This window comes from Urocampus carinirostris, chromosome 11, assembly GCF_059441175.1.
Source record: "Urocampus carinirostris isolate Australia breed hairy pipefish chromosome 11, RoL_Ucar_1.0, whole genome shotgun sequence".
Classification (NCBI taxonomy): domain Eukaryota; kingdom Metazoa; phylum Chordata; class Actinopteri; order Syngnathiformes; family Syngnathidae; genus Urocampus; species Urocampus carinirostris.
Window position 1 is genome coordinate 32,486,762 of NC_142359.1, and position 72,089 is coordinate 32,558,850.

Consider the following 72,089-nt stretch of genomic DNA (forward strand, 5'->3'; position numbering starts at 1 on the left):
TATTTTGCGTAATGACGTTGTGCCCACTTCACAAACGCCATGCAAACTGGGTTATTATTTTGTCTCTAGGCATGTGTACGATTGATTCGCATTGCTCCATAAATCCAATATCCTAAAACTCCCAGCATGTAAACATAGACAATGAAGAGTGACTTCTGGGTTTGAACAAGCTTGGATCAATTTATGGTGCAGAATGTTGTGGAATCGTGATGAATATCATAAAGCTAAGCCCAGTTTTTCCCATTAAATAGATGACCAAGGGAACAAAATGGTGGTGAAACAAAAAAGGACACAAACATATTTTTAAAATGTCATAGTTAATCGAACCTTTTCCCATTAGTCATTTTGTATCTCCTCATTGCATTGAATTGCGTTTATTGTCATTGATGTCAATGTTGATAAACATTATATGCAATAAGATTATACATGGCACCCTGGGGTACACGTGTAATAAAGACTTTAAAAGAGAAAAGAGTTAAAAGACTATCAAAATAAAAGGAATGCAAATACTTACAACATAGTGCTTAGAGACTTGTTTAAGTTCTAATAATAATGCAATGTTTGTAAATGAAAATTAACAGTGCATCATAATAGTGCAATGAAAATCATGCAATAACATGAGGCGGCAATAAAAAAGAGAAAACAAAAGTCGCAAGATATGTTTTTATAGTTTTGTGCGCTCGATTAGGGTGGTGATGGCCCTGGGGAAGAAGCTGTCTTTGAGCCAGTTTGTCCTTGTTTTGAGGGACATGCATCGCCTATATGGAGGGCAGCAGGTTAAAGAGGTTGACCCAAGTCTTTTATAATGTTGATGATTCTGCTACCGTATCGCAATCTGGCAATGTCCTCTAGACTGGGCAGAGAGCAGACGATGAACTTCTGGACTGTGTTGTATACTCTGTATGCGTTTGCTGTCCGCTGCCATGCTCCCTGGATAACACACGGTGAAGCTGTATGCCAGAATGCTCTCCACTGTGGCTTTGTAGAGAGTTATATTAAAGTATTGACAAGTTACTAAACTAAGAGTAAGGGATTGAATCCTGCCATCTTAAATCAAATGTGGATTCTACAGAGTTGTACTGTCCTTTAAACGTTATAAACACCAGATAGCAAAACCAGGATGGGAGTGAATTTTTCGGAGATCCACCTTTAATCTCGTAAACAATGTTTAATACGTTGTTATCAATGACAATAAAGACATTTCTAATTCTATTTAAAATATATCTTGTAATAGCACAAAACATATATAACTTCATTGAAAGCCTGTGTTGGTCATTTTTCATAGAAACAGTTGTTGGAAAAATCTCTACAAATGGTAAGCGTTCCAAGTAAAATCATTTAAGAATGCAAATGATCGACTCAAAATAGAACATCCGCAATTTTGAGAAAAAGGCTCAATTTTTGTAGAATTGAACATGAAAAGATTTCCCCATCTCCTCTTCATTCCAATAATGAGTATCCTGAAAACACAAAAGCCAAACAGTATAGGTGTGCTTTTATGCGAGAACACGGAGAGAAAAGCAAGGACTTACTGTACGCGAGAAAGTCACCGGGAAAGTTTGCCTATTTGCGTTCGCTTGCCTCACTTACCAGATGGCTGTGCTTTGTGATCTGGGACTGCTGTGGCGCAGTCCATAAGGCAGCTGTCTCTCCGTAGCCGTGTAAGAATCCTCTTGTGTGGAGTTCTTGTTTGCCGGGGGGTTTCTTCACTCCTTGTAAGGAACAACTTTTGAGGGCCCCCCTCACCTGAATAATAGAAAAAATACACAATGAGTGGTTGAGTTGGGGTAATTGATTCAGTCAGATTTCCCTAAGCTAATGTAGAGCATCCAGGTGGAAGGGAAGAACATAGTTTTAGGGTATGACGGCTGAAATGAACTGGGAATTATTGCTCATGATGCGTCTATTATGGAGGATTCCAATTCAATATTTCAATGTAAAAAATATGAGTATTCAATTATGTTACTTGTGCATTTAATATTAACTGTGTTTTAACATTAAATTATGTCACTGCCTGCATTTAGTCATGATTGTATAATTTCTTTATTTATAACTTTTTCATTCTTACAGTCGCGCAAAAACTATCAGGGGAAGGTGTCTCTAATGGCACTTTTCCACTACTCGGTTCCATTATGAAAAAGTACCTGGTTCTCGGTACTTGGTACCACTGTTTTTCTTTTAAAAAGACATTAGGGTATGTGATTGCTTCATATACATTTGCGAGTGTAAGGTGACGGGGTTTTCCAACCAATTTTGAGCCAAGGAACACTTCTTTTAAGTTCAAGATTCTTGAGGCAAGCCGTCTGTTGAAAATATTCAAACATTCATTCCCTGCACCATTTTTCTTTTAAACTTCACTTAAAATTAGAGAATTCTTCTTCGTTTCCTTTTGGTTCAGAATATTATTTTAATTTGGAATTTTACTAACTCACAACATTTTTATATTTTCCCCAAAAAAGAAGAATTTAGAAGAATGAAGACCAAAAACTTGAAATGAGGAAAAAAAGTGCCTTTTTTTTTTTAGTATATTCTAACTCTTTTCAGAATTGTATGGTTATTTAAAAATAACTACATCAGCAAAATTACTTGCAAGATCTTTGATTTAATCATTTTTGCAGAGGAACCTTACTTTCTTACAGTTGACATTTAAATCTCGTCTTTCTAGAAAAATATTTGTCCTTTTTTTAACCAAACATAGGTTATTTTTACCAAACATATTTTAGTGTGGCCAATGTGTGTTTTGAATGAAAATGAGTACTTTAATAATCTTACAATTCGATTTAAATGTAAAATACAAGACATTTCACAGCCTCTGTAATTTACAGTCAGCCCCTACTGTTGCATATTGAAATGTGCATGCTATTTGTGTATTTTTAATCTTTCATTCTTTTCTTGTATTCGCCAGAAACCATCAGTTTGGCAACCGAGTTACCGAGTGATAATGACATTCTGTCATCGTTCCAGGCTTCAACACCACACACCGTCCGAACAAACATTCATCTTTGCTACCTTACCTCTGAGATCCACTTTCTGTGCATCTATTTTTACTTTTCTACTTTTGTGTAAACACAACATGAATAAATCATTTTACATACAAGTTTTCGCTTGGTATTTGTCAAGTTTTTTAAAGGTCCTGGTAATTGAAGTGTGAAAGCCCCCGAGATACAAAACCATTGCACAAAAACGTGTCTTTCAAGTAACGAAACAAATGTTTATTTAAATGGCAATCATTTATTGATGGCTTTGAGGGCCTGTGTTTGATTCCGCTGCTGTTCCTATTTACATTTTCTATCGTTTTTCAAGTAGGATCACCAGGTGCCAACTATGAGTTAATACAACATCCTAAAAAATGTTTTATGCATTTATAACCACATATTCCTATTGTAATTTTATTTTACATCCCCAGGGACATGTCACTAATTACATTTTACAATCTTTATAAGCTGGGAATGTTGAAAGTCTCCAGCGGCAAATTTTCAACGAATGAAAGATTTTAAATATGTACATATTTGTGTTTTATTTTACATTTCAACGCGATTGTAATATTATTAAAGTACTAATTTTCATTCTCAAAACACATTGGCTTTTATGCCCTACTCAACCCATCCGAATGAGTTGGGTCAAAATAACCCAAGTTTGGTTAAAAAATATACAAAACCAATACTTGGGTAATCTTTTTACGATGCCTTGTGTTGTTATGCATTAACAACCTCTGCAAAAAATGTCCCCCCTCCCCTCTATTTCATACATTTTTGATCATTTCAAATTATGTACACCGTATAAGTGACCCCTAAACATATTTATGGTCACAACTTTTGAATGCATTTTTTGTGTTGTTTTTTTGTGTTAAAAAAGGCCAATTTGATGGAGTGTAGTTTGTGAATTTGACCACAAGGAAGTATGTTGCTCGTCCATGTTACCATGGGTACGACCTTGTAATGGAAAAGAAGACTCGTAAAAGTACTTAGTACCAGTGCGAGGAGAAGCAAGGCAAGCTAGATTTATATAGCCACAAAGCGCCAATGAGGTGTGTAAACATCCTATTTCTTGAATGCCAGCACAGAAATGGGAGATTACATGAAGAAAAGTCCAGATCTCTCCCTAGTTAACAAAATACAAGTGATTTCTTCAGACAAAAGTTAAGCGGCTTGAGCAAGATTTCCCAAAGGATGACTGTGCTATCGTCAGTAGGATGTTAATGTAAATGTAAATGGTCTGCATCTATATAGCGCTTTTCAAGTCAATGAAGACATCCCAAATCGCTTTACAATGTGCTTCACACTTACCCATTCACACACACATTCACACACCAATAGCGGCCATGCAGCCATGCAAGGCGCCGACCTGCGTATTGGGTGCATTAGGGATTCAGTGTCTTGTCCTTGTACGGTGCTTTGTTCAACTGTGGGACGCCTTTAATGTTTAAAGTTTAACTTTGTCATCGATTTACAACCAACTTGTGAACTTCCATGTTTCTTTTACGTGAATGATGGTAAACCAACTCAGTCTTTGCACATCTGAGTTCCTTTAGCCATTGTTTTATCGAAAAGAGCTTTCTTCTTCACTTAGTACGTATGCAAAAGTACCAATTTGACACAAAATAGATTTTGGTCTTTTCCTTTGTCCAACCCAAAAATTAAAAAAGAAATTGTATTCAATCTCCATCTTCCTAAACTTAAAATAGTGAAAACAATTGAAAAATTTAGTTAAATTGTATTAAAGTCACAGATTAATAAATTGTCATCAATCGGATTATCGTTATATTATCTGTAAGGTAGAATTCCCCAGAAAAATGTGTATCTCTAAACCAGATGGTACCATGTTTCCTTTTCAAATATTGGTACTGCCCAAAGGGGCGTTTCTTTCTTTCTCTGTCTTTGTTCTAGCTAAATAAATGCAGTTGGGGCGGGACGGGCCCCTCAGAGTAGGAGCGCGGCCAAAGGAGACGGCCCGGCCCTTCCTCTCCAACTAGTTAGTTAAAAAATAAGACAAAATGCTTGGTGTTTTTTTAATGATCAGCCAACTTTAAAATAGCTCCCCCTACATGAGATCGACATAGATCCAACATTATCTCAGTTTATGTTTTTCTATAGTGCTTGTGTGTAAACATGTGTGATTAAAAAACATATCACTCCTTAAATTGAAGCTATTTTTCTGTTAGCATTTGAATGGGCTACCATTGACTTTTTAAGAATACAATAAGAATAAGAGGGGTAAAATCGAATAAAATAAAACTGCAATGTCTTTACGCTGGAACCTGCTTTATATCAGAGGAGACCAGTCAGCTGAGTGTGGTTGACCAGAAAAAAGCCTCTAAAAATTAGACAAAATCATGCGTACAAAAATGTCTTCGTAACGTATGTTAAAGGTCAGTTATGCAATGAGAGAATTGCTTCAGTTGTAAAGTTCATACAAAGTTGAGCCCAACTTTTCAAAAATAAGTCTCATCATACATCTAAAAGGTCTCAGCAAATGCTATGCTAACCAAAAGTATTTCCTGATGTCCAAGATGATAACATATAGTTTATTTTCTGTACAAACTGTACTAGTATATCTCTTTTTTGATAAGGATAGCAGATGACGCCATCCACCCATCTCATTGTTCATTCAAACTGCTGCCATAAGGGAAAAGACTGGAAAGTCCTAGAGCCATAACAAGCCGGCTCAAGGACAGCTTCTTCCATCAGTTTGTCTGGATTCAGAAATATTTTCCTGTTTTCAACCCCTCGCTCCTCACTGCTTTCCGCTAATCAAAGCTAATCTACTCTACTTAGATTATGGCTATACTTGCACATTTTTCATTCAAAACCATTTTTACAGCTTTTCATATGTATACTTTTTTATTTTTTTTTTAAATGTTCTGCTATTTGTTGTTTGTATTGTGCCTTGAAGTTGAAGGATTGTAAACAGGCTGTCTTTTGTTGTTTAGCATGCAATTATTTCAAAATGGAGTAATTCACCAATGCAGTGAAATGCAACCGTGAGCTCCAATACCCTTGATTAAATCCGCCCCTTTTTGGACGACCATTTCATTTTGCACGGCCTCCCTGATTTCACACCTCATTTTTACTTCAAGTTCCCAGCTAAGCGACCAAACCCCGGGGTGACATACGTTGGCCGTTCTGAAAGGTAGTCTAATCACCCAGCTCTTTTTCTCCACCCTATAATTGATCATATCGCACGTGGCCATGATTAAACACCCACTCGCGCTTCGGAATTAATCATGCATTGCTCGAACTTAGCATTAATCACCAGATAACCCCCCTCTCTGTCTCAATTCCTCAGTCCGACTGTAATGGGATATTCATCCGTCGGACAATTAATAATAAAGACACGCTAGCGCCGTTCCCTTTGTTCCCTCCAGTGTTATTTTAAGTTGGGTGATGATTGAGGGGATGCAACAAGGGCTTCAATTGAGTTTATTAACATCGGTGCCAGAGGTGAAAGGAAGGGAAGAGTTAAGGAGTTTCACAGAGGAAGGACAGTGATTAGAAATGGAGAGAGGGCAATAAGAGAAAGGTGATGTAGGCATCGACTACACTACTACCACTAGGGAGGCATCCATCTTCTTTATCACATGAAGATTTTTTTTATAGCTTTCTGTTTATCTCGTTGTAATAACCTTCTGCTAGCAAGAAAGTAATTCATGAAACTGCTCGTCTGCCATTGCCATGCATTACAGCACATGGGAAAATGAAGCGGCAAAACTGATTGAATGGCTTTGGGGACGAAAGAAATATAAAGGAGCAGACAAGCCCACCGCGGCGCAGCTGTCGAAAACTAAACAGCGGCTGTCCTAATCAGTTTCGGAGGTCAGATTCAACGTATGAAGAGATGATACCTTTTGAGGTTTGCATTTTTTCACGGGACAAATGGGTTTATTTACTCAACTTGGTCTGAAGGACAGAAACAACTTGAGCGAGGTGCCAAAGTGTCACTTTGCGAGCAGAGGAAGACAATGGAAATTCACAGGCTGGCTTGGAAAGCAGCACAGCCGAGACAGAGGGATGAATAATTTGCACAAAATGAGGTATGACAAGAGAGACGGTTTCAGTTTGATTGTTAGGACGTGCAATATTTCAAACGCAAACGCAAATGAGTGCCAGCTGAGTCGTTGGAAAAGAAAGTGTTTGAGATGGAGTGGCACAATCTATTGCGACTTTTCTTTGTGTCGCCTGTTGAGGTCATCTGAGGTGGATGTCTTATTCTAAAAATTCAATTCCGCAAACTGTGATCAGTGCCGAAACTTGACATTAGTCTTAATGGTGGCATATGAAACAGGGTTCATACAGGTGCTGAAAATCCAGGAAAATACTTGAATTTTTAATGTCAGGTTTTGAATGTCAGGAAAGTGCTTGAACACCCTTAAACTTATTGCCATCTTTCACATAATACGGCAGGGGGGCGGGAACCTTTACGACCCAAGGAGCCATAATAGCAAATTATTTTGTTTGGGGTTTTTCTTTAAAAGAGCGCCGTACCATTTTAGGACAAAATTCAGCAAAACCGCCAGAAGAATCTAACTTTTTTAGCACATTTTATCTCTTTGTTTGAATTTAGATAATTTGATAACATTCATGAAATTATAATGCCAGAGTTTGTGTCCCATATGAACATATATACCACTTGTCTCCCTAAAGATCATTGAGGCTCATTTTGAACTTCATTTTTTGTAAGTAATGCTCTAAAACATTATTTTGTAAACATGTCAAAAACCTGCAGAAGAAAAGTTTATGGATGTATTTCCCTTTAGCGCAGTGGACATGTATAAGAGAAAGGAGTGTACTGCGTTGCACAGCTCCTCCCAACCCTATCGCTCACCCAATCAAATTGTTCTTGGAGCTTGGCTAGCGTTAGCGGGTTATTAGTTTGTTATCTGTTTTTTTGTCATAATGTGTCTCAACAGTGAACATACATTATTTAATGAGAATCTATATATGGAATTATTTATCAATGTACAGCCGAAACGGGGTCCATTGGTGTGACACCTTGACTGTAAACTGTAGGTATAACTGTGCCTAGGCCAAACAGTTTACATTATTAAAGTAGCTTCGTATATGCACGCACCCAAATCTAACAATGATTTGGAACGCAACAGAGGAATTGCACAAGTAGCAAATCATCACTGAGCCATATATATTCATGAGAAGAGCCATAGGTTCTCGACCCCCAGCATTAAACAAAGAAAAAATTGTAAATAAAAAAGTCGGCTACAGGGAAGCCGCAATTGCAGTGCTTTATATGTAGATGTCGTTTAAAGTGTCATTGCCTCCTACAGGTTGATTAGGACAGGTGCATCAGAGCAGGTAAATTACATCAATATGCCAGGAGGTTGTAGTTTTAATGAACAAAGGCTCGGAAAAGAGAACTACAACCCACGGTTAAAACGTGAAATAAATCAATGCACAGCATGCTGCAAAATGGGCTCAAAAGACATGCAACTCTTCACAATGGGAGAGTCAGCGCATGAAAGGTGACATACCAAGATAACTAGCTTCACTACGATTTTTTTTTTGTATGTGTCTGATGTGTGTTTTCCAGTTCAACTTACTGTCTATTGTAACTCCTAAAAAAATTATTTCTGATACATTGTCTGTGACAACACCATAGATTTTCCTTGTGATTACGGAAGAATATCACTCAAGTTTTGTTTAAATTTAAAGATAATGTTTTTATATCCATCCATTTTTTTTAGTTTAATCAGTTCACTATTAATGTCTGTTACTAGATTAATATAATTATCCTTGGAATATAAAATGAATGTAGCTGTCATCTGCACATATGAATAGTTTGATACATTAAACATTTTATTGATATATAAATTGAAAAGCTTTGGACCCAGGACCGACCCCTGTGGTACTCAAAAACACATGTCCAGATGTCAATGCTCCCATTTTCACACATTGCTGCCTTCCAGTAAAACAACTTTGACTCCATTCCGAAGCCTCTCCTCTGAAACCATATTGTTACAGTTTTTTGAATGGTTTATGATTATTGGTGTCAAAAGCTATTTTTAAGTCAATTCATATCTCAGCTGTGTATCTCTTCTTTTCTATGCTATTGGTAATTTCTTCTACGGCATCAATAACGGCCGTTGGTGTTGATCTGTTTTCGCTAAATCTATATTGACTTTCATTTATCAATTTCTGCTTATCTATAAATGACTCTGGTCTATTATTATAACGTTTCTCTCATATTTTGGAGAACTTAGGGAGAAGAGATACCGGTCTGTAATTTGTGAAGATGTGTTTGTTTCCATTTTTGTATATTGGTATAACTTTTGCTAGTTTCATTTTATTTGTAAATTTCCCTGTTTGTAATGACAGATCACATATATAGGTTAATGGATTCACAATGCTTTGTATGATCTGCTTAACTAATACCAGATCTATGTCAGTCAGGAGAAGTGTTATTTTTACAGTTGTTTACCACGTCTAATAACTTTGATTCGGTTACGCCACACAAAAACATTGTCTTTGGGTTTATATCTTGTCACGGTCGCCATGACGACCAGTATGCCACGCCCCCGAACTCAAGCTGAAGCAGATCAGCTGATTGCTGTTCTGCTATTTAAGGCTGGATTTTGGGTTTGGCGGGTGCTGGTTCATTACTCATTATTCACAATCCCGGTCTGTTATGCCTTGTCCTGTTTTAGTCTGTTATGCCTTGTCCTGTTGAGTTCGTGCCGGAGGAACTCTGTATTGTTCTGTTTTGCCTCGGAGTATTGGGCGACTTTTATTTTATTAAATAAAACCTATGGATCGTCAACGCATTTGAGTTCTCCCTTCATGCCTCCTGCCTCCGTTCTGGTCCGGTCACCTTCCACGCCACCACGCCCTCGTGACAGAATGAACCAGCCAACAAATAGAACTCAGCGAACGATCCCAGCGCGACTTGGGAGAGCTGGAGAGCGCAGTTCGGCAGGCGCCTACTGAGTTGGCCTTCCCTGCCCGTTCGAACCACGGCCCCGCCCTTGCTGTGCCTCGAATGGGGTCCCGGGAAGAATTGACGCCTGCCTGTTCGACTCCCAAGCCTGCCTGTTCGACTCCCAAGCCTGCCTGTTCGACTCCCAAGCCTGCCTGTTCGACTCCCAAGCCTGCCTGTTCGACTCCCAAGCCTGCCTGTTCGACTCCCAAGCCTGCCTGTTCGACTCCCATGCCTGCCTGTTCGACTCCCATGCCTGCCTGTTCGACTCCCATGCCTGCCTGTTCGACTCCCATGCCTGCCTGTTCGACTCCCATGCCTGCCTGTTCGACTTCCATGCACTGATTTTGTTCAGTCTTTCCTGTCCTGTCTTGTCTGTTCTGAATCTGTTCCCCCCTGAGTCTGACTCTTCTGAACCTGATCCCCCCTGAGTCTGACTCTTCTGAATCTGATCCCCCCCTGAGTCTGACTCTTCTGAATCTGATCCCCCCCTGAGTCTGACTCTTCTGAATCTGACCCCCCTGAGTCTGACTCTTCTGAATCTGACCCCCCTGAGTCTGACTCTTCTGAATCTGACCCCCCTGAGTCTGACTCTTCTGAATCTGACCCCCCTGAGTGCGACTCTTCTGCATCGGCCTGACCTGAGTGCGACTCTTCTGCATCGGCCTGTCCTGAGTGCGACTCTTCTGCATCGGCCTGACCTGAGTGCGACTCTTCTGCATCGGCCTGACCTGAGTGCGACTCTTCTGCATCGGCCTGACCTGAGTGCGACTCTTCTGCATCGGCCTGTCCTGAGTGCGACTCTTCTGCATCGGCCTGTCCTGAGTGCGACTCTTCTGCATCGGCCTGTCCTGAGTGCGACTCTTCTGCATCGGCCTGTCCTGAGTGCGACTCTTCTGCATCGGCCTGTCCTGAGTGCGACTCTTCTGCATCGACCTGTCCTGAGTGCGACTCTTCTGCATCGACCTGTCCTGTTTACCTGTTCTGATTTTGCCTGTCCTGTTTATCTGTCCTGTTCTCGTCGGTTCTGCCTGTCTGTCATCCCCTGTCCAGTTGGCCACCAGACCCCCCCTGCCGAGCGCCGATTCCGATCCGCCCGACGCAGATGGCGCCTGCCTCTCCCCGTTCCTGCGTGTTCGGAGGAGGGAGCAGGGTTGCCCCAATCGCGATCGTCAACATTCCGGGGCGCGAGGTAGTAATTTTTTCTTTTTTGGGACCTCGGGAGCTGTCCCTTAAGAGGGGGGCTCTGTCACGGTCGCCATGACGACCAGTATGCCACGCCCCCGAACTCAAGCTGAAGCAGATCAGCTGATTGCTGTTCTGCTATTTAAGGCTGGATTTTGGGTTTGGCGGGTGCTGGTTCATTACTCATTATTCACAATCCCGGTCTGTTATGCCTTGTCCTGTTTTAGTCTGTTATGCCTTGTCCTGTTGAGTTCGTGCCGGAGGAACTCTGTATTGTTCTGTTTTGCCTCGGAGTATTGGGCGACTTTTATTTTATTAAATAAAACCTATGGATCGTCAACGCATTTGAGTTCTCCCTTCATGCCTCCTGCCTCCGTTCTGGTCCGGTCACCTTCCACGCCACCACGCCCTCGTGACAGAATGAACCAGCCAACAAATAGAACTCAGCGAACGATCCCAGCGCGACTTGGGAGAGCTGGAGAGCGCAGTTCGGCAGGCGCCTACTGAGTTGGCCTTCCCTGCCCGTTCGAACCACGGCCCCGCCCTTGCTGTGCCTCGAATGGGGTCCCGGGAAGAATTGACGCCTGCCTGTTCGACTCCCAAGCCTGCCTGTTCGACTCCCAAGCCTGCCTGTTCGACTCCCAAGCCTGCCTGTTCGACTCCCAAGCCTGCCTGTTCGACTCCCAAGCCTGCCTGTTCGACTCCCAAGCCTGCCTGTTCGACTCCCATGCCTGCCTGTTCGACTCCCATGCCTGCCTGTTCGACTCCCATGCCTGCCTGTTCGACTCCCATGCCTGCCTGTTCGACTCCCATGCCTGCCTGTTCGACTTCCATGCACTGATTTTGTTCAGTCTTTCCTGTCCTGTCTTGTCTGTTCTGAATCTGTTCCCCCCTGAGTCTGACTCTTCTGAACCTGATCCCCCCTGAGTCTGACTCTTCTGAATCTGATCCCCCCCTGAGTCTGACTCTTCTGAATCTGATCCCCCCCTGAGTCTGACTCTTCTGAATCTGACCCCCCTGAGTCTGACTCTTCTGAATCTGACCCCCCTGAGTCTGACTCTTCTGAATCTGACCCCCCTGAGTCTGACTCTTCTGAATCTGACCCCCCTGAGTGCGACTCTTCTGCATCGGCCTGACCTGAGTGCGACTCTTCTGCATCGGCCTGTCCTGAGTGCGACTCTTCTGCATCGGCCTGACCTGAGTGCGACTCTTCTGCATCGGCCTGACCTGAGTGCGACTCTTCTGCATCGGCCTGACCTGAGTGCGACTCTTCTGCATCGGCCTGTCCTGAGTGCGACTCTTCTGCATCGGCCTGTCCTGAGTGCGACTCTTCTGCATCGGCCTGTCCTGAGTGCGACTCTTCTGCATCGGCCTGTCCTGAGTGCGACTCTTCTGCATCGACCTGTCCTGAGTGCGACTCTTCTGCATCGACCTGTCCTGTTTACCTGTTCTGATTTTGCCTGTCCTGTTTATCTGTCCTGTTCTCGTCGGTTCTGCCTGTCTGTCATCCCCTGTCCAGTTGGCCACCAGACCCCCCCTGCCGAGCGCCGATTCCGATCCGCCCGACGCAGATGGCGCCTGCCTCTCCCCGTTCCTGCGTGTTCGGAGGAGGGAGCAGGGTTGCCCCAATCGCGATCGTCAACATTCCGGGGCGCGAGGTAGTAATTTTTTCTTTTTTGGGACCTCGGGAGCTGTCCCTTAAGAGGGGGGCTCTGTCACGGTCGCCATGACGACCAGTATACCACGCCCCCGAACTCAAGCTGAAGCAGATCAGCTGATTGCTGTTCTGCTATTTAAGGCTGGATTTTGGGTTTGGCGGGTGCTGGTTCATTACTCATTATTCACAATCCCGGTCTGTTATGCCTTGTCCTGTTTTAGTCTGTTATGCCTTGTCCTGTTGAGTTCGTGCCGGAGGAACTCTGTATTGTTCTGTTTTGCCTCGGAGTATTGGGCGACTTTTATTTTATTAAATAAAACCTATGGATCGTCAACGCATTTGAGTTCTCCCTTCATGCCTCCTGCCTCCGTTCTGGTCCGGTCACCTTCCACGCCACCACGCCCTCGTGACATATCTATCCGTAACTCGAATTGTTTGCTACTGCACGTGGGTATATTTGCGGCTAGTTCCGGTCCAACATTTACCAAAAAAAAAAAACTATTAAAAGCCTCCACAATTTGATTCAAATTATATAATTCGTATAAAATGATTTTCAGTTTTTGCGGGTGGTTTTGTTCCCCATTGTTATTAAACCTACACTTAAACAAACCAACCTTGATCCAGAAATCTTATATAATTACAGACCTGTGTCAAATTAGTAACCTATGCAAACAAAATAATAATTATGGAGGACTTAAACATGCATTCTTCACTCAGTTTGCTTACTGTTTCTTACTGTCACTACGGATCCCAAGAGCCAAAAAGAGATCCGCAGGTTCGAGAGCGTTCTCCATTCGGGCTCCGGAGTTGTGGAATGCTCTGCCCCCTGAGATTTCATTTGCAACCTCAGTGGAACTGTTTAAATATAGGCTTAAAACACACTTCTATTCTATAGCAGATGAATGACCTATATTTCTTGTTGATGATATCTGTGTATTAATTGTTATTACAACATCCATTGCAGCCTGGTAATTCTATCCCTTCTCAAGGTTTCTTCATTTTCCTTATGTTGAGGTTTTTGAGTTTTATCATTGCCCTCGTGTAGTTATTAAATCAGGGGGTAATAATAGTCCGTGGTTTGCAATAGTCTGTTGTCTGTGTAGTCCTTTGAGACTCTTTGTGATTAAGGGGTAAACAAATAAACTTGACTTGACTAACTGTACATTCATTGACTCACTTACATATTATTCAGTTCTTCTTTGTCCCGAATTACCAAAATTTTAGCTAGTTCAGGGGGTCCATTAAGTTTTATATATATTTTACAGTTCCTAACCCACTTGTCCTGTATTTTATCTTGTTTCCTTAAGAATCTTGCTTTTTTAGCTATGTCAGCATCTATTTTGATTATGTGATCATAAAGATAAACATTATTACCTATGATTTTTCTTCCCTGCTTCATTAATTCAAATTTGTTCTTCCTGTTAGAAAATATTAAGATCACAGCAAGGATACTATTCTTTTTCATTGGGAGAGGGTGGCGAGCTTCAATCTTGTCCTTGTTCAGTTTTAGGTGTTTTGTTGCGAGGATTGCCACGACCTGTTCTTCTGCAGCCTCCTCACTGGGCTCCACTCCGTTGTCCGTACCGGTCGAAGCTGCCCTTGCATACGAGTTGGGTTTGATCCTCAGTCCAGTCACAATAATGTCTTTCATCCTTGAATATTGCTCCAAGTCATCAACTTTCCTTTCCAATATAGAAACTTTTTTGTGTTCCTCCACAACTTGCATCCTTAGATCTTTCACCTCTGCCAACAGTTCAAGTAGCATACAGTATCTTGTTTGTTTGTAATATCTTCTACCTTGGTTGCAAGAGTCAAGTCAAGTGAAGTCACATTTATTTGTAAAGCCCTTAATCACAAGATGTCTCAAAGGACTGCAAGGCTAAAAACCTCTCCTCGCAGCAAAAAACCACCTTGCAAAACACATTGAAACAAAAAATTGTCAAAGAGAAAGGAAAAAAGAAAGTCCTCAAAGTGGTTCTCAATTGCTCAAAAAAGGTTTTCACGAACAGAAACTCGAACACCAAACCGTCATTCTTACCCAAAACCTATATTCGGAGAGATATTGCGAAGATCCACAAATATATTTGCTATTTACTCTAGATCTAAAAACCATATGTCCTCATAATTGCACCCTCAGAATGAAAAACTGCCTGTACAAATCATATATATCGTTGTAGCTCTGCAATACACATGATTTATAACATTTTTTCTATTATAATCATACTGAAAAATAAGGTAAAAATTTGCCTCAAAAGTGCCTGAAAGTGCTTGAATTCGGCCATAAAAAAAGGTTTCCAAATCCTATCAAATGTATGGGGGCACAACCATTGATACGCCCATACATTTTTGCACAACGCTGATGCAAGTTAAACATTATCAACATCCAGCAACAGCTCACAGCATGATTTGAAACAAAATAGAGTTCCTGATGCTTTATTCTTATTGTGATTGGTCAATATATATATTTTCCATTGATTCTGCTTTACTGAGAATTTTAAATGTTTACATTGTTTTGTATTTGATGTATTTTTTTAGATTCTTAAATATTTTACTGTTTGGTTCCTGTGTTTTTCGGGGAAGTGTTTTACGTTTAATTTTTTAAAGAAGAGTTTGTTCTTGTATTTCGTATTTCATTTATCGTTGCACTGAAAAGTCAATGTTTTAATTGTCAATTTGTTGTGTCACACACGGATTCCAGTTGCCTGACTTTAAAAGTATTAAGGTTCAATTTTTAAATGAGATAATAGTCCACTGGAGGATAAAAAATAAACACTATTGTGTTACAATTCATTTTGTGCAGAGTATTACATTATTTTTAATAATATACTGATCAAAGGGACCCCCCCAAAACCTGTATTTTTCCTTTTTTACCTTGATTTATAAGTTTTCTCCTTTCTCCCTGCTTTTTCATTTTTTGTTTATTTTTCTCTTTCTTCTTTCCTTTTTCTTCTTTTGTTTTGTTTTATTTTTCCTAGGTTTACAGTTATTTTTCTTATTTTCTTCTTATTTTGTTCTTCAATTTTCCTTTTTTTTTATTCCTAGCATTTTACTCCTTTTTTGCTTTTTCCTCTTTCTCGTCTTCCTCCTTTTCGTCTTTTATTCTTTCCCTACCTTTTTACTTCTTTTTTGCTTCATCATTTGGTTTCTTTCCTTTTATTTCTTATTTTCTATTATTTTTCTCTGTTTTTATCGTTGTCTGTTTTCTTCTTTTGCTGTATTGTTAGGACGCGGAACAGCCCAGGCTAGTGTCCACTCACATACAACGATATGATATAAATGGGATACCATATTTGGTGCACAGAATGCCCTCACTACTACATCCACTTTTCTTTGGCAGAGCATGTCAATGGGTGAGCACTGCCCATGCTCCTACCCCCCACCTTCCTCCCCCACTGGTAATGCCCATGTCGCAGATATTATTACATCTGTCATTTTAGTTTTAGTTGAAATGAGCTTTTTATCACCAGACTCTTCAAGCGTACCTAATTTTCTGGCAAGTACTCGATTCACCTCTCGAAAATTGACGTGGCTCCATCAGCTGCTAATGAAATAATAAATAATCGGTAGGTACAAACGAACTAGGGCAATTTGTCGGCCCTTGAGTGTGTCGAAAAGGTACCCAGAAGAACATCCAGGAGATAATGTGTAGGAGGCTGATCATTTCCCGGTCCAAATTTTTGGACGCGATTATCAACGCTGGCAAACGGGCAGATTTTGCTGTCGGGAACAATCCAAGCTGTGAATGGAAACTGGCGCGTCTCTTGGGCGTGGATGTTTCTTGGCTCTGCCGATCGAACATGATAGGGTGCCAGGTTCTTTGAAGCTTTTTGGCAATCACCAACATTTTCAGGTGAGCTACACAGCGCCCCTGATGAACAAACGCTAGCCAAGATTTCATTTCTCAACTTTGGACACAAGTTGTGCTAGCATTGACGGAATTGAGTTAGAATGAGAGATTTCACCTCCAGTATGAAGTGTTTATCAGATAAAACACAGATGACAGTGCTGTTTTAATCCAAGAACATCAATGTAGTTGTAGAACTGTTCCTACAACGAGCGCTGTTGTTGAGCCAGCTCTCTGTACGGTGTGATAATGTCGGCGGGAGATAACAGCAATTCCCAGGCAGTCGTGTGCCTTCCCAGTCCATTAGCCTCCTAGGTGCCTGACACGATTGAATTAAACCTGAGAGAAAAAAGTTATCATTCTCTGGATTCTCTTTGTTTTAGGATGTTTCTTACAAATTATCATTGTAGCTCTACATAAAATGTATATTGTTAAAGTGTGGTAAGCTGGGTGCATGGCAACAGAATGGAGAATCTTACGGAGTCATTAAGCCAGCCCAGCCTATGCTCTTTGCCCAGTTTGGGAGATATTGCCAACAACATTATTAAGGACTCCCATCACCTCAGCCACCACCTCTTTGACCTGGGAGATGCTACAAGTCCGTTAAAGAAAAAGAGCAAAAAGCTCAGAGACAGTTTCTTCCCCAGAGCCATCACCATCCTAAACAAACACCCAAAACTGTGAAAAATATCTTGCCTATATTAAAATGTTATTTATTTGTTATTTTTTCCACAATTCTTTTTTTCCATTGTACTATTTTATCATGCACTTACAACTTCGGGCTAGTGTACAAGCACTTCCTTGCGAATATTGCCCATTTATCCAAATAATATTTTGTATATTATTTTTTATTATGCCAATCCTGGATTGCCAAGTCTATTGTTGTTGCGAACAACGCTACGGTGGAATAAATGACAATAATGACAATTTTATCCTGTTCTATTCTAAAGTTGAACAGCAGAATCTTGTTGAAAAAATGATCATCTCACTTCCGTTTTGCCTGATGGACACGTCCCACACCCTTCTTTGCTTGCTCAACAAAGCCTCCTACCTTGTTCGCTTGAAAGTGCCAATCTGTGGAAGGATACTTTTAATTACATTTGATAGGAGGGGTCATAAAAATCCAATTTCCCACAGTGGCCTCTAATGGTACCTCAAGCTGTCTTTGCATATGGAGAAGGAGCGACTGCTTTAAAAACCTCATTTTAACAAAGTACTGCAGGTTAGCTCAGTAACACACATAACTTGAGGAAACACCTACGCATTTTTTCAGACTGCGAGGTAGTCATAAATACATAAATATAAAGAAAAGACTTACATAAATTGAGTTCTCCCCCCTTTCTCACCTCCAAAAACGTCTCCTCCATGACCATACTGTACCAATTATGAGGCCAACTTTAATAACGTTTAAAAGAAAATGTCTCCATATAAAAAACAAAATCTTATTGGTAGTCACTTTTTTTTTTTGCTTTGTTCTAAAAAATATTACCACCACAAGGACTAAATCTGGAAATCTTAGCCAACTTAATACATTACACTACTCTGACTTGCCTTCTTGTGGCAGTAAGTGAAATTTGGTAGCCTGATGCAACCAATTGATTTATGTCACGGCATCATGAAAATGCTGTTACGCTATTGGCTGAATTACCTAACTACGCATTTCTCTCTCTTTATTTAGTTGATAATCTTGCATACTTTGTAAATAATTTAAGATACAGTAGTCAAGTGTTTGTACTATATTTATTAGCTACAGGTCCCAAAGCTTGCATTATTGCTAAAGGGAGAATAATACACATGATAACCATGGAAATAAAGTTTGCAATTGTCAAGAAATTCGAAAACACAAAAACGGCTACCCTATGTTAGTTACATGGCGCAAACCAATCCAATATAGGAACTATTTCTAAGAACAACGAGGCCATTGTATATATTTTTTTTTTTTTTAATAAATTCTATTAAAGAATAAATATTTATGTTTTCTATTGATTTGTCTTTATATTCTATATTTCTTGCAAACTGGAGTGCAACCGTAATTTTGTTTCAGCAAACAATGATAATAATTGTGATTCTGATTCTGCATTAAACATGTAGGCCTTCATTAGGCTGAATCAATCCAACCCTTAGGAACTATTTCATGGCTATAAAACATGTACTGCAGCTAAAGCTGTAACACATATAAAAAAAACATCAATAATTCCCTCAAAAAATTACACCATTATTTAGGAATATAGCGACATTTCACTCACCCAAAAATCGTATTTCTGCACAGAATCCATCCTCCTTTCTTTCCTTGCGATTATTTCAATTACTCTGTTGTACAAATTTTCTGTGTGTTTCAGTTCCATCAAGAAATTATTTTATATCTGTCTGCCTGTCTTTTCATATTTCTGGCATAAGTTTTTATTTGATTTATGGCTGAAAATGTATATTCAACGGAAGTAGTTTTCTTTGTGAAACTTGCACAACCGCCCCCAGCCAATCATTGTTTGTGAAAATGGTGACGTTTCCTAAAGCTCGCTAGCTGGCGCTCAGACACCAACTCAGAATTGAATTGGCTGAAGCAACAGCTTTTTGAACGCTAAGGGGCCGGTCACACAGACATTTGCGGCTGAATCACGGCTAAAATTTTGGGTTTTTTTTTTTGCCCGTGGTTGCCCGGGATGGAAAATGCGCAAAATTGGCCAACCCGCTGTTGATCTGTGGTATGGCCGGAAAAAAGACGCCGGCGACTGTTCCGCTTCCTCTCATCGCGTCATTTGCGCATCATTTCCGTGTTTAGACCACGTGTATAAAAACTGCCGAGCCGGTGTTGTGCCCAAATCCGAGTCCTACGCAACACCCATAACCGCCCCACCCCCCCGCGTGACTTTTTCATCCACGTTTTAACAAACGCATTTTGTAGAATACGATCGCACTTTATTGTTTAAATAAACGCGTTATTTAGACTAGGATCTCCCAATTGTTATAATTAGCTCGGTTTATAGTTTTAATAAGCGTTTTATATAGAATACGATCGCTTTCGTTGGAAGCGCAGCAGAATGCGCGTTCACGCGAGGGGGGGAGGATTTTATATACGGTGTGCATTACCGTTCGATTACGTTCACAACAAAAACAAAGACGGAATGGTTTAAGTTGTATTACATTTCCAACAAATGCAAGACGAAGTGGTTTTGGTTATATATTCGCCATCACATTCCCTAAAAGTGAGATTAAACGAGGTAAATGTGGTTGTAATAGCGAGGGGAAGCTAATCTCGGAAACGGACTGTAGAAACACAGTCCCGTGAAGATCAAGATTTCAAGCTATGGCATCAGTTTTATTTTATTATCTTGATAAGGATTGTCAATAAATAAAAATGGATTGAGACGAGGTCACTACGCTGACTGGGGGCGGGTGTGAGGTTTAAGGGTTGATGGTCTATCTTCTTTATTCATTATTCATTATCGATCAGATCATACTACGCTACAAAGCTTAGGAGCCGAAATTCTTACTCTCAGCCAAAAGGGGTTTTGGGGTTTTTAAGGGTTATTGATCTATCTTCGTTATTCATTATCCATTATCCGTTATCGGTCAGTTCATAATACGCTACAAAGCCTAGGAGCCGGGACACTTACTCTCAGCCAAAAGGCCAAGCTAAGGTCCTAGCCCTAATGCCTTGCTGCGATCATTGCGAATGCACCGTTCCCGGAGGTATTGCAATACCGGGCCGATGCGTGGAGTGGACAGAGCAAGCTCATATTCCATCTCCCGAAATGCGAAAGGCCAAATTAAGGTCCTAGCAATAAAGCGTTGCTCCGATCATTGCGAATGCACCGAAAGATTTATTCGAAATGAAGAGAAACTATGCTGACGGGGATCCATGTTCACCCCTTTGACGTCACGAGCACAACTGACGTGTGTTTGGCATTCGCGCTGTTTATACGCGGAGAAAGGCGTTTGAGTGTCACACGCTTAACACGCTAATTTCACGTAATAACACCGCGATACAGGCGCAGAACATGCTATTACCATGCTCCACCCACGATTACCCGCTGAAATTTCCCGTCCTACCCATGTGTAACCACGCCCTGGCCGCGGCCAGAGCACGTCGTTCCGCGTCATTTCCGCGTCATTTCCTCGTGTTGACCACGTGTGCGGCACGCGGTTTAAGCACGTGCTCAAACTTTTGAGCTGATCAAAAGTTTTGAACGCGGCCAACCACGTGAAAATTTGCGACCGCGAGTAAAGCACAGCTCTATCTCGTCTATATGGCGGTCTCTAAACGTCCAACAGCGCCCAACGACATCTGCTTCACGGCCAGAAATTTCTGGCCGTGGATCAGCCTCAATACGCTCGTGAAAGGCTGCGTACCCGCGCTCTGAATAATTGAGCAGGGCAAAACTTTTTTGCGCTGCCACCCGCGCGCGAATTTCCGAACTCGTGTCAAGCACTGTATCTCGTCTGAATGGCGAACTCAATGCGTCCAATAGCGTCCGCCTCAAAGGCAGAAATTTATGGCCGTGATTCAGCCGCAAATGTCTGTGTGACCGGCCCCTAATGTTATGTCTTACGGCCTTCAGTATTCTTTGTGAAGGCTTCTGGACAGATTACTTACACTGGCAACAAGAAATAACGGAAATGTTATTGGTTAAATACTCAAATGTGAAAGCACAAGTCTGGAGGCAGTGCAACCAGAGAGAAAGCAATGAGAGGCAATTTGGAATCATTTAATAAGTATTCGTGGACAAAATATAACATCATATGATTTTGATATTTGTTTAGGCCAGTTGAGAAGGGCTTGCGGGCCCTGACAGTTCACCCCTGCGTAAACTGGACCTTCGCAGGACCAAACTATTCATCTCTCGTCGCTCCTTTCCAAAGGTATTCAATATTCGGTACAAGGGGCCTCTATTTATATCGCAGCACATTCCGGGCAAAAGGCCTCATCTCCCGTCTCGCCGTTCATCTCCCATCATCCTTCACTCCCGCTCTATTTCGTTCCTGGCCCCAAAGCAAATAGGGTTCATTACATTTTTAATGTTGTTTGTAATTGCTTGGCGCTCTCAACACGTCGACCAAAAAAAAAAAAAAAAAAAGGCCTTTTGCGGAGTGTTTGTTTATGCCTAGTGCGTGGGGATCTCCATCAGACTGGTACACGTGTAACAAAGACAAACATTTCTGGCTGTGAGCATCACTCGAGGCAAGCAGGTCGTAAAAAAAACGTGATTTTGTGCCTCCAATTTTAGAAATTCAAGCACTCGTTTCCAACTGACACGAAGGGTGTTTTGTCTGCGCGACAATCCAACAATCAAACACAAAAATGTCTTCCTGCTGCTCATAATGCGTCTTCCTATTTGAGCAATATTTATAGAACGGAAGAGAAAATTGAAAGACTCCAATGCGGGGCTGACGGCAAGACAAAAAGTGCGTATTGTGTCTTTCCCAGGCTGCCAACTTGGTACTCGTCAAAACACAGAGCCTCTCTGTGAGCCTACAGGATTTCTTACGGACGAACGACGGAGATGAGCGAAAGGTAATCCGAAGTATGAGTTTGGAGGTCACAAAGCATGACTTGATAGGAATCAAATCCTGCGAGTACAAGTTCACCTTCACGCGAATGTGAGTCTTCATGACCGATCTCCGCACACAAAAAACACAAAAAAACACCAGTGTGGAGTCACATGGTAAATTTACCAGAATGTGAATGTAAATTGGATTTTTTACTTTTAAAAGAGAAAGAGGTACAGCACACCCCCACAAATTTCCTACCCCGCCTTGTGACGTTTTCACTTGACTGTGTGGAAAAAGTTGATTATTTTGTTTGCCTCTCTTTAAGACATTTTCCCTACTATACAACAACACCAAATGATTTATTGTGTCCATTATAACTTGATGGTGGTGGTGCACGCACTTGTGTTCCCCAATTATTGAATTGTATTGCATTTTATTCATTGATATCATCGAAGGGAATCATTGTATGCAACGAGATTAGACATGGTAGTCCAAACCTTTAATAAAACTTTAACGGATAAATTAGATCAAAGACTGTCAGGATTAATAGGCGAAAATATAGCCCTGGAGAAAAAAACTGTCCCTGAAAATGGCTTATAAAACATTTAAAAAAATAATATCTTCATCTAGATGAGTAAATATTTGCAAAAAAATTGTCCGCAGAGTAAATTTCTATGCTTTGTTTAGTACTGCAATGACTAATTTTCTTAGACAACCCATTGCAATACAGAACTCTCGAGTGCCCTCTCATGGTTGTAAGAGAAGTTTAGGAAAACATTTTCAAAAATGCCACCAATGTACCTACCAGTAGCAGAGAATAAGAAAAAATATATGATTAGGAAGCTCTGGAAAATATGTCATCAGCAAACAAAAAAGATCAACATATAGCGCTCGAGAAGCGGTGACCTGGCCTTTGGACGTTTTCACTCGATGGTGTGGAGTAAGGAGATTTTTTAGCTCCTCTTTACAGTGTTTCACCAAATACACGACATCAACAACAAATGACTTTGCGTACCCAAAACTCGTAATTCAAACTTCACGTTACGCATTTCACGGCAGCTATTGGTTTGCATAACAGCATTGTAAAAAAGATGAAATACTGTTGGCTAAACTAGCAAAATGCCTTTGTCTCTTGGGAATCTCGTGGGCTTCGTATTTACTATGCGAGTCTGCATTTTTTTCCATCTTCACAACACTGGTAAAATTCGCCCTATGCTGTCTCAATCGGATGCAGGGATTATAACTCATGCGTTTGTTACCTCCCGTCTCGATTACTGTAATGCATTACTCTCCGGTCTCCCGAAGTTCAAAATCAAGAGCCTTCAGCTGGTACAAAATGCTGCATCGAGGCTTTTAACTAAGACAAGAAAGTTTGATCACATTACCCCGATTTTAGCTAACCTGCATTGGCTCCCTGTTAGCTTAATATGGGATTTTAAGGTTCTGTTGGTAGTATACAAAATCATGCAAGGTCTTCCTCATATTTCAGATTTAATTTCCCCCTATGTTCCGGTCCAGAGCCTTCGCTCTGAAAATGCTGGTCTACTAGTAATCCCAAGAGCCAAGAAGAGATCCGCAGGTTTGAGAGCATTCTCCATTTGGGCCCCTGAAATTCAATCTGCAACCTCAGTGGAAATGTTTAAATCTAAGCTTAAAACACACTTCTATTGTATAGCATTTGAATAATCTATATTTTATGTTGACAATATCTGTGTATTATTTCCCCTTATGTAATTTTTAGTTCAGGGAATTGTGTCATAATAGTCTGTGTTTTGCAATAATCTGTGGTCTGTGCAGCCCTTTGAGACTCTTTGTGATTAAGGGCTATACACATAAACATGACTTGACTTGGCATTACGATGCCGTATTTTTTTGTTCTGTATTTATTTGGTTTGGGTCCCGAAGCTTGCAGTGACGCTAAAGGGGGAAGAAAAAACAAGATAAACATGAAAACAAAGCTTGCGATTATCAAGAAATACAAAGACGGTACACGCATGGCTACCCTCACTTAGTTACATGGCAGAAACCAATCCAGGATAGGGGTTATTATTAAAAACAATACACTTGTTCCTCCACTTTACCAGCCTAAGGCAAGTTACACTAAAGGTATATGAATTTGCTTTTTTCTTTACACGTACATTTATTTATGTCATCAAATTATGTATGTTATTTTGTATTTTAATGTATTTGTCTGGGTTACCGGAAGTTTGCATCTCCATGGATGTTTATCCGAGCTATATGGCAATTTCGCTTTGCGATCTCCACCTCAGAATGGATTATTGCTTGGGGGTCCAGTGTATTTGCGATTTAAATCCGAGAATCGCATATAGCATGATATGCTGTTTTTTATTTGATGTTCTGACCGAGAACAAACCCACCTGCTAGAAGCCTTGCCGTATCTCCAGGTTGAGTGGTCATAAAGCTTGATTTGATTCGAATTAAACCTGCAAGTGCAAGTTCAAATCCACGTGAACGTGATTCTTCAAAACCAATCTTCCTTCCCCTAAAAAATTAGAAACTCAGCCTGGGGTCAGACAATAAATTTACCTGGATGGATAAGTAAATTTTGCAAGAGATGATTGGTGAGTCAAACTTAGAGAAGCTGATATTGCAGATGAAATGTTCATTTCTGCGAATTTCCTGACCCAGAACACGACTCTGCCCGCTCTTCGTATCTCCGGTGTATAAGGCCATGCCGTGTCCTTTCCACTGCATTACACATGCACACGGCCCCGGTTTCACACTGGAATAGATAACCCAAAGGGAGTGTGGACGTCAGTGCAAGTACTCAGAGGGAAGGGTTTTTTAATGTACAAAAAGTACAAGCATCTCTGCGGCTTCGCATGTATAACTCATTCTGTGCACCGTTCCGATCCTTTACTTTCCCCAAAACAGAAACTTTTTGACAATACAATAAAATCAAGAGTTTCCTGTATTTATTGTGTGATTTTGCTCAAATATGGCAGTCAATATTTTAAGATAGTAACTCAAACGCTTCCAAGAAACCTTGCATGTCTTTTCTCATCCGACTTTCAGTGACTCCAGCCTGGACCGACGACGGTATTTCACGCAGACAAAATAGAATTTCAGACTTCTGAGGCAGCCACTTGATGATCACTGACATTGCCAGAGCACTGCACGGTAACCTCCTCGGACTTTAAATCTTCAAACTCGGAGCGAGGGAGAGAGAAAAAAAACGATGAGGCGGTTGATGATGTCGCACTCGAGTGAACACGAGGAGAAAAATAAGTATCAATTTCTGGGGAAGGGGGGGTGTGCTTTAAATCAGGAACGGTTTCGCCGAGACGACTTTATCGTTCAATCTGCCCACCCGCTCTGTAGGCGTTAGACAAGCGAGAGACGAGCCCCCCGCCTCGCTAGAACAATAATCATCTCGTCCAAGTGCCACCTCATGACCTGTAAATTGATTAAGGCGGTGGCAGAATAAAAAAAGATTGCCGCTATTTCTTCGAGGCTTGGCGGATCTTCTTTCTGACGTCGAGTGGAGATTGTGAAAAGGTGCGAGAGGGGATAATGGGAAAACGCAAAACTAATTGAGGGCATTTGAGAGCTCCCATAAAAAGATTTTGTCTCAAGACTGCGGGCTTCATTTGGGAAAATCTCTCTGCTAAATCACAGAAGATAACTAAGAAGGAACTGGAGACATGGCTTTGAAGTATATTTAGATAGCTGGGACTTTAGAATCTTGGCATCTTCACAGGATAAGAAGGAAGGTTACTTGAAACCTAAAACAGAGGGGCTGAAAAATAGTAATTAGAAATTATTGAACCACAAGCATTGTTTTTCTGAGAGATCATTGCCCGTTGATATTGGCGTCATAAATAACTACAGATTGTAAGGCTTGGCCTGAGCCTCAGCCTGGTTCTTTTTGCTAAAATGACTGCTAAGCTAAAGATAAGAATCAGGAGATGGAACATTCTCATTTAAATATTTACATGATGCCAGAAAAATTGAATACACCGTTGTGGAGCCTTTTTCGGCATAACACGGAAGAAATCTGTCTTATCTAAAAAACAGTTCCTAGTCTTATACTGTTTTAGCCGCTCACACACACAAAAGGGAGAGAGACTCACCCTCACCAACTTGTGACCGAATGGTCTTAACTGATTCAAACTGGATAATATAGGCAAAAGTGCTTATGAAATGAAATGAAATGATTTGCATTTATATAGCGCTTTTCAAGTCAATGACTTCCCGAAGCGCTTTACAATGTGCTCCACATATCCCAATAGCGGCCTTGCAGCCATGTAAGGCGCTAACCTGCTTATTGGGGGTATTAGGAGTTCAGTGTCTTACCCAAGGACACCTCGACTTATCTGGAAAGGCACCAAGCAAGGGCAAGCCACAGCCACCTAGCGGAGCAGCTCAGGTCTTAATCTAATTTAATCAGATCCAACTCTTAAAGGTATTTATGTCCTTAGAAATTATTGACTAGCGAGGATTGTTTTTTTAGAGACTACTAAAAATAAAATATTCAAGCTGAGTCATCAAAGTCATTTTGCATCACCAACCACATACGAACCAACACTACCACTTTAGGTTGTTAGACTACCGCTTTTCTCCCTTTAAAAACGCCTATTGATTTTTTTTTTAATTTACCCTTTTTTTAAATGTATACAAGAACTAAACAACAACACTCAAGACTGGTATTTTAGTCTTAAAGCTGCTTTATTTTGAAGTGTGTTTATAAACTTCTCCAACGATTATATTAGATATCTGTTTTGGTAAAAGTTTACCACTTCTACTTTTAAACAAGCAAATATTGTTATTCTGGAGACAGATTTTGTTTCACGCGTGTAAATAGAGTGTACGATAGCATCTAATGCTTTTTAATTTCAAAATGTTTGCCTATATGCAACCAGCATGTTAGCCAACAAGAGGTCTTCACAATACACCAAAGCTTAAAAACTGAGGCCATGTTTTTGAACCTATTACACACAGTCATACACCTTTAACCTTTTTTCTGACTTACCATTGTTCCAAATAATATTTCCCTTTAATTCTACTATGAAAGTGGAATTGAAGAAGAAATTAAACAAGAGGACTTTACAATTTTCCGTATCCAGGAGCGTCTGCACCTCCAGGCCGCGGATGAATGAAGCCCTTGTTTAATCTCCAACCTACATACAGTCAATGTTTACCTTGAATTTGTTTATTTTCTCCACTCCCGAAGGAGGGAAACAAAAAGGGGCAGCGAGCTCAGTGTTTGCAGGATTCAAGCTTAAAATTGTCCCCGGGGAAGGTTGTGAGACGCAGTTTCAGTCGATTCCGAGTGACAGCAGGAAAGCAAGTGAACAAAGAATGTAACCATCTATCAGTTACTAACGCACGGCATTTACAGTCACTGGTAAAGCGGTGGAATATGCTAGACCGAAACTACAATAGGAAGATGTCCAGCAGGGATGCTGATTTTTTATTTATTATCATGCCGGATAAAAAAATTTGCATCTGACATTTCGTGCCATGAAGAAAAAGAAAAGGTCCTCGACTAAATTATAATTTACAAAACTACAGGGAATAACGTCTACGTCATTTTATAAACTTATTCACCTCGGGGTTTTTTTTATCTGAGCAGATATAGAAAATACCATATATTTGTGGACAAGTTACAGAATGAATTCAGGTTGTGAAGGAATAAGATGGTTAAGTACGTGTAACTCCAGTGATACTTTGTTACAAGTGCAGTTGAACGAAAATGTTTATTCCCACCAAACCCACACAGGCTGTCACATTCAATCCAGCTATCCAGCAGATTGTAAAACACAAGCTACAGTCAAAGCAGAAGTTATGCATGGACTGGACATAGTAGGGGCAGCACGGCGACGCAGTGGTTTGCGCTTGTGCGGCACAGTTCATGTCATGGGAACCTGTCGTGGGTTCAAATCCAGCTCCAGACTTCCTGTGCGGAGTTTGTATGTTCTCCCCGTGCTTGCGTGGGTTTCCTCCGGGCACTCCCGTTTCCTCCCACGTTCCAAAAACATGCATTTAAGGTGAATTGGCCGGTCCAAATTGTCCCTAGGTGTGAATGAGCGAATGAGTTGTCTGTCCCTGTGTGCCCTGCGATTGGCTGGCAACCAGTTCAGGGTATCCCCTGCCACCTGCCCGGAGATGGCTGGGATGGGCTCCAGCCCCCCGCGACCCTAATGAGGATAAGCGGTGCGGCTGATGAGATGAGATGGACATAGTAGGCATTGACTGCAAGCAATATCTCTGCAAAGAAGATACAGAAAGTGTGCATTTTTGCCACTCATGCATCGTAACGTATACTTGAATACACATGCAAGGTCTTGCACAGAATCTGTACAATAATGTTATTATGTATTTGTTTTGGAACAAGTAATCTAATAAATCTTGGTCCTTCGTGGCTGTTGTTTGTTTGGTCTTGTAAAGTTATATTTGTGCTTTGACTTGTTGTGCTTTTCATTTTACAGTTCTATTAAAGTTTTATAAGAAGGATTTTAGCTTCGTTCTTAAAATGAATATCTATAGGTTGAAACTGACCCTTACATTATAGATGTTATTATCGTTGGCCAGTCTTTTGTCATTGTTTACTGTGAAAAGATTCTGTAAGCATGAGTAGTAGACAGAGAGAACCTGCGTTTATGATAGCAATCGTTAGCACAACAGTGAAACTGGAAAATCAAATCACTCCTTTTTTTTTTCGTTGACTCCCATGTGATTTGTGAGTCACGATGCATGAAAAACCCGAACTAGGCGAGTTTTGACCAGGTTTCTTTCTCTCGATTACTTGGATGATTGGAGATCTCGGTAATCCGAGTGGCAGGCTACCCCAGACCAATTACGGCAGGATCTGATTCATCATAGAGCTTCACATCAAGGTCCGGATAGGAATTAGATTATTATTATGGACTGGGAACTGATGAACTTTGAGAAACCATCTATACCTATGCATTTGGGATCCCTTAAATTGGAAAACTTTAGAATTGTGTTTTCCTTACTTGTTGGAGGTAAATGTTGAAACTAACTGAAATTGGCGTAGATGACCCATCATCAATCTGACATAGAAATAAAACAGGGTTACGATTCAAAAAAAGCTAAATTTTTGAGTTTTTCCTCATGTAGGTTTTAGATCAGGGGATTGTGTAATAATAATCCGTGGTTTCCAATAATCTATGGTCTTTTCAGCCCTTTGAGACTCCTTGTGATTAAGGGCTATACAAATAAACATGACTTGACGTGACTCGACTTTAAACTGCCTGGTGTTGTTCAAATTATTTTGGACTCTGTTGTCTCATCTCATCTCATCTCATTAGCTACACCGCTTATCCTCAGTAGGATCGCGGGGGTGCTAGAGCCCATCCCAGCAATCATCGGGCAGTGGGCAGGGGACACCCTGAACTGGTTGCCAGCCAATTGCAGGGCACACAGGGACAGACAACTCACTCGCTCATTCACACCTAGGGACAATTTGGACCGGCCAATTCACCTGAAATGCATGTCTTTGGAATGTGGGAGGAAACCGGAGTGCCTGGAGGAAACCCACGCAAGCACGGGGAGAACAGACTGTTATCTCTATTAATTTTACCACTCACCAAATCTAGAAACCGTCCAGTAACTTTGCTTCCCTCTGCCTAACAGCAAAGGTGCTACATTTGTTCAAATGACAAATCAAATTACCCTGGTTCATTATCGTGCATTTTTTGTTGTTGTTTTTTATAAGTCACAAATGAAAGAACAGAATGTTTTGCTTCTGTCTAAATTGCCCTTCAATTCTGAACCGACCCATAAATTGTTTGACTCGCATCCCCTCATGGTGTCATTTTCTGCCTGAGCGGGTGCCTTGATTTTGTGCCTTTGATTTTCATTTCCGACAAAATAAAACATAGGGGAAAAAACAAGAGTATGATGTTTTCAGGCAAAAATCAGACTCCGTGACCGGCTTTAAAGCGCCGACCTGGTATTTATTTTAATTCCATTTGTCAAGTGGACAGCATTTTGGCCAGGAATGAAAAGGCATACCTCGTGACGCGATAAGCACGCATGGGCCATATCCACTGCAGGTATGACATTATTTATGTTCCCACTGCTGACGCTGCCTCTTCAACCACGTGGTGAGCCCGTTATCGCAATATTAGAGCCTGCGTTACGATATTAGAGAACGCCGCCGCGGTTGAGAGCAGCTACTGTGCTTAAGAAGAGTATTAACCTTTCCAACGATGTTACCATATAATCGGAAGCGCGGCGTGGCGCATGCTGGCATTTGTCTTGGAGAAGGCGCCGGGCGCTAAATGCCAGCAGTAATGAAAGCAGCACTGTGCCCGGGTTTCTGCTTTTCCAATCACCACACTGATGTCCTCCCCAGTTCGGACGTCATTTGGATCTTTAAATGTAGGCTCAATCTCATCTTGTCATGTATTTGTCAGACAAACCCAATGCGTTACACAAGGAGTCGAACCCCTGTTGGGGTTTGAGCACAAACCCGTTTATTCAACAACACAATGAGACTCAGAGAGAGCGACCAGGACTGCTGAGGAGGGGCATCTTGGGGGTGAAACTTTTGAAAATAATATTTGAGGGATATCTTAAAGAGAATACCTGGTGAAGAAACTTTTGAGAGAAGCTTGTGATCTTTGTAGGGGAATATCCTGAGAAAAGTACAAAGACAATAAGCAACATGGAGTAGGGGCCGGAGTCTTTTGAGGAGAGGATGGCTAATGGCTAAAAAAGATTTAGTCAATTTTAGACTCCATTAAACCAAATATGGACGTCTAAAATTGGTGGTGTTGAACATACCTGGTTCACAATTAGTCCAGACCAGAGGTATAATCTTCAGCCCATACTCGAGTTTGACCAGTTTTTTTGGCTTAAATGTCAATCATTACGTTTAGGTCAGGCAGGATTCCCTCTCACTGACCATTGTATTTTTTCATTATCGAGGCGTCATGTTCTTCTCTGTCTCTTTGATTTGCTCTTTCTTGAAGCAATAAGCAGTTTTTAAGTATATACTGCTGCTGTGATCTTAAGACCAATTTTCAAATTTCAACACGTAAAAAAGACACACAGCCTTTTTAATGGAAACATGCAGGCCACATCAGTCGGGTAAATGACCCCGTTAAGACAATGTATGTACTGTACATTGAGAATAAATCATAATTTTCTCATTTCACAACCGATTATTATGCGGGTGACTAAATTGGGAAGGTAAACACGTGCTGTAATGACACTTGGGCAGCTGCTGAGGAGGTGTTCCAAGGAGCCTCTTCCAGAGCAAAGGGGGCAGGAGGGTAATTCGCTCTTTCCCCACACATGAAGGTTCGCTGGGCTTTGTAGGACATCGTAAACTGCCTGCACAAGGAACCGGACACGGTGGAAGTCTGCTTGCATGACGTTCGACCAGGTCACTTTGCGCTGTAATGTGTTCTCCCACCTTGTCCATGCTCCTTGCTTCCGGAGTCACCAGCTCTTCCTCCACACCTGCTCGGACCTCTTCCTGGAGAAGATGGTGTCTCTCCTTCCCTTGGGCTTGACTCACTTTGGTCTTTGGAAAGAAGCCCAGACCTGCTCTCCCCAATGCCAGGACCCCAACCATAGTCTTCTGCCTCAATTGTAACTCTGCCACCTCCACCTCCTTCTGAGCTCTCCACTTCCTTCCGGTTCTCACTTCAACCCCAGCTAATGACACCTTGCTGTCCTTGGAATCCCTGTACTGAAGAGACTCTCTAGTAGATGCCGCCTTGAACTCCTCAGTAAGCCCGCTGAAGGGTAGCTGGACGGTATTGCTTGACCCTAACCTTAACCGTAACGCGTTTTTTTTTATTTTTTATTTTTTATTTTATTTTATTTATTTTTATTCATTCTATTTTTTTAATTTACCTCACCCTAACACTAACCTGAACCCTAACCCTAACGTCAACCCAAAGCCTATATTTTTATTTAGGTTTTTTTTTTTTAATTTATTTTATTTATTTATTTTTATTTTTTAATGTTTAATATTTACCCAACCCAAACCCTAACACTAAACCCTAACCCTAACCCTAACCCTAACCGTAACCCTAGCCCTTTTTTATGTTTAATATTTAAGCAACCCTAACCATAACCCTACCCCTATTTTTAATGTATTTTTTATTATTTTTTATTTTAAATTGTAAAAAAAATATATGTTTAATATTTACGCAACCCTAACCCTAACCCTAACCCTAACCCTATTTTAATTTTTTTTTTCTTTTTTTTAAATTTTAAATTTATTTTATATTTAATTTTTACTCAACCCTAACTCTAACCCTTGCCCTAACCCTATTTTTATTTTTTATTTTTATTTTTTTTTTTGAATTTTTTTTTTATGTTTAATATTTACGCAACCCTAACCTTAACCCTAACCCTAACCCTAACCCTAACCCTAACCCTAACCCTAACCCTAACCCTAACCCTAACCCACGGTAAATATTCGTAAGAAACAAAAGGAAATTCTGAGAGGAGAAATCCAAGAATTCCACCGAAAGCTTAAATTAGCAGCCTTCTTCGACAGGTCAGAAGATTCAGAACAAAAACATTTCATACCAAAATCTGATTGGGAACCAAGAAACAACCAAATCCCTAACATAATAACACAAGTGATTGAGGATAACCAAAGCCTAAACACATTAAACCCGCAGTCTCACAGAGACAAAGATAACCTTAGCAGAGGAGAATGTGAAGCTCTCTTTCAATTAGCTAACAACAAACAGATAGTTATTAAACCAGCGGACAAGGGTAGTGCAATAGTTATCCTAGACAGAACACAATATATATATGAAGCACACAGACAATTAAACAATACGTCACATTATAAGAAATTAACAAAACCAATATACCCAGAAACAGCCCAGAAAATAGAAGATATCCTACAAACACTTCTAGAAAATGAATATATAACTAAAAAACAAAAACGCTACCTAATAGGGGAAGAGGAAGCCAGACCCCGTAGATTTTACCTGCTACCTAAAATACACAAATCACCACTATCATGGACTATTCCGTATGAAGTGCCGACAGGAAGACCAATTGTCTCAGATTGCGGCAGTGAATCCTACAGGATCGCGGAATACATAGACCACTTCCTCACTCCACTATCCACAAAACATAATAGCTACATTAAAGATACATATGATTTCGTAAACAAAATAAAACAGATTAAAATAACGCAGGAAACAATCTTATTTACCATTGACATAGATAGCCTCTACACAAAAATAAACACAGTCGCAGGGTTAACAGCAGTAAAGCGCTGGACGGAAAAATACCCGGACGACAAACGCCCAGACACAGAACTAATACAACTCCTAGAAATTAACCTCACTAGGAACGACTTTGATTCAACAAGGAATTCTACTTACAGATCAGTGGTACAGCCATGGGCAAAAAATTTGCACCTGCCTATGCTAACATCTACATGGCACATTGGGAGGAAACAGCTTTTGAAAAATGCGACAAATTACCCACCAATTACTTTAGATACTTGGATGACATTTGGGGAACATGGACACATAATATAGAGGAATTCCACCAATTCCTACAAATCCTCAACACACACCATAATACAATTAAAGTCAAACATTCCACAAATGACCATTAGATAGATTTTTTAGACACAACCACTTACAAAGGACCCTCATTCACCCAAACACAAACTTTAGACACTAAGGCCTTCTTCAAAGACACAGACACACATGCACTCTTACACAAAAACAGCCTACATCCAAAACACACCTATAGGGGCTTAATAAAATCACAGTTGCTCAGATTCCACAGAATCTGCTCACAAAATACGGACTTTGTAAAGGCTACTCAAACCCTGTTCAAGGCACTGTGACCGAGAGGATACTCTAGATCTTTCCTCAGGCAAGTCCGTAAAACATTCTTAACCACAGGGCAACGGGACACACAGAAAATTATCCCCCTAATAAGTACCTACTCAGAATTTAGCCAAAATGCTAATAGAAAAATTAGACAAAATATAAACCACACTACAGAACACAGACATAATCCAAGATTACAAAATCATCTCAGCCTTTAAAAGAAACAAAAACCTAAAAGACTACTTAGTAAAAAGTAAATTACCAGAAATCAACATAACACAAACGCAGGGCCCCACATTCTACAAACAAGCCACCACAGTTAGGAACACCGTCACCAACACAAACTACCTAATTAAACAAACAATCACACCTACTACGGAAAACTGTATATATGTCATAAAGTGTAAACACTGTGACATTAAATATATAGGAGAGACAGGAAATTCTATCAGATGTAGATTAGCACAACACATTTACAACATTAGGAATATTAGACAAAATAATACACATCTTGTCGCCCACTTCATTCAACATGGACTACAGGCTTTAGAAATATGGGGCCTGCAAACAAATAGCAATTGGACACAAAGGGAAAGACGCAGGGCAGAAAGACACTGGATAGAAAGGCTTAACACTCTTTTCCCAGATGGACTAAACGAACGGAGGTGAGAAACGCTCCAGTTTCCTGGATGGCCAGTGCAGAAACTTGTTTTCCCAAGGACCTCCCAAAAATTTTTTGGGGGGACCTTGAGAAAGTAAGATTGCTTCCTAACCTAACCCTAACCCTAACCCTAAACAATCACACCTACTACGGAAAACTGTATATATGTCATAAAGTGTAAACACTGTGACATTAAATATATAGGAGAGACAGGAAATTCTATCAGATGTAGATTAGCATAACACATTTACAACATTAGAAACATTAGACAAAATAACACACATCTTGTCGCCCACTTCATTCAACATGGACTACAGGCTTTAGAAATATGGGGCCTGCAAACAAACAGCAATTGGACACAAAGGGAAAGACGTAAGGCGGAAAGACACTGGATAGAAAGACTTAACACTCTTTTTCCAGATGGACTAAACGAACGCAGGTAAGACAAGTGCAGAAACTTGGTTTCCCAAGGACCTCCAATTTTTGGGGGGGACCTTGAGAAAGTAAGATTGCTTCCTAACCTAACCCTAACCCTAACCCTAAACTCAACCAAAACACTGACCCCAACCCTTTTTTGTCCGTTATTTTTCATTTTTATTTTTGTTTTTATTTTCGTTTTTAATTTCCTTTTTAATTGTATTTTTTATTTTTAATTGGTCCTGTGATACCTTAACCGTAACCTTAACCCTAACCTTAATTCTATTTGGCTAGAGTCAAGCACACATAATAACTAAACATGAATTCCCCTTAGCGCTTCCCAACCCGACACCAGACATTAAGCCCTCAGCACAACAAGGGGTAAGTTTCTGTTCCATGCAATCACCAATCAGCACAGAGGCCCGACACCACACACTGGTTTACCCCCTCTGCATCATATGCGTCAGTCAAGAAATCTTTAGCGGCCATCCTAAATTAGTGGCTGTGCTGAAAACGAGGGACAACAGTAGCTGTTTTTTACATGTTTGTTAGCGCAGATGCTTATCGGTTCTGCTGACAGTTCAAGAAATCCATGACGCTGTCTTTGATGGTAATATTCTTTCAGTGGTTTTGGAAATTAGACCAATGCGTCGTCTTAAAAGCGCTCAAATCAAAAGACACTCGCAAGGCATTCGCAATTGTTCTGAAACCCGAGTGAAAAATTGCACTTTGGATAGGCTAACCACGAAAAAGTTGCAGGCAAACGTTTTCCTAGGATATGGCGTCATTAGTGCGATGGCAAATGAATTTATTGTAGCGCTCTGTCACTTTTGTCTTTGACATTCCACTTTACCATGCCAACAGACTTGAGCGCGAGGGGATTAATTAGCTTTGCACGTCACTGGGAAACGACGCAAACCACGAAATGAGCTGTGAAATGTCAGAAAAAAATACATTTTTCTCTCCTTACCAACATTTGCGGAATTTCTGATGCGTTAAAAAAAGGGAAATCAACTTGAACAAGGTTATAGTTCATTCTATTGTTAATATGAAATTGAATTGAATTGACTTTATTGTCATTGATATCAACATCGTGAAACATGTTATGCAACGAGGCTAGGCATAGCACTTGAGGGTAAACATTTAATAAAGACTTCAAATATAAAAATAAGTCAAAAGCCTTATAATAGGGCAAACATATTTACAAAGTAGTGCTTAGAGAGTGGACAAAGTTGTTGGAATAGTGCGCCATAACCTGAGTGCAATAAACATTTAGCAGCAACATCTCAGCATACAGCCAGAATTCTCTCCAAATTTGATACAATACTATTACAGTAATCCCTCACTCTACCGCAGTATACCTTTCGCAGTTTGAATACTTTGTGGATTTTGAATTAAATTGAATTGTCTTTATTGTCATCTATGTCAACGCATTGAGCATTGTGTTCTGCAGCAGACAGTAGACAGAAAATGCTGTAGCAGGAGCAGATTTTGTGTGCGTGTGTGTATATGTCTTGGAAGGTATGACTTTGATAGGCTAGTTTACGCAGTCAAACAGTCCTAGTGGGTAGGCGCACAAGTCAATTTGTCCACCCAAAACAAACTGCGACGCACAGCTACAGCAAGTATTCCAGCAGCTAGTTACATTGAAATGAAACACATCGATTAAATGGGTTTTTGAGGAAAGTCAGGAGAGCGCAAAAAAACGGTGATCACCAGCGGGTGCTCTGTGGATTTTTATCAGTTCTGGGAAGGGATTGAGGCAGCGGTGGGAGACACAGCAGAAGTGCTGTCGCAGGTCCCGCTAAGTAACAAGCCACACCTGCTGAGCCTTGGGGGATGGTTGTATTTTAGCATCGCAAAGACCTGGCACAATTAGAGGATACCTGATGCTATTCAGTTTCTTTTTAAAAAATTGTACTTAAAATAATAAAATTTGTCCTATATAGCATTGGGTTGATCATTTTTCTCAAATTAAATATTTTCTTCTTAATCATTGTAGAAAATGATGAAAATGAGCCTTGTTTTTTCCTTCATCATTTGAAAAATCAGGTTAAATATTTTAAAATAGGAAAATATATACCCAAAATAGGCAAAATGCTGTGCCAATGGGGCGAGATTTTTTTTCCCATTATATTGTAAATGTAAATGACATCAAAACTGTTAGTTGGTCACTATGTAAACCTGAACAATGTTTCCATCTTTACTTGACTGCAAGTGTCAAAATGGCTGGGCAGAAATGTATCTTTCCTCTTTTTTGAAAAATCAGAATGAGCTATCTAAAATAAGAAAATATATACCTTATTTTCAGATGATACGTATTGCTGATTAAAGTAGCAAAACATTGTTTGCAATGGGAATCGAGCCTTGGTCTCATGGGTGAGAGTGCTGACACTTCACGGTACCAGCAACACTGATTTGCATAGTGCAGTCAGATTGGTTAAACAGTCTTCCCACTCCTTCACCTGTGCATCATTAACCTCTATGTTCAATATTTATACATAAACACATATATACATATCTATACGTAAAAAGATTGTATAGTATTTTGTTTTAATACTTTTTTGTTTTCTGTTTGTGTCTTTCCTAACATTATTCAAGCACTAGTGGAGAGGTGGAGAGACTGTTTGACCTATCAGAATGCACTATGCAAATCTGTGTTTCTGGCAGTTAAAATAAAGTGATAATGAGATAAGATCTAATGCATTTTTGCACGTTATCTGTAGCACTGGTGGCTATCGCCCTTACCACCATGACCAGGGTTCAAATCTCATTCTATACAATATATCGCAATTTGGGTCAGTAATGGTTATTTATTTATCAACCATTGTTCAAAAACAGGCTCAAGTACAGAAGTACACTGTTAAACCTCAAGTTGTAACGCAAACCTATAAATACTGTCTACATAAGTAATTTTATATAGTGCACTTTCAAATTTCTGGCCAATTTGGGGATTTTATTTGCGCCTTACAGTAAATATGGTACTTAAAATTAGTAACATTTTCTGCCAATAAAGTACGATTTTATGTGAGCAGCGCAATCTCAAGAGGTGGGTTTTTTGATACGTGAAATTTTGGAATTGAGATACACATTAAAGAATCAGATTCAAAAGATTGTAAGCAATTATGAAAGTCAAACGGCTTTGTTCGAGTACTTTAATGTTGCTTTAACTCGAGCTTCGTGGGGGAAAAAAATCTTGTCTGACTGAACATATAACATCAATAATTCATCTTCCTAAATGCGTCATCATGAAAAAGAAACCTTGAAAGTTCTAATTGATGCATGATCATAGCGGAAGAGACGTGAAACAGTTTTTTCCCATTAAGCTCAAGGAGTTGGCTTGGAAATCCCAGTATTTACCGAGTTGACTATAACAGGATGAAAGCCGCTTCGGGGACGTTCAGCAGTTCGGAATGTCAGGGCAAAAATCTTTGCTTTATTGAGCTGAACCGTCCTCCGGCGGTCCTGACGGCAAAGCTGAAGCCGCGCAATCGATCCGCCGGCACAGAGGAGAGAACCTTTCGGCCCGGCAGCCGACCATACGTACACGGTCTGAACGCATGAAAAGACTCGCGGGAATCACATAAAACATCTTACGCTGTAATAGCGATGACCGGTCCGTTCACAAACCCTAACATGCAGCCGATGTATAATAAAGAAAAGAAAAATGAAAAACTACAAACGAGTTTCGGTATCCTTTTTCCCCATTGCTCTGAACTTAAAGACCTATAACCTGGGATGGATTTTAGAGGTTATGCACTATATTTTATTCAACCGGTGTGGTTTATCGATCAATGGGAATCTCTTAAGTATTGACCTGGGTAAAGATTAGAGTCAGAGGTCAAATGTAGGCTATTCTCAAGAAGAGGCTGTTGAAGATGATAAAGCTGCAGAAGTTGGGAAATATGATGGTTGCATTTATGGTGAAAAACAAAAGAGCTTAGCAGGCAAAAAGGGTATTTTGGTTTGAAATTACATAAATATTTCGTTTATCGCTGGCTCCTGCCCAAAAATGGTCACTTTTAGTCCAAACATGCATTCGAAGCTATAATATCCCTGTGTCAGTTTGAAAATATATACTTCTTTTTGTTTCTTGCTGCCTACTCCCCCAAAAAGTTGACTTTTAGTCCAAACATGCATTAGAAGGTATATGACTGTGACAGTTTAAAATATATTGTCACGGTTGCCCATTGCCCTCACATGGCCTCGCCCATTTGGCGCCAGCTGCGGCTCATTGCCTGATTGGCTTCCCTCCTATTTAAACTCAGTGCTCTCATTCACTCCTTGTCAGTCCATCGACGGACCTCTGCAGTTGCAAGACTTTTGTTTTGACTCTGTCTGTTATCCTGCTCGTGTATCCAGTATCTGGTATCGATTCCGCCTGCCTCGTCCTGTCCGGTATCTTGCTCCAGTGTCCGGTCTCAACCCCATCTGTCTCGTCCTGTCTGATACCTTGCTTCTGTCTCCAGTATCCGGTATTGATCCCGTCTGTCTCCTCCTGTCCGGATTCTTGCTCCAGTCTCAAGTATCCGATATCAATCTTGTCTGTCTAATCCTGTCCGCTATCTTGCTCCAGTCTCCAGTATCCGATATCGATATCGCCTGTCTCGTCCTGTCCGGTATCTTGCTTCCGTCTCTAGAATCCGGTATCGATCCCGTCTGTCTCCTCCTGTCCGGTATCTTGTTCCAGTCTCCAGTATCCAATATTGATCCCGCCTGTCTCGTTCTGTCGGGTATCATGCTCCCATCTCCAGTTTCCGGTATCGATCCTGTCTGTCTCCTCCTGTCCGGGATCTTGCTCCAGTCTCCAGTATCCGATATCGATCCCGCCTGTCTCATCCTGTCCAGTATCTTGCTCTAGTCTCCAGTATCCGGTATCAATCCCGTCTGTCTCGTCCTGTCCCGTATCTTGCTCCAGTATCCGGTATCAATCCCGTCCGTCTCGTCCTGTCCGGTATCTTGCTCCAGTCTCTGGTATACTGTATCGATCCTGTTTGTCTCGTCCTGTCCGGAATCTTGCTCCCATCTCCAGTATGCGGTATCGATCCCCTCTGTCTCCTCCTGTCCGGGATCTTGCTCCAGTCTCCAGTATCCGATATCGATCCCGCCTGTCTCGTCCTGTCCGGTATCTTGCTCCAGTCTCCAGTATCCGGTATCAATCCCGTCTGTCTCGTCCTGTCCGGTATCTTACTCCAGTCTCCGGTATCCGGTATAGATACCGCTTCTCTCGTCCTGTCCTGTATCTTACTCCAGTCTTCCGTCTCCAGTATCCGGTATCGATCCCTTCTGTCCCGTCCGATATCCACCTGTGTGTCCTGTATCAATCCCATCTGTTCTGTCTGGCCTCGATTTCTTCTGCCTCTGGCTTCTCTGTTTCACTTCTTCTGCCTAGCGATCACCGCAACCCTGGAGTTTGAGTTCATGCGAATGACTGCCCCATTCCCGTAAAATAAAGCTTGTGTGAAAACGTTACACGTCTGGGTCCTCCATCTGTTCGGGTTCTGACATATATATTGTCAGAGGTGGGTAGAGTAGCCAAAAATGTACTCAGGTAAAAGTACTGTTACTTCAGAATATTATTACTTAAATAGAAGTAAAAGTAGTCATCCAAATACTTACTCGAGTAAAAGTAAAAAAGTGTTTGGTGAAAAAATTACTCAAGTACTGAGTAACTGAAGCAACGTCGTATTTATTGATCTATTTAAACAAACAATCAGATCATTAAACTATTAAATTACATCCGATCAGCAAAAAAAATACATTTAATTTGAAAGTAGATTGAAATAATCAACGTAAATTCAAGTGCTTTGATAAACAATAAAATAAAAATAATATAAATCAAGTATATAAATTAAGCACATGTGGCACATTCAAAGCCCCTATACTTAACAGACTCTGGAAGCAGAACAACAAGCTAGCCTATGAACTCAAACAAAGGAAACGTTGCATATTGAGCTGGTGTTTGGCACCCTTTTTAAGGGGAACATGCTTTTGATGTGAGGCCAGGGGTGCTCTTCCTTTTCTGTGTTTTCAAAGTCGGTATTGCTAAGCGACATTTTCGATCTGTTTCATCCGTAAACAACTTTTTCTCCACTGTAGAAACGACTTAAATGTTGCCTAATGTAGCTGTTTAAAAGTACAGTTTTTTTTTTGTTTGTTTTTTTCTAAAATTTGCTCAAATAAAAGTAAAAGTGTGGAGATTTAAAAAAATTCCTAGAAGTACAAAATTTCCCAAAAAGTCCTCAAGTAAATGTAAAGGAGTGTATGTACGCTGTACAGTAAATGTACTCTGTTACTAACCACTTCTGTATACTGTTTTTCTTGAATTGCTGCTTACTGCCTGAAAAAGGTCTGACAAGGTATATAAGTACTATGACAGTTTGAAAATATATAAAGGTTTTCGAATATTGTTTGCTGCTGCCCAAAATTGGTTAAATGTAATCCAAACATACATTAGAAGGCGTATTTGACAAATATGTCAGTTTGAAGACGTATTTTTATTTTTGATTGCTGGCAACTGCACAAAAAAGGTCACTTTTAGTTCAAACATGCATTAGAAGGTTTATTAGCACTGGGACAGTTTGAAAAAATAGTTTTCTTTTTGTTTATTGCTGCCTATTGCCACACAATGGTCAAAATGAGTCTAAACATGCATTAGAACATATATTAGGACTCTTGACAATAAACAAGTACATGTTTTTAATGTATTGCTGCCTACTGCCCCAAAATGGCCACATTTCGTCTAAAAGTGCATTAGAAGGAATATTAGCATTTTGAGAGTTTGTATGTACAGATATTTATTTGTTTATCGCTGCCGTCTGCCTAAAATGGTCACATTTCCTCTAATCATGCCTCACAAGGTATATGAGCACGGAAACAATTTGAAAATATATATTGATTCATTGCTGCCTGCTACCCACTGGTGGACAAATTTAGTTACAATAAAATTATTTAGAAAAAATAATTATAACTAATTATATCTCCCAAATAATTTTCAAAGAATATTAGTAGCGTTTTTTTTCATTCTCATGAAAATAAAAAATGTTGATGATGCACTGTCTTAAACATGAAATCGGCCTCTAATTGATGTAACTCATTCATTGTGCTTACACAGGTAACATGTTTTAATGGGTAATTATACCCCGGTTTTAACCTAATATTAATAACATAGAAAAACATAATATTAACCTTACTGTTTAGTTTACAAATGCAGTTACAACTGGTAACCCTTCGCACTTATAGGTAGCAAAAAAAATAGCATTCAGCTTGACAAAGGTTGATAACCCCTGGTTTCTAACAACCTAAACTATTGGGCTATATCTTTTACGTTTCACGGTTCACGGAACCCTTGACAGCATGGGTCGTCAGGGCACCGCTAAGGATGCAACCCTGCGTAGATTTGGTTTGAAACCTCGCTCCAATGGTACCATTGATTAGTACCACACTGTTAGCATTGGCATGCAACTGGTCAATGGTCTGAACTGGTTTCTAGACCATGTTCTACTTTCGCATGGTGGCCCACAAGGTGGATAGCCATACTCCTTGAAATCCACAAAAACGTGATAAAAGTTTCTCTGGTATTGTTGAAATTCCTAACATAGAATGCACAGACTAAAAACCAGTTCTGTGATGATCCTTCCCTCCCTTAAATCTGCCTGTGCTTCGACTAGGACAACTCACCTAATAAAAACATAAAATGATAAATAGGTTGTCTTTTTTAAATAAACAAAAACATCACGTCTTGTGCATGACATCTGATGACATTTAATCAAGTTGTGGACTTTCTAATTTTGGTACCAAGTTTCTTCACATTTGATCAAAATTTTATGAGTGTACTGCCCCACAATGAAGTACTGTTTTGGTGGAGGTTTACCTCCCCTTTGTCTATTGAGTCGGCTTCCACGATTGTGTTTTTTGGAGATAAAGTTGAGTAAATAGAAGGCCATCATTCAGCATTTGGATACGACACAGAGTGTGCCGCCTCAACAATATCCCGACCTGGCTGCCAAACAACGATCTTGCCCTTTTAGTCGGTAGAATTTGAAACAAGTCCAATATTGGCCTGAGCTCATGAGCCGCATTCTCGGTGGAGGTGACAAAGGAAGCAAAGTCGCTCTACAGCCTCGAGAGCAGGATGCATTTTATCGGGCAAACATCACATCTATAAACTTTGATGACGAATGGTTCTGCTGCAAAGCAATACTCGAGGTGTGAAATCAAATGGGGGGTGGAAAGCATTCGGTTTGCTCCTGCCATGTTGTTGCCGACGTGGCCAGCTGGCTGCCGACGTCAACAATGAGCAAAGAGCCTCAAAGAGAGCAACCTCCGGCTCATTTTTCTTATTTTTTTCCTTTTCACCTCCCGTGCTTGATATCGATAAATTCGGTGACTGCTGTGTGTGAAAATAGATATCCCACCTCTGCTACATGACGTCACAAAGGGAACAAATATAACCCACTGCTTGCGGTAAACCCTAATTTATCACCAGAGTTATGTTCCAAAAATACCTTGTGATAGGCAAAATCCGTTAAACAGTTTTTTATGTCATCCTGGAAGGAGGATTGCCTCATGTGCGGTCCTTTCTCAAGGTTTCTTTATTTTCTTCATGCTAAGATTTTTGAGTTTTTCCTTGCTCTCATGTAGGTTTTAGATCAGGGGATGGTGTAATAATAGTTTATAGTTTGCAATAGTCTGGTCTGTGCAGCCTTTTGAGACTCCTTGTTAATAAGGGCTATACAAATAAACATCACTTGACTTGACTTTACAATTATTGACCCTCTACACGTGACGTCGCGTTGCCTTCCCCAGCAGAATGAGATCCATGATGGATGGCAGAAGCATCCTAGCAGTCAGCACTTAAATTAGGATTTGAGTTGAAATAAATATCACTAAGAACGGCAGAAGAATATTACCACCACTTTTTACGACGGTGATTTATTGCTGTGCGCTGGGCAAGGTTCTAAGCTTGATTTGGAATTGTATTCCTATTAATGAAGACAGAAGACGGCGATAGATATCTTCAAATAGAACGAAATGACTCGTGTTGTGCCAAACTGCGACACTGGCAGCCCTGTAATTGTCCAGGATTTGCAGCGTTTTTTACTAGCTACGTTACCGTCTCATTTTTGCCATGTCTTGCTACGTAAACAGGCAGCTTTTAGTGTGATTAGCCAGGTATTCAAAACAGTAATCTTCCAAATATCAAATGTATTGAAAACTGTTCTACGCTCTTACCAAACCCTGTCAACATGCTCAAAAGTGATTTCTATACAAGATGTAAGTTCGACCCTTCGGGCTTTTATGAAGGTGCAACGCTACTTTACAGATTTTCTTTTTTAGCTTGGGGTTCTGGTCCCCCATTAACTGCAATAACTGAAAAATAACAATAAACATAATCATAAGATAATCATAAATATACTCATAAATTCACCATGTAATCATTAGACCACTAGAAATCTAGATGACATAAGTATAGGTATTAGGTTTTATCTCATTATCATCACACTGTTTTTACTCACGGTATCACATTGAACAACGTTGTTGTAGCTGAACTGTTTCCAATAATGCTCTATTACAACATTTTACCATGTGGAACTTTGACCAAAAATAGTGTGATAAAATGTAATGTCTTTTTTATGTCATCTGAAATCCTAATTGCCTAGTGATTAGGGACTCAGTGCTATTGCCGCCGCGATTCTGGTTTATATTCCAGTTGCATCCAATGCTGAGCAAACAAGGTTAGCGATATTTGTCAACTGATCAAATATTGCTCAACCACCATGATATACTACCGTAAACCCTCAGATCAGCGTGCACCGAAACTTTGAGTTTTGTTTTTGGCAAGAAAAAATGTTTGTAAACATGAATAAATACGGAATAAACATAGAATGAGACTTTTTTTTTTTTCTGTGAGGCCCTGTACCAAACGATTCACAGCACGGTACCAGCTCACGCCTCGGTACAGACCACTGCATTATAAAACTTAATCGTTTTCCTACCCCTCTTTATGGTATTTTTCCTTATGATACAACATTATCAACCAATAATTTTGTGAGCACGAAAACGTCTAAAATTTACACTTTGCGTTGCCCGTATATATGATTGGGCAAGTCAATGATGCCTGTGTGCTATTGATTGATATTGGCTGAACTCCCTCCTACAATGCCTTTCAGAATTTCGTGTGTTTTGTAAAGGCTTTGCTACTCAGTGCAAGATGATTTCTTCTTCTGTGCATTGTGTGACAGAAAATAATTGAGCACTGCGCTAAATTTAATTTGATTTTCCTTTACATGTATCTTTATGTATAATGTTATTTAATCATATACACATACATTACATATATGTAGTACTTACAATACATTATTTTGTTATTGTAAATATTTCATCTAGGTTACTGCTGGTTGGGAGTTAATTACCATAGGTTCATATCCCCCTGCTATAAGACAATTGCACTTTGCAATACCTACCTAGGAACAGATTTGCGTTGTATCCAGGGGGGTCCAATGTACTCTGTTATACAATAAAACCAAATAAAAAAACTTTTTACAGTCCCAAGAATGTAGTTAAAAAGTCAAGTCATGTTTAATTGTATAGCACTTAATCACAAAGAGTCTCAAAGGGCTGCACAGACCACAGACTATTGCAAACCACAGACTATTATTACAAGTTCTGCTGACTGGGTGGAAACATTTGTTGGCCTGGAGGGGAATGGGCTCCACCAGGCTGTCCTTGCCCAAGGCACAACATAGGAAATGGTGCCCTTACGACCGTAGTGGTTAAGAGTATACCGTACTAATTGACATGTATTTATTTTTCACCCGTTCCTACTCTTACAAACTGTTTAGCCAACCAGAATCTAAAATCCGTGAAGCAGCAAGACTCTAACAGCTGATACAGCGAGGGACTACTATATTTACCACCGCTGTCAAATTCATATTTCCTCCCCGTCGCGAGGCCCAAAACATAAAACAAACGGAGCCTCTCAGCACGTCACCGTGCTGTGTAATTGTGCATCGGGAAAGCCACTTTGTCGCACTCCTCCTGAGCCTCATTGACTCCGTAAATATCATTAACAAACCCTCTCGTGCTAAAGTGTGCTCTCACACGTACACAAACACTAAGGCTACCGCTACTTCCGGCGCCGTTGGAGCAGCTCTAAATGACTGTAATCGTTAGTCGTTAGTCTATTTGACCCGAAACACGAGCACAAATCTCTGTAATCTCAGCTGATGTTTATTTGGAGACGATCTGGAAGAAAAAGACAGTAATATACGCAAAGGCTCCCATGCCACGCTAGCTTTTTGTGACAAAGTAAAAAAAATACTGTATAATCGGATACAAAGAAAAACAATCACAGGTGGAAAATACTAATGTTTTTAAAAGTCAGCTAGAGAGGAACTCGGCCTGGACCAAAAGTAATGATTGACATCTTAGGTGCGATTGGCCCAAAATTCAATTGACTCAGGCTTGGGCTCATCATTATGATCCTACCTCCAAACTGAAAGTTTCAGATAAAACCTTTTCCCGCTTGCGAAAGTCTTCAGAGTTGTCAGAACTTTAGCTAATTAATCAACACAACAGTATTACCCCTTGAGCAGCTCAATTTGTTCAACTTTAATGGCTGTTGAAGCCATCGCTTTGGTGGATTACTTCCCCCGTAGCCAACCATAGTTTTAAGAAACCAGTGACGTTTCTCAAGGCCTCTAGAGAGCGTTCATAGGCCAAATCAGAATATGATTGGCTAAACCAACAACGTTCTTGAAGATTCATCTTAAGGGGTACGGCTTTTTTGTAAAGTCCTCCGGGTTTATTTCTGAGCCTGGTAACAACTAATTTCTGAACAGTGGTTGTTTAAATGCTTGAATATGAAGGCACGCATCTGGGAGACACACAAACAGGGAGAAACAATAAAAAGGTTTCTGACAGATTATTCAGAATTATTTAGTATTAATGTATTGATGGACAAAATATAATTATCATCACATGATTCAGATACAGACGCTCCCCTACTCATGACCATTCGACTTACGAAAAACATTAGATACGCATGTTTTTTTCAGGATGTCGAAAAATATCCGGACATTGCTGTAAGTTAGATTTTGTATTGCGTGCACCTTTTTCCGAGAATGGCACATTACTGTAGTCCTTCTTTCCGCCGCTACCAGCGTGTGGTGGTGCTGTGAGAGGTCACCCAGCATCCACCCCTAAGAAGAAATCCGCTTCCCCTTCCTAGTTTGTGTTCGGATCGGCAATTTCAGTCAAATATATCATATAGCAGTCAAACACAGTGATATCTGAGGAGTGAAATGAAGTTCATAGGATTTACGGAAAGTGTGCAAAAATTACTTGAACAAAAGTAGGCAGGTGCATACATTTGAGCACCCTTGTTGTTTTATTGATTTGAATAACTTTAGCAATCATTATTGGAACACAAAATTTGTTTGGTAAGTTTATTGACCCTTGACCCACATACACAGGTTTAGGTAATCGCAAGAAAGGGTATTTAAGGGAGCTAGTTGTAAGTAGTTCTCCTCTTTGCATCTTCTCTGAAGAATGGCAACATGGGAGCCTCAGAACAACTGACAACAAAGATTGTTCAACATCATGGTTTAGGGGAAGGACACAAAAAGCAAGTTCAGGGATTTCAGTTGTCAGTTTCCACTATGAGGAACATAGTCAGTAAATGGAAGGACACAGGTACAAATCTAGTTAAGGCCCGGAGTGGCGGGCCAAGAGAAGTCTCAGATAAGCAGAGGCAAAGGATGGTAAAACCAGTCAAACTCAACCCACAGACCAGCTCCAAAGACCTACAACATTTTTCTGGAGATGGTGTCACTGCGCATCGTTCAACTATTCAGCGCACTTTGCACAAGGAGATGCAGTATGGGAGGGTAATGCGGCAGAAGCCTTTTCTGCACACATGTCACAAACAGGGTCACTTGAGTTATGCTAAAGCACATTTCGACAAGCCAGCTTCATTTCTGAATAAGGCGCTGCAGACTGATGAAACTAAAATTGAGTTATTTTGACAGAACACAAAATTCCAAGACGAACACTTGCTACCCACAGTGAAATTTGGTGGTGGTTCCATCATGCTGTGGGGCTGTGTGGCCAGTGCAAGTACTGGCAATCTTGTTAAAGGTGAAGTTCACATGGATTCCATTCAGTATCAGCAGATTCTTGCGAACAATGTTGTAGAATCAGAGACAAGGATGAAGTTGCACCGGCGCTGGATACTTCAACAACACAACGACTCCAAGCACTGCTCAAATTCTACTAAGGCATTCATGCAGCGGAACAAGTACAATGTTCTGGAATGGCCACGTCAGTCCCCAGACCTGAACATTATTGAAAATCTGTGGTGTGATTTAAAGCTGGCTGTCCATACTCGGAAACCATCAAACCTGAGTGAATACTTTCAACCAGAATCCGTCAATTAGTCGTATCAAAAGGCTTTGGTGGATTTGCCCAATGCCATTGGCTTCTGACTATATTCCGCTCTCAGCGTGCCTGTAAATTTGACAACCCCGGGAAACTTGTTTGGGGCGATTACGATAAACTTGCATCAGAATTTCAGATGAACCTTAAATGCACATTGTTTGATGAACCAGTGTTAGCATTTTCAGAATACAGGTCTCAACAGGAAAAAAAATGTTGCTTATTTTAGCAAAATATATCATTTGTTTCCTGGAAGTGATCACTTGCACAGAATTTACCAATATTTCACACCCTGGTTCTACCTACGACGACGTTGGAGACCCTTGGTTTATTCAATAGTTCATGTATTTTTTGCTTATTCTTCAGCTCAATAAAGCAACTGATAGCTACTTTTTTGCAACTGATTAGCACGAAGAGTTACCGGTTTGATACGCAGCTCTTACTTTGTCATTTTTATGTTATAGGAGGTAGGGTTTTACACAATAGTTCAAAATCTTGGGAATAAAATGAGGTTTGTAGTGTAGATTTTAAGATGAATTCTGGATTACAGAGCACACGTGATTAAAAGCTGCATGCCGAAAACTGTGACGTCATATTAAGATTTATTCAGTAATTACTAACCTGCTGCCACACTAAAATATCCAATCAAGCAACACTTTTTGCAAGAAAGATTCCAATCATATATGTATAATGATTTTTTTCACATGCAAGGTTATATGTTGATACCTATTTAGTCAATATAAAGATTGACCGCTGGAGTCCCCGAAGGAGTGTGTTAATCGCGGCACAATGTGAAACTTTTCTTAGACATTTCCAATTGACACTGCCAAGACAGGGATTTTACTCCATAGGGAAAGTGGGAATTTATGCACATCACTAATTACATGATGAGACATTTGGCTTCTGAGTCATAGTTACTTGCGCCATTTAACCACGCTTCATTTATTTTTTTCACTTTAATATTCAGAGTACTTGGCTTAAATCGTTATGCTTTGTTAAAATCAAAAAGCGGGATTCCCTGATCCACACCGGTTTTAAGTAGATGCTAGGCGCCAGCTGCGTCTACGTTAGGTCCCAACTGGCAGATCTGTAGAAAAGGCCCCATGAGTGTAAAAAGTTGCGGCCAACACCCTTGCGACCATAAAAAACAAGAAGAACAAGACACACAGTATTTAGAGCCCCAATATTTAAAATGTAGGAAAAAGTAGCGACTTGTAGTTCGTAAATTCAGGTTCATTTTTAAAAGGCTACCACACAATCCAACCTTGCGTTTTCCCTGACATCGGAGTTATTATCTAACAAGAACACCTGCTCAGACCGAATACATGCAAAGGTCTCTAATTAGCGCAAGTCTAAGGGACGCCTCCTGTTCTACCTGGCAAATATCGACATAGACGACGACTTGTGGCTCTTTGCTTCCAAACTTCAATCCCAGTAGGCGTGTAATTTCTATCAGCCAGATGCTCCTAATAGCTGACGCGAGGCGAGCAGGCGTTAAAAGCGGGCACGCGATGTCAACTCGGTCGCGCTAGCTGCAACGTTAGCGGCGACGTTAGCAGCAGGCGTTTGCCTTTCAACCTGGGCTCGCCGCCGTGTCCTCTAATGACGAACTCGAATGTGGCATCAAACCAGCTAAATATTTAATAACGCATTACACTTAATGGCTGACTGGCTTCTCGCTGATGAGCTACTAGCGTAACGAGCCGTTAGCGTTAGCGCCCACCGGTACAGCCGCGTTCTGATCGCCCAGACTCGAGCTATTACATTATGCATGAAAGCCTGCAATGAGAAGCGGCAAATTGCTTCAAAATAGACATGTTGCCTCACTAATGAGATTTATGATGCTTAACAATGCCCATAACCTTGAATATATGGATAGCGTGGGTAAAACGACTCGTCATCAGATATTTACGATAATCCCTCCATACTTTGTACTTTGCTCTTTGCGACTTCAAACATGGGGGGTTAAAAAAATATCCTAACGACCATTATCCCTAATTGCATATTGCTGCAAGCAGAAGTCAGCAGATTCAACTTTTGTCGGGTCAAGCATCTCTCTATTCCAAGATTCATTATCCCCGATTGCATATTTCTGCAAATGGGGGCTGTATTTTGTATATTTCCCTATTCTGTCCATTAAATAGGGAACTGCCCTTTTGCATCCAAGATCCATAATCCTCGATCACATATTGCACGGGCTGCAAAGCTAACTTTTTTCAGGCCGAAGGCCCCTTTTATGCTGTTGCTGTATTTCTGCCTAAAATTAATTGCACTTGTGGGCCATAAACCATTTTCCCTAATTCAATATTGCTTGGAGTGGGACCCAGCAGAGCGCACTTTATTGAGCCTGAAGGCGCTTTTTTAGCCGTTACTCTATTCCCGCCTAAAATGAACTGCACTCGTGCAGCTGTGATCCATTATCCAAAATTCCATATTGCTGCCAGTGAGGACCGGCAGAAGGCCCTTTTTCAGAAGGTGTGCCATTCTTGCCCATATGAAATGAACTGCACAAATTTGTGTCGTGCGAGGCGGCACTAGTTTTCCATTTAGTCTGCCTAAAAAGAACAGCACCTGTGCGTCCATCATCTATTATCCCCGTTCAATTATTAAAGTGAGCGGTGGCAGGCAGAGTGCATTTTAAGAATGAGGGGGTCTATTTAGAGGATTTACGTGTAGAATCTGGGATATTGACTGATGTGTCAACCAACCCGTTGACAACCCCCCCCCTAACGTTTTTACATTCGTTGATTTTAATTAAATTGCCAAATGTTTAAATGTGCTATTCCTTTTTACAACTGTCCCATAAAAGACCATTTGATACTTTCAATTAAATATTTTGATCTGAAAGCGCTTGTCTACTGGTGATCCCAAGAGCCAAAAAGTGTTCCGCAGGTTCGAGAACGTTCTCCATCCGGGCACCGGTCCTGTGGAATGCTCTTCCCCTGAGATCCGATCTGCAGCCTCAGTGGAAATGTTTAAATCTAGGCTAAAAACAAAATTCTATTCTATATTATATGAATAACCTATATTTCATTTTGACACTATCTGTGTATTGTTTGTTATTGTAACATCCGTTGCAACCTGGTCATCCTGGAAAGGGGATTACCGCATGTGCGGTCCCTTCTCAAGGTTTCTTCATTTTCCTCATGTTGAGGTTTTTGAGTTTTTCCTTGCCTCATGTTGGTTTCAGATCAGGGGATGGTGTAATAATAGTCTATCTGTGCAGCCATTTGTGATTAAGGGTTATACAAATAAAAATGACTTGACTTGATTCTGAACTAAAATCCGTTTTTGAGAAATATATGAATTTATCAAATTTTTCTTCTTTTTCAAATCACTATTTCTTTATGAATGAGGTTTGTTTTTTTCTACCACTGGCATGTGCTAAAAATACACCCTGTCCCTTTAATTATTAACCTTATTTTAACTGAACTCTTTTAATGTTTCTGAAAATCAAGGAAATATGCATCCAACACAATAGTAGAGGGAAGCAGCAGTTTTATCTATTTTCATTTCATTTTCTTCACAGACCTTTCCGCGGTGGATAAGTGGGAGGAGCCTGTCAAGGTAATCCATCAGTTCTCCGATCCGGTGACCTTTTGCACGACCGCCAATCGATACGAGGGAGCTCGTCTCCCCGTTAAAGAAGGCAATCGGAAGGCGAGGGAAAGTTGACATTTTCCAGGCAGATACCCAATGATAAATAAGATTATGTAGCTTTTTCTGGGGAGGATGCAAAAGTTTTTTGATGGACCCGAAGACAAACGTCTGCCATCTGCTTCGACTCTGCCTTTTTAATTTAATACCTTCCACGAAGCACAGCGAAGAGACGGCAACAGAAAGTCAAATGAAAGGAAGGAGATTAGAACTGTAGGCGGCCCGATCTTTTTTTGTTCCCAGACCTCAGACAGGGATTTCTCTTATTAAAATTTTTTAAAAATGAGAAAAAAAAAGCCTTCCTCACGTCTCCTTTTGAAGCCGTGGAGCGCCAATTTGTCACTTCTGTCCTAGAATTTCGAGACGAACCTCCTTGATAGGAGTAAAGAAAACGGCGACAACTTCTTCGGCTCATTAGGCCATACCATCGTAAAAAAGGACACTAGAGAAAGGAAAGTTGGTTTGACTCCCCCTCCACCCCAAATTAAGACAAAAACTGAGGAATGAAGATTCCAAAATGAGAATATTTGGTGTAGAATTGTAGATATCTTTCCAAACCTTTCCTTTAATGTGGCGAAAACACAGCAACAACACGACAGGGCAGTAACAATAGCATTGTTGAAAAGGACATGGTTGACATTTGTTCGTAAAATTATAGCATCCCTGGTGGTCAATTTATTAGTATTAGTCTTATTTGTTTGAGAAATTATAGCAAATTTAGTTTTTGATTATTCGGTGGCGTTTTATTTACAAAAGAATACCTGGCCACCTGTGGGCAGAGTTGTTCATTGTGGCTGTTTCGAATAGTAAGTAAAATAAAATCTTATTAAGCAATTATAATCAATGTACATTCCTTTCAGTTAAGTTGCTGAGGAATGAAGACGCTATAATGAGGATATTTAATGTACAAAAAAATTCATAGACAGAAAGAGTTCAAGTTTTAGCTTAACTTTCTATTCCAAACAGTTCCTGTAACACAGCAGCAACACTAAAAGCTGCATTGTGAAATAGGCCAGGTTGATGTTTGTGAAGTCAAAGCAAACTCCAGTGATTGATTTGTTTGGAGGCGTTTTATTTATAATAACATCTTTTTTCGTCCACCTGCAGACAAAGTTGTTAGTTTGTGCCTACTTTAAATAATAAGTGAGATGTTATAATACAATACACAGTAATCCTACTTGGTGATACGTTCTGTTTAGTTTCACAATTGTTAATTTATGCGTACTTTCAAATATGAAGTAAAATAATTTAATACTAAGCAATAGTAAATGATGTACATTTCTTTCATTTAATGTTGCTGAATTCTAAAGACCCGAACATAATAATATTTGGTGTAGTATAGTGAAATATTTACCAAAAATCCCCAGAAAGATTTCACATTTCAAATCTTTCGAAACAGTTCCTGTAATGTGGCAGTAACACAGCAGCAACACGGCAATAACTGAATTTCCAGTGTTAAAAAGGCCAGGTTGACGTGTGAAGATATAGCTCTCTGGTGGTCAATTTCTTGGTAGGTGTTTTATTTGTAAAAGGATGTTTTCGGCCACCTGCAGACAGTAGTTCATTTTTGCCTGCTTCAAAATAAAGGCAAAATAATATAAAATCAGTTAATTGTAGTTGGTCTTGAGGATTGCACACCCTTAAAAGAGAATATTTGATGTAGAATTGTAGAATTTTCACCAAAAATACGGTAAGTTTTGAGTAACATAGCTTAACTATTCATTCAAACGGTTCCTGTAATGTGGCAGTAACACGGCCGCAACACAGCACTGACATGACACAAAATCTTCATTGTTAAAAAGGCCAGGTTTATTTATATATAATTTTTTGGTGCGGAACAAACCCCCAAAAAGATGAAAAAGAAGAGCTTATCCGAGCGTGTCTATGAACTCCCTGCAATTCATGTGATGCTCTGCTACCATCTCCTGTCATGATTTGAGCCTTCTGTTTTTAAACGTCGCACCTCACATTTAACAAATACAGTTTTACATCAACAAAGACAGCTCCCTGTTGTGCTTTGACATTTTTTTTATGTACCTTGCCTTTACGCTGCTGTGATACTGAAGCTCTTTTGCTTATGATTAATTCAAGAGGTCCTTAACATTGAACGGAAAAGACTTGACTCCTACTTAGTGAATTAAACAAGAGTTTCTGTAATTTAATATATCATAATTATAATTTCAGCTTTGAACTGATGGACTTGTTCTCATCTTTTTCGGTTGAGTTGCACAGCAAATACATTGACACTTGGTACTTGACCATAATCTGACGGGAATTGATGTTGGAACACCCAATTGTTTAAATGCCAAAGAAAATTGTTGTGTTTACCATTCGTTTAAAAAAGTACCGCAAATTCCGGACTATAGAGTGCACCTGATTATAAGCCGCACCCACCACATATTAAGAGGAAAACCGATTTTGTACTTACAGAAGCCGCCCCTGTATATAAGCCGCATGCACCCACATTAAAAAAATGTAACACAAACACAAAACTAACCCAAACCCGACTAAGTCCCGCGATTGAAACTGAATATCCTTCATAAAAGTACACAGTCCAAAAATCACAGCCGGCAAAATGAACGGAAAATAATACCGGTACTTAAGGTTTGATGCAGACCTGCGGAGTACGGGTCCCGTTGAAAGTAATCCAAGGAAAAAAGTGTATATTTCCAAGGGTAAGGGTGGGAAAAAATATATATCCACTATTGTCTGCCGCGTCCACAAACACTCACCTTTACCGGTCCCCACTTCCCGTCAGCCCGCGTTTTTTTCGCCCCTTCTTTTTTATTCGCCCGTGGGAAACATATCAGAATAAGTGTCTGAAATAAAGACATTACTAAAATATACAGTTGCAAATACATATTATACATGGTTACACATATTTACAAAGAAAGAGTTTTCAAAGCTTTAATAATAATAATAATATAACCATCATCCCAAACGGTGCCTGTGACAGGTAGCAACACGCGAGCAACACAGTAAACGGGTCTGTTAAAAAAACATACCGTACTTATAAAAATCACGGTAAACCGTCCTCATCTTTCTCCTTAGAACTGAAGCCATCGAAAAGCAACTTTGTCATATAGACGTCGTCCCACGCTCCTTTATTCCAAAACACGCTAGCAACACGCTCGCAACACAGTAAACAGGTCTGGTAAAAAAAAACATACCGTACTTGTAAAAATCACGGCAAACCGTCCTCATCTTCCTCCTTAGAACTGAAGCCGTCAAAGTCGTCTTCCTCAGTGTCGGAAAGAAACTTCGTCATATAGACGACGTCCCACGCTCCCTTTTTCCAAAACACGCTGGCAACACGCTCGCTCCTTCTTTATCGGACTGCTCCATTGCTTTTAGCTTGAAAGCTTTATTTTAAGTTGCAAAAGCCTCACGTTGAGGGAGCTGACATCATCATCTGTCATTCTCTGCTACGGGTAACCCCCGTCAACCAAAAACCTTGCGAAAGGCAGAGTCCCAATTGTTTGTATTTTTTATGTGCTTCGTAGCACTTGTTTTTAGCTGCACGGCACAATACCGCAACATCTAGTGGTCAAATCAAACACAATGTCCCTCTAAACCAGTGTTTCTCAACTGGTCTGACTTGAGGAACCACCATCTCAAGCTGCAAACCGAATCAAGAAAACATTTCCATTTCTCAGATGTATTGAATGAAACGAAGTTTAATCCAGAAAGAGTAGAATATATTAACATTTAAATAAAACGGACCTGGAAAACCAAATCAATGCTCAATTAGCTGCAGTTTTCATTAAAATGCTTGAAATGCAATCAAAAAAAGCATCTCATGAAAAACTGCAAACATTTTTTGGGGCCTGGTGGCCATTTTGCTGTCCACTGCAACGTGAACTGAACTCATGCGGTTCTGATCAATTATGAGTTTGTGTCATGCATGGCGGCTTTTTTATCCGTGGAGGGGTGGATTTTTGAGTATTGAAGGGGTTCTGGTCCTCATTACCCCTGATGGACAGGTTACAGTATCTGGGTTTTGCCATGCTCAACATGACTTGAAACTTTACCGAACTTTTGTCAACTCATGACCCACCGGAAACAAGCCCGGGACTCACTATTGAGTCCTGACCAATGGTCCCTCTAATTTTCCACGGGTCTGAGCGTTCACACAAAGTCGGTGAGCAATGCTTAAAACAACAGTGAGCCACCATAATCCCAAGTGTGGCAAGATAATTCATTATCAAACATGTCCAAAACTTGACATCAAGTTACATTTTGCTGAGTTTCCGGCAATGCAAAATTATTTTTCTCTTTTGAATGAATTGACTCATGTACTGTTGCAAAGGTTGTACGGCCGACAAACGTCGTTTGTTCTTCAATTCTTTCTTTTAATCTCATCTCATTAGCTGCACCGCTTATCCTCAGTTGGGTCGCGGGGGTGCTGGAGCCCATCCCAGCAATCATCGGGCAGTGGGCACGGGACACCCTGAACTGGTTGCCAGCCAATCGCAAGGCACACAGGGACAGACAACTCGCTCGCTCATCCACACCTAGGGACAATTTGAACCGGCCAATCCACCTGAAATGCATGTCTTTGGAATGTGGCAGGAAACCGGAGTGCCCAGAGGAAACCCACGCAAGCACGGGGAGAACATACAAACTCCGCACAGGAAGTCCGGTAGCTGGATTTGAACCCACACAGGAGGTTCCCAAGACCTTAGAACTGTGCCACACACACGCTAACCACTGCGCCGCCGTGCTGCCCTGTTTGTTTTTATTTCCTGATATATTTTGTCACATAATATTAACATTTTTGGGGGCTTATTTAGTTGGTTGTAAGATACAGAACTGTACTTAATCACATTTTTTAGTGGACGTACAATGTTGGCAACAAGATTCACTTGATATAATTGGAAATTATTTAAATGCAACACAAAATTTTTCTTCTTTTTTCCGTGTTTTTTTCGACTTTTTTTTAAATTCCTTTAAAAAAATCTCATTGTGTTTATTTTTTCCGAGCTGTTATATTTTTCTTTTTGTTCTCTATTTACTTTTTTCCTACATTTCTTTCTTTTATTTTTTTTCTGGATTTTTTCTAAATTTTTCTTTTTTTTTTCTCTTCCTTTTGTTTCTTTTTTTCTCAGCTTTTCACTACTTTTTTATTTTGGTATTTTTTTTTTTGTTCTATTCCCTCCTTCGTTTAAGTCATCTTGTGCATAATTTTACATAATATTTGGTCTTGTTGGGATTAAAGAAGCAAAAACGACCTGAAGAGCCGTTCAGGACCCGAAAGAGCCGGTTCCTTTTAATGAGCCGAACCGAAGAAGCCGGTTCTCTACAAACTCTACTAACTTTACTCAACTTTGTTATACTTTGACTCGACTTCAAAATACCGCATTTAGGACACAATGTCAGGGGAACCCGTGTATTTTTACCTTCATGCACTGTAACTTTGACTTTAGTCGCTTTCTTAATTAGTAATTTTAGCCCTCATTTTTGTGCGCTGGCTAGATTTTCTTGTGCGCTGAGAATGTGCGAGCAGTGCGCAATTGCGCACGCGCGCAGCTTAGAGGGAACACTGGTCCTGACCCACTAGTTGAGAAACACTGCTCCAGGAATTCGATGTGTTGACTTAATCTAATTTGGTCAAAGATTTGCTACCGAAAAGTCATATATGTAGATGGTAATAATGCCCTGCAAATTCCAATTGACACCCGCTATTTCACACCACGGAAAAAGACCGCTAAAGTTGTTCAGACATGTTGAGCATGGCGACACCCAGAAGAAGCCTTTTTTCAACATTCACTTTTTGAAGCCAATTAGAGTAAAAATACAATGTGGGTTTTTTTTTTCAGACTGAGTCACCATTTCAATTGCTTGCCACAGCCGGGGCGACCGAACAAATGTTCCTGCCAAGTGTGAAAACGTTGCACGCAAAATGATTTGTGAGGCAAGCACGGCACATCACGCGAACACGCCGTGAAATCGTCTTTGTCACCCCGCACTAAGGCTCCCACACTGAACCCCATCCTGCTTTCTCCTACCCAAACCTGTCCCCCCAACGTTAGGGATGGGCGATACTGGAAATTTTGGTATCGATTTGATCCATATACAGGATAGTATTGATTGATACCGAGCCAATTCTGATACTTTTTACTTGGAAACGTTACGATCATTACAACAGAATGTATCGCGTTGAGACGCGAGGGCATTTTTGGGTGGCATATCCCTCTTTGGGAGGGTCATTTACCTCTGGAGTGACCTCCCAGACTTTTTGTAAAATATTGTGATCCTGGCCAGACTTGTCTTGGCCTTGTCTTTCTGGGAAGGTTGCTGAGTCGGTAAAACCAAAAATAAGTCTGCTTTTGTGGGCAGTTTTCTCATCTGCGGTTACCCACCTGACTGCCTGCAAAAGATGGTGTTGAGATCCATTGATGTACTGACTTGGGAGAGTAGAATGTCTTTCTGGCGAGATTGTTTAGTGCAGCAGCTACAAACCATTCTTTATTGATAGCCGACATCTTTACTTATAGTCCAATGAACTTGCTCTTGTTATTTGCATTTTGGCCTTTGCAAAACCAAAAGTGTGGAGTCGACTTTTCAGGCATGTTTTCACTCATAGGTCAACCTTTCTAACTGCAAGGCATTGTGTTGAAATTAAATGATTTTCTGGCCTGCAAGAGGGCAATGTTTATTTTAGAAAAAACTGATGAGTCACCAAAACCAATAGTGCTGAGTCAGCATTTTGGGGGCATTTTCTTACATCTAGGGCAGGGGTGGGCAAACTATTTGAGTCGCGGGCCGCATTGGCTTAAACATGTTTTGAAAGGGCCAGCAGGAGAAAAAAATGTTGATGACTTTTTTTGTATATAGCGATACAGTCTCGAATACAAACCTCAGCAATACCTCAGTGTAGCTCCTATGCTGATAGACAAAGGAAAAAAAGCTACTGGACTTGTTCTAGGTTTGAGGAGTGGTAATATTTATTTTGTTAAATATCTTTCATTTCGGGCAGCATGGCGGGGCAGTGGTTAGCGCGTGTGCGGCACAGTTCTGAGGTCATGACATCGAACCTTCCTGTGTGGAGTTTGCATGTTCTCCCCGTGGGTTGCGTGGGTTTCCTCCGGGCACTTCGGCTTCCTCCCACATTCCAAAAATATGCATGTCAGGTCAATTGGCCGGTCCAAATTGTCCCTAGGTGTGAATGAGCGAGTGACCCGTCTGTCCCTGTGTGCCCTGCGACTGGCCGGCAACGAGTTCAGGGTGTCCCCTGCCCACTGCCCGGAGACGGCTGGGATGGGCTCCAGCACCCCCGCGACCTTACTGATGATAAGCGGTGCAGATGATGGATGGATGGATGTTTTATTCATTTTTCAGTCTGAGAGCCGGTCATCTACTCTAATTTCGTTGTTAACCTATTTTTAGTAGCAAACTTTACATTTATCTGCACTGATATGGTTTAGAATTAACGATCAATCTATTTTGTGTCAGAATAAGTTACACAGTAATACACTTTGAATTTCAATGACAGTTCAAATGAATGACAAAAAGGTTCATTAAATAAGCAAAGAAAACACAATTCCAATGTTTTCCAGTTCAGGGGATCCCAAATGCATGGATCGTTACTGCTCTATCTAGTGTTAAAACTGAAAAGTGCAACAGATTTGAGCTCAAGCGCCATGTGCATGCCATATTAAATTATATTTTTATTTAAAAACCGTAGTTTGGACACCCCTCATCTAGGGTAACCTACCTGACTGCCTGTGAAAGATGGTGTTGATATTCAGTGTTGTTCTGCCCAGGGAGAGTGAAATGTCTTTCTGGGGAAAATGCTGATTCAACAAAACCAAAAGTGCTTTTCCCCCCTTATGTGTCCCGCAACATTCTTAAGGACACAGCTTTTATGCCCCAGTTTTTAAACCGTCAAAATGACGAGTGGCTTAGGATTTTTCTGTCAACTCTTAAAAAAGTCTGTCACCTATGAACATGTGTCTGTTAATGTAACCTCTGAAGACACAAAAATGTTAAATATGTAGATGTTTGTACGGTCTTGTTTAACTCTGATTTTATTGCAAAAGACAGGTTTTAACTTATCATCTTAATGACCTCCCCTTTTCCCGAGTCCTCACAAATAAAATATGAAATTTCAGGTTTGCATCAGACTCGGCCCTGCAAATAGAGTCAATTGATCGGGCTCGGGCTGGGTCAGGCTTTAATACCCTCGGGCCTGAGTTGGGTCGGATTTTTCAGACCCGATCTTACCCCTGTCTGAGATACTTCTTATAGTCCTTAAAGTACCATGATTCCGTTCCAGGAACACATTCCTTTTGTAACACATTGGTCATAACACTGGCCACGACGCATCCCCTGACTTTTTTCGTTCAAAGCCGGGAATCAAACAGGCAGCATCTCAACGGGAAATCGCCTCCCCCATGTCAGCCGTAATTTGCGAAATGCGCTCAAAAGTTAATTCCACTACATGATCCCGCATGCGGCGTTAGTGCCGACCCCCCGCCGAGAAGAGAGGAGATATTCCTGCACCAGTTCAAAGGATTTCTCCCTGTTGTTGGATACGGCGCCTCTTTGGGAATGCGTTGACGTAATCTCCCATATGGCCTCGTTTGTACCCATTTATGTGACATAAAAGCTAACTGCTAACAGTGTCCTTTTGTAAAAGGATATTTCTGAGATATACAGTGGTACCTAGGCCATCAAGCAGCTCTACATTCGAACTACAGGGAAGACTCGAGCTAAAGATTCTAGCCCGACCCAGCGTGTGTGTGGTAAGGCTCGACTCTGCCCGAGCCTGACCCAGTCCTAGACTGACCAATTAACTTGATTTGCTGGACCGAGACTGAAGCAAACCCGAAATTTCATACTTTATTTGTAGGCGTTAGGAGAGGTAATTTATGATATCAAATTAAAGCCTGTCTTTTATAACCAAATCTAAGTTAAACAGCACTGTATAAACACTCACATTTTTAATTTTATTCACTTTTACAACAACTGTCAATTTTCCCACCAATGATGATTTTGTTAAGAGTTGACGGGAATATCTTAAGGCCATTCGTCATTTTGATGGGATGAAAATTAGACTGTAAACCCCAACAGCAGTACGTCCTTAAGAATCTAGCGCAGCACTTAAAGAAAAAGAGATGCAGAGAGACAAAGAAGGACAATGACAGCCCGTCAAATGCCTTTTATTCAAGTGAAATGTTGAGACATTGTTTTATTTCACATTTTTATAAACATATTTTTATTTTTAAAAAGTTAGCGAAAGAGAAGCCCAGCCCGGTGTTCGACCAAAAAATATCGAACAAAATAATCGGAACTCCAATACAATCGAAGGTGATGCAAAGTGAGATTGTTGCCATCTTGGCTACCATAGGCCAGGTGGTGTACACGTCATACAATTTTTTTTAAATGGAAATAAATCAATTTAAAAAATATTTTTGTGAGTGCAATCTTTGTTACACTCAAGGCTAACACATCAACCTTCCTTTTAGTAATCATCCTTCCGATCTCCTCTTTCTTCCACTTAGTCGCTTTACTTCCACATCCTCTCACATTTAGTGACCCTACAACTAGGGTTTGCAAGACCTTTCGGTCCCCCGCACCCCTTTCTTTGCCTTGCTGTCTCTTAGGGAGTAGAGATAGAGAGGAGAGGATCCCCAGTCCCCTCGCTCCCTCCACTTTAGTCGCCTCTTACGACACGCACTGAACCACGATGGGAGAATTCTCACACCTCCCAGAGGGAGAGGGCCCCTCACCACAGGACAAAAAATGCAAAAAAAATCTAATTGTGTTTTAAATGTATTTTTGGTGATAGGAGTGAGTGGAGAGGTGTGTTAAAAGGATATTTTGATGTTTAAACATGTTCTAAGGGATGCGCAGGGCACCTGTATAATGCGGCAGGGGTAAACCAGTGAAAGCTGTTGGGCCCTGCGGTTGAACAGAAGAGTGTGTTGACCGACCCGAGGGACATGGCCGCTTTTCTCGTGTCCCGTTTCGTCTGGAGAGACATAGTCTGTCTTTCTCTGAGTAAATAGTTACAACGTTGTGTTTGTGAGGTTTATTACTGAGAGAAATTGCAATCATGAATACAGTGAGAAATTGGCCAAAGCTGACAGGCATGGTGTACTTTCTGCCCAGGAATATACTACTTCCTTGTTTGACTATAAATTTCAACAGATAAGATTATTCAATTAATCATTTTTTTGTGAAATATTTTACTTAAATTAAACCGCATAATGAGAAACCTCCTGCTGTCCGAGTTTTTCCACTCACAACTTTAGTTTCTTGAGTCTTTATTATTTGCTGTTTTCTTTTAATCTTTTACAAAAGGATTTTCTTATTAATTCTTAATAAAAAAAAGATCTTTGAGAACAGTTAAATACCCGAATAGGACTGTTTCTTGTGGCCCTTAGGGCCCAACCACACAAAGACCTTAACTCCACCGGCCCCCAGTAAACTCACTGCATCATTTAGTGACATCTAGTGTTTAAATTGTGCACACTGTCCCTTTAAGTCTTGATTGCATGCTTATCCTGGAGTGCCATGTCTAATTTCATTGTTGTTATCAATGACAATACACACAATCCTAATTTAAAATTCTGGAATAAGTAACCGTTTTTGCCAATACGGAACGATTTTCTTTTTTTTGCTGTTGAAACTTGTCCTGATGAGACCTTTATTTTGAAAAGGCCAACACTGGCTTATCAAACACAATGCACTCAAGGGTCATTGCCAATTACGATGAAGGGTTATTGTAATTGCCCTAAACAAGTTTCCCGGTATTGTTAAATTTACAGGCACACTGAGCACGTAATATAGTCGAAAGCTGGGGCCACTGGGCAAATCCACAATTGCCTGTTGATACGACTAAATGTGAAGTCAGCAATTTCTAGTTTTTTTTTTTTCTTCAAGGCTTTGTGCTTATCACATCCGTCCTTACTTATCCCCATCACAACCTCCCCAATGTTGAGATCGCGTTTTTGAAGATTCGCCTTTAGGTCCAATCAAAGCCAGTTGGATGGCACAATTTTGGACATTCATGATGCTCAAGGAGAAATATAGCAATTTCCTCCCCATTTAATTTGAATTATCTTTATTGTTATTAATATCAACGTGAAACATTGAATGCAACGAGATTAGACATAGTACTCCAGGGTAAATATGTTGTAAAGACTGTAAGAGAAAAACGATACAAGACTCAAGTTAAATGTGCAAAACTAGTTACAAAATAGTGCTTAGAGACTGTCTTAAGTTATGATAATAGTGCATCGTAACAAAAGCGGTCTTTGAGCCTGTTTGTCCTTGATGTGAGGGATCTGTGGCTCCTACCAATGTTCTCTAAACTGGGTATAGGGAAGCAGATGATCTTCTGGGCTGTGTCGATTACTCGCGTTTTTTCTGTCCGCTGTATAGCCCCTAATCACAAGGACTGCACAGTTTACAATCATACCATCCCCTGATCTTAAACCAACATGCGGGCAAGGAAAAACTCAAAAGGTTGTCAGAGATGGGCATGCCAAGAATTCGGTAGGAGTGGACTCTCCCTACACAGTCTCCATTAATGATGAGTGGAGCTGGGTCTGAAGTTGATTATGACTTTCATGGATTTGGTAGTGTTCAGTTTTATTATTATTATTTTTGAACCTCATGTCACCAGTATCTTCTCCTCCTTGTATGCTCATCCCCATCATAGACGAGTCCCACCAAGGTAGTGTCGTCAGTAACCTCACAATAGTGTCTCTGGGATGGGTCGGTAAACTGTAGAGGGCTCAGCACACATCCTTGAAGGGGGGTCTTGCGCTCAACAACAGGGTAGAAGAGACGTGGAGGCCGAGTTTCACAGCTTGCAGGCGGAAGGAGAAAGTCCATAATCTAGCGCCTTCAGGCAAAAGAGTGAGGTGCCTTGCTGTGGAGTTGCTCAGCACAGTAATATATTACATACTAAGTTTATTAATAAGATTTGTAATTTTTGAAAATTCTGCCATTTTGAAAATGAAAATCAAAAAATAGTAAAGCCATTTAATCCTGATGTTACTTAACAATTTCCTGCTTTAACCCCTGTTCCTCATCCTTATGTCCATCTTTATCGGGATCCATTTTAATCATCAAAAAAAAAAAAAGAAACAATATATATCAATACAGGGCAGCACGGCGGCGCAGTGGTTAGCGCTTGTGCGGCACAGTTCATGTCATGGGAACCTGTCGTGGGTTCAAATCCAGCTCCAGACATCCTGTGCGGAGTTTGTATGTTCTCCCCGTGCTTGCGTGGGTTTCCTCCGGGCACTCCGGTTTCCTCCCACAATCCAAAAACATGCATTTCAGGTGAATTGGCCGGTCCAAATTGTCCCTAGGTGTGAATGAGCGAATGAGTTGTCTGTCCCTGTGTGCCTTGCGATTGGCTGGCAACCAGTTCAGGGTGTCCCCTGCCCAGTGCCCGGAGATGGCTGGGATGGGCTCCAGCCCCCCCGCGACCCTAATGAGGATAAGCGGTACGGCTGATGAGATGAGATGAGATATATCAATACATTTTAAGCATGGGTTGTCTTGAAATTATTCTTTTTGAGTAGCCACGATTGTTTACTCAGGTTCACGTTCATTTTTTTTTTTTCGAGTTCTGTTATTTTCTTTCAAAAACCGAGGGAAACATTTCTTGACTATCTGGGTTGAACATTGATTTGTTCAAAGTCGTCTGAGTGCTGAGGGAGCACTGTACAGATGAAAACACTAACTTAGAATGTTTACATGCACACAATGAGTGTGACGTATGTCTGGATTAACTGTGTACCGTATTTTACGGTCTATAACGCAAACCTAAAGACCCCAAATTGGCCAAGAGTGCGCCTCATAACTCGGTGTGCCTTATATTCTGCTCAGTACTGTGTATAAGATTGGAAATGCATACAGCGTTTACACTACACCACTACATTATTTGTGCGAAGATTGATCAGTCGAAAAACATTCCTGACAAAAATCGCAAAACATTGTTTGAAACCGGAATCAAAACCACGTCATGTAAGAGCACTGAAACCTTACCACCAGGCCACTCATGATACAAACAACATACAAAAAAAGGACAATTGTTGCAATTATCACATTATTTTTAAACTCACGGCCAGAAACAAATGTTAGAGAATGGAAAAAACTGAAAGTCGTCCTAGAGAAATATACACCAATCGGATACCCCTGGGTTGTTTCCCTTATTCTGCTTTTTAGCGTGAGTTAAAATAGTGTGATAATGATAAAAACCTATTGACTTTTTGTATGTCATATGTACTGTATAACTAGTGCCGCAAACCAGGTTTATTTTACGTTGCAAAACATAGAATATGTTGCGATTAAGGTAAGATGATTCTTTTCACTGATCAATCATTGCACTAATAATAATGATATATAAATGTATGAAAGGCGCAACGGTTATACACGTATAAATATGGTAGCTCTTACTGTAGTTTTGACTCCATGTGCCTTATAGTCCGGTGCGCCTTATACTGTAGAAATTACAGTTATTATATTGCATTTATTAAAATTGCATCAAAAGGCTCACAACTGACCAGTTGTCGGTAAGGTTGAAAAATAAAAAGCGCAAATAACCATATCTGTTCATTGCTGCGCACCCCACTGCATTCAGATTTCAATTTGAGAATTATATTCATTCATCTCAAGCATGGTCTATTTTGCTCGCTGCGGATTAAGAGAGGCATCAAAGCAGCGCAGGACGTTGCACAAACGCATTCTACCAAGGCTTCAGTGAGGTAAATTCATCAGACTCACCTGTTGCCATGGAGCAATGCTCGCATTCGAATTCCGAGACTCTGTTGGAGACAGAATTTTTTTTCACCGGGCCTAATGATTGCTTGAACTTCTACTAAATTCTGAAATCAAAAGCTGGGAGAATTGAGCATATTTCTTTTGGAATCCTAAAAACTACATTCAGTTCTCTGAGAATTTATCCTGGTTCTTTCAGAGCTTTGTCCTAGTCCTATTCGTCTCCACAAGGTGGTTTTTATTCAAGGTAGGGGCTTGAGGTGTAGCTGGATGTCTAGCTCCCAACCAATCAGAATCAGGCCCAGTTTTATAGTTTATGCATTATGGAACACAAAAAAAAGATGTTTGATCTGCATTAAATTTTAGAAACCGAAATGGAAAATTATTAAAAGGTTTAGAGTACAGTAGCATTCCAAGTGACCTGCAAGGAGGGGAGGCAAGTTAGGATGTGCAATGCCTGTCAGTAATGAAATATAAAATTAAAAATGTATTGCTGTATTTATTCGAGCATAACTCACACTTTTTTTACCACCAAAAAACAACATTTGGGTGTACAGTATGTTATAAATGTAGGCTGGACTGACGGGTGCTAAAGCAATGGTTCTCACCCTAGTTAAAGCTATCAAACTTTACCAGTTTTACTTTAAGGTAAAAAAGAATATGATTTCTTTGTTTTAAATTAGAGACACATCAATTTTCTCCCAGATCTGAGATTACTTGAGTTTATCTTAGCCCCTTACTTATGCTCTCTATTCTGTCGTGAATGGTTTTATTTAAAAGGGAAATTTGGTATAATTCAACTTTGGCCGCTCTTCTGAGTATCAGTTTCACCTTTAACACAGCTGCCTTTACAAATGTTTCACCAACAGTGTGTTGCTTGCCCTGCTGTTCAACTGTTTATGATGCTGTAAGGATGGGTCTGTTAATAGTTACCAATCCAAAACCAGGAAGGCAGGCCTTATCATTGAATCAGGGTCTTCACTTTTAGTTCAGCAAGCAGTCTGTTCTATTCTATTCCCCTTCTCAATGCAGGTTCTCAATGTGGTTCTTTAGTTATGCCAATGTGAGGCTAGAGTTGCTCAACTTACCATTGCAAACCATGCAAATACTCTCATCTTGTTCTGTGATACATGAGAACGCATTTCATACATTTGACGTGTTTTTTGGTGAATAAGTCTCACCAACCCAAAAATGAATGATTAAGAAGGGAATACATATTTAAGTCGTGCCTTGAGTACAAGTTCCTTTTTGGGGGGAAATTTAGCCTCAACATTTGTCACTAACAATGCCTAGTTTGAGCTGAGAAAAAGCTAAAACAATTTTAGTGATGGTTTATACTGTATAACTTTTTTCATGGACAAATTCAAGCACTTTTGAAGGACTTTCAAATGCATATTTTCAATTTCTCCAATGTCCTTAACAAAATAAATTTGGTGTGAATTATTTGCAGAACCACAAATATGAGTGCGATCTACGTATGAGATTTTCATTCTTGGGTGCATATCTATCAAGAATTTCGATTTTTAGATCTTGAGTAAATCTCAAGTATATTTGTAGATCTGAACAATATTTGTATAAATATTTTTAAGACAAATCTCTCCCCATATAGGTGTTGGGTAAAAATGAATATGCAATAAGCACCTTACATTTTTAGGTGCAAGAAGGTCTTCACATTGGAATTTAACACTGAAAAACATGACTTACTTAATAATTTTTTTTGCATAGCCCATTGTTAATGTCCATAATTGATATGTAATTCTTGCACTTATACACATTTAATCGTACCCTGTTTTGCTATAGCATGCGCCAGTCATGATGGATGTGACATTGCACTTTGTAATGTACTACTCTCTGGTCTCCTGAGGTCCAGCTCCAAGAGCCTGCAGCTGTTACAAAATGCTGCAGCAAGGCTTTAAACTAAGACAAGAAAGTTTGATCATATTACCCCGATTTTAGTTAAAGTGCGTTGGCTCCCTGTTAGCTTAATATGTGATTTTAAGGTTCTGTTGGTAGTATAAAAAACATGCATGGACCTATTCCCTCATATCCGTTCGATTTAATTTCGCCCTAATTTCCTGTCCAGAGCGTTCGCTATGAAAATGCTGGCCTGCTAGTGATCCCAAGAGCCAAGAGATCCGCCAGTTCGAGAGCGTTCTCTATTCGGGCCCAGGTGCTGTAAAATGCCTTCTGAGATTCGATTTGCAACCTCAGAGGAACTGTTTGAATCTTAAAACACACTTCTATTCTCTAGCTTATGAATGACCTATGTTGACAATGTCTGTGTATTGTTTGTTGATGCTATATTCATAGCCTGGTTCTCCTTTTTATCTTATTTTTTATTTAGTGTTATACTTTAATTGTTCTATATCTTATTTGTATTGTTTGTTAATGCAACATCTATTGCATCCTGGTCATCCTGAAAGGGGGATTACCTTATGTGCGGTCCCTTCTCAAGGTTTCTTCATTTTCTCGTAATAATAGTCTCTAGTTTGCAATAGTCTGTGAGCCCTTTGAGACTACAGATAAACATGACTTGACAAGTATTTTCAAGGATTTCAAGCACTTGCATAAACCATTTATGAAGATTTATAATCAAAAATTAGGGGTGTGCATTGTACACGTGTGCGCTTTGCACTTGAATCAATTTTTATTAAGCCTTAATATTTGGATTACCAAGGTATTAATGTAATTTATAATGTCAGAGTATGAAAATGCTGATCAAATCCGAGGACAAGCTGTTTTTCATCAACTAAGGTTGCGTTATTTATCACACTTTTCCTCGCATCTAGTCTTTAAAACCCTGTGTAAAATACACTGATCAATCTGTAGTTGCATCTTTTTCAATTTTCACCTGTAATTCCATATTGCAACAGCTGAAAAAGTCACCTGACCAATGGAAGGCTTCATAACAGAAGGCTCTCCAAGGTAAGAAAAGGAATTAAATAGCGAGAAGGCCGCGGCACAGTCGCTCACGTTTCAGCGACCATTGTTCCTACTAATGTATTTTTAATTTCCCATGAAGTGACTGGAGTCCTCAAGTGACCACTACTCCGTAATTGGCTGCTTGCGCCAATATCGCTCAGCATAACAAGGGCCAGGAATTTTCCACACATGTGCCACGGACTTCATCATTTAGCGTAAAAATACACGTTTAAAATCGAATTAAGTGTCCTGTTTTTTATGTGTCCTGTGCTTCGATTCGCACTACTGAGAAAGGAAAAAAAATACAAGCGTGTAATCATATGGAGCAGTCTTTTCCACCAGTGTGACAGCTTATGTGACACATGAAATTTCCCAATTTTATCTTTGCAAAAAACGCACCATTGTTCAGTCTTTGTTTTCTTCCGGTGATCAGCTGTTACTGATATATTTATCCATATCAGTAGGTGGAAGCAGATTACATTTTTGTTTTTAATATTTAATGATCTGGTCATGAGGTAATAAATATATATTTAATAACTTATTTTGTGGGCGGCCGGTGGTTAGCGCGCAGCCCCATGGTGCAGAAGTCCATGGTTCAATTCCAGCTGCCGCAGCATCCCCATGTGGAGTTTGCGAGTTCTCCCCGTATCTGCGTGGGTTGCCTCAGGCACTCTGGTTTCCTCCCGGTTTACAAAAACATCCTTGTCAGGTTAATAGCCAGTCCAAATTGTCCCTTAACCACTGAGGTTGTAGGGGCACCATTTCCTATTGTGTCTCTTGGGGAAGTACAGCCTGGTGGCACCCATATATAATATATATATATATATATATATATATATATATATATATATATATATATATAATCGTATATATATTTCAGTATATAGTAACAACATAGTATTAACACAATAACAGTTTTGGTACTTAATCTCGAACTGGGAGCTTTTCATAGTAATCAAAAACTAAGCAGTAGCTTCAAAGATAGATAGATAGATAGATACTTTATTCATCCCCTTAGGGAAAGTCAGACTTCCAGCAGTCTCCCTTGTTGTTTATTAAGAGATTAACATGATGCCCTCGGGGTGCTTGTTGGAGTTTAGCGGAGTGGATGATGTCACACGCTAGACCAGAAGTTTGACATCCCTGCGGCAGATGGAAATCTTTGTGCCCAGGGATACACCACCTCGTGTTAACAAGTCCACCTCCTCTCCGCTTCCCGCAGGCTTTCGTGTCTCTGTCTAACGGCACTGAAGCCGGTTAGCTCCGGATAGCTCCGGTCCGGGTAGCTCCGGGTGGCTACACGATAGTGTACGGGATGCTAAACGTGAGCAACATTTCCGTAAAACACAGCAACTGCACTCCCTGTGCGCTTTGATGTTTTTCACCAGCACAGCAGGTTCGTCTGTCTTATTTGGTATAGAGTTCACATTTACCATGATTACGGACGGTAACGAAGACTTATAATGCCGCTAGCCGCCTAGCTAGCTCCGGCTCTCCATCCACAATAGGGCCCCTCGTCACGCCCGCACGAGAATTCGTCAAAGCAAGGAGTTGATTCCTCGAATAAACGCCTTTTTGTGCGTTAAAACCCATGTCCATAGGATAGAAAATAATCCCAAGTGTAGTTGTCAAACGGGACGAAAAACACCGAAGATAGAATTAAACAATAAAACAATAAATCACAAAGAGTGCGAGATAACAGGGGAGCTGCTGGAAAGGCTGCCGCTCGGCAGCGGCGCCACACTACTAAATATTAGTGCTACTTTACAATTATGAAATGTTTTAAATACTCAGAGGTTGAAAATGACAAATTCAAGCACCGAAAATGGTACCAGTACTTAAAGTTTGATGCAGACCTGCAGAGTCCAGGTACCCGTTGAAACTAATCCAAGGGAAAAAAATGTTTCTAAAGGTAAGGGTTGGAAAAATATATATCCACTATTATCCGCCGCGACAACAGGTCTCACTCACCTTTACCCCACTTCCCGTCAGCCCGCGTTTGCCCCGCCCCTCTTTTTTAATTCGCAAAACATATCAGAATAAGTGTCTCAAATAAATACATTACAAAAATATACAGGTGCAAATACATATTATACATGGGTTACACATATTTACAAAGAAAGACGGTACACCGAGAGAGTTTTCAAAGCTTTAATAATAATAATATATCTTTCACCCGGGCAGTTAATGGTAGCAACACGCTAGCAACAGAGTAAACGGGACTGTTAAAAAAACATACCGTACTTGTAAAAATCACGGTAAACAGTCCTCATCTTCCTCCTTACAACTGAAGCCATCAAAGTCGTCTTCCTCAGTGTCGGAAAGAAACAGTGTCACATAGACGTCGTCCCACGCTCCCGCAGCCTCACTCGCGCGGTCACTGTCGCTGGTGTGCCCTCCTCTCCATCACGGCTTTTCGGAACCCGTTGGTGATGGTGGATTTTTTGATGCTGCCCCACGCTGTCAGGATCCACTGGCAGACTTGAGAAAAAGTAGCCTTTCGCATGCGGCCAGTTTTAGTGAAAGATTTCTCGCCGCTAGTCAAGCCAAGAAGTTGCAGTCTTCCTTGGCGCATATATTCCACCGGTCTAAATCTTACCTTTGGTACTCGAGCGCCGCTGGCGGCCGTTAGAAAAATTACATAAATTGCCCGCATCACTGAATAAGCCGCAGGGTTGAAAGTTTGGGGAAAAAGTAGCGGCTTATAGTCCGGAATTTACGGTATTTATTTTACTTAACAACGGCCTCACCTAGAAGAAGCTGAGATATTTGTCCACCATCTTGCTGCTAAGTGTACTCCCAAAAATGCAAAAACCTCACAAAAGGCTGGGCATGAAATCAGAAAAGAAACAGTGTGGTTTGATCACTCTGAGTCTCCGTGGTTAGGATTCTTCTTCGTGCTTTTTAAGCACTCGTTTTCGGTTTAAGGACTAAATAAGTCATTTAGTGATCAAATAATACACTTTGTCCCTTTAAACCTACAAAAAGAAAAAACTAGTGCAAGGATTTTTTCTAAATCATTTTGAACGTATGATGAAATTTTTTAATGCATAAAAGTGTGCCTCGGAAAAAAAAAAAAAAGGTCGGGAAACACGGATATAGAGGATTTATTTACAATTTTCTATTTACACATTTCTTGATTTCAAAAGTTTCTGTACATGTATTTTCTCACCCTTTAGGAATCAGTACACTTCTTTATACATTTTCAAAACGTTTTTTTACCCCCCACTACAGTCTCGATTTTTTGTTCATTTCATGTTTCCGCGTAAGGAGGCGAAGGAGGGCAAAACCACCATGGGGAAACGTTGCCCCGGGGGGAGGTTCTTCTTCTTCAAA

The 72,089-nt window shown here is 40.5% G+C and overlaps 1 protein-coding gene and 1 pseudogene across 3 annotated transcripts in view; both read right to left on the minus strand.

Moving 5' to 3' along the window:
• Positions 1-20,278: 20,278 nt before the first annotated feature.
• On the minus strand, positions 20,279-20,433 carry LOC148357105 (U2 spliceosomal RNA; annotated as a pseudogene).
• Positions 20,434-71,844: 51,411 nt separating this feature from the next.
• tbc1d22a (TBC1 domain family, member 22a) overlaps positions 71,845-72,089 on the minus strand; it is a 146,535-nt gene continuing 146,290 nt past the window's right edge. For all 3 annotated transcript variants that reach the window (XM_088348194.1, XM_088348195.1, XM_088348193.1), the window contains one exon: positions 71,845-72,089. This exon is cut by the window's right edge and continues 1,606 nt beyond it. The gene's annotated coding sequence lies outside the window, so the exon portion shown is untranslated.